The 52,468-nt window shown below is 34.6% G+C and overlaps 9 protein-coding genes, 1 non-coding gene and 1 pseudogene across 14 annotated transcripts; 5 read left to right on the top strand and 6 right to left on the bottom strand.

Annotated features, from left to right (window-relative positions):
* Positions 1 to 2,088: 2,088 nt before the first annotated feature.
* On the bottom strand, positions 2,089 to 9,321 carry LOC107959147 (proline-rich extensin-like protein EPR1). Its single transcript, XM_041113212.1, has 6 exons — positions 5,890 to 9,321; positions 5,271 to 5,615; positions 4,511 to 4,576; positions 4,355 to 4,419; positions 3,681 to 3,784; positions 2,089 to 2,585 (listed from the first exon to the last, which is right to left on the bottom strand). Exon 1 carries the CDS (start codon positions 9,229 to 9,231, stop codon positions 7,117 to 7,119), a length of 2,115 nt encoding a protein of 704 aa, XP_040969146.1. The 5' UTR covers positions 9,232 to 9,321; the 3' UTR covers positions 2,089 to 2,585; positions 3,681 to 3,784; positions 4,355 to 4,419; positions 4,511 to 4,576; positions 5,271 to 5,615; positions 5,890 to 7,116.
* On the bottom strand, positions 4,396 to 6,260 carry LOC121203186 (DNA-directed RNA polymerase II subunit RPB7). The gene is made up of 6 exons (XM_041111852.1): positions 6,218 to 6,260; positions 5,890 to 6,088; positions 5,402 to 5,615; positions 5,271 to 5,321; positions 4,511 to 4,576; positions 4,396 to 4,419 (listed from the first exon to the last, which is right to left on the bottom strand). Exons 1-6 carry the CDS (start codon positions 6,258 to 6,260, stop codon positions 4,396 to 4,398), a joined length of 597 nt encoding a protein of 198 aa, XP_040967786.1.
* Positions 9,322 to 12,695: 3,374 nt separating the features above from the next.
* Positions 12,696 to 16,033, bottom strand: LOC107959148 (serine/threonine-protein phosphatase PP1). Of its 2 annotated transcripts, none has more exons than XM_016895142.2 (4): positions 15,552 to 16,033; positions 13,771 to 14,330; positions 13,473 to 13,687; positions 12,696 to 13,153 (listed from the first exon to the last, which is right to left on the bottom strand). In XM_016895142.2, exons 1-3 carry the CDS (start codon positions 15,742 to 15,744, stop codon positions 13,514 to 13,516), a joined length of 927 nt encoding a protein of 308 aa, XP_016750631.1. In that variant the 5' UTR covers positions 15,745 to 16,033; the 3' UTR covers positions 12,696 to 13,153; positions 13,473 to 13,513. The 2 variants fall into 2 exon arrangements, with proteins under 2 accessions (XP_016750631.1, XP_016750630.1); XM_016895141.2 differs by having other exon boundaries at positions 12,696 to 13,156; positions 15,552 to 16,032.
* A 1,355-nt stretch (positions 16,034 to 17,388) lies between these two features.
* Positions 17,389 to 19,658, bottom strand: LOC107959149 (ras-related protein Rab11C). The gene is made up of 3 exons (XM_016895143.2): positions 19,468 to 19,658; positions 19,174 to 19,383; positions 17,389 to 18,122 (listed from the first exon to the last, which is right to left on the bottom strand). Exons 2-3 carry the CDS (start codon positions 19,336 to 19,338, stop codon positions 17,637 to 17,639), a joined length of 651 nt encoding a protein of 216 aa, XP_016750632.2. The 5' UTR covers positions 19,339 to 19,383; positions 19,468 to 19,658; the 3' UTR covers positions 17,389 to 17,636.
* Positions 19,659 to 25,902: 6,244 nt separating this feature from the next.
* Positions 25,903 to 29,192, top strand: LOC107959150 (subtilisin-like protease SBT4.13; annotated as a pseudogene).
* Positions 29,193 to 29,647: 455 nt separating this feature from the next.
* LOC107959151 (protein THYLAKOID ASSEMBLY 8-like, chloroplastic) lies at positions 29,648 to 31,836 on the top strand. Its single transcript, XM_016895144.2, has 3 exons — positions 29,648 to 30,124; positions 30,519 to 30,909; positions 31,432 to 31,836. The coding sequence occupies exons 1-2, from the start codon at positions 29,747 to 29,749 to the stop codon at positions 30,906 to 30,908; spliced, it is 768 nt and encodes a 255-aa protein (XP_016750633.1). The 5' UTR covers positions 29,648 to 29,746; the 3' UTR covers position 30,909; positions 31,432 to 31,836.
* A 1,597-nt stretch (positions 31,837 to 33,433) lies between these two features.
* Positions 33,434 to 40,564, top strand: LOC107959153 (uncharacterized). 3 transcript variants are annotated; one of them, XM_041113211.1, is made up of 7 exons: positions 33,444 to 33,929; positions 34,337 to 34,427; positions 34,539 to 34,614; positions 39,855 to 39,906; positions 40,006 to 40,081; positions 40,181 to 40,232; positions 40,318 to 40,564. In XM_041113211.1, exons 1-6 carry the CDS (start codon positions 33,807 to 33,809, stop codon positions 40,195 to 40,197), a joined length of 435 nt encoding a protein of 144 aa, XP_040969145.1. In that variant the 5' UTR covers positions 33,444 to 33,806; the 3' UTR covers positions 40,198 to 40,232; positions 40,318 to 40,564. The 3 variants fall into 3 exon arrangements, with proteins under 3 accessions (XP_040969144.1, XP_040969143.1, XP_040969145.1); XM_041113210.1 differs by having other exon boundaries at positions 33,434 to 33,929; positions 34,337 to 34,418; positions 40,006 to 40,232; XM_041113209.1 differs by having other exon boundaries at positions 33,438 to 33,929; positions 40,006 to 40,232.
* Positions 40,565 to 40,795: 231 nt separating this feature from the next.
* TRNAD-GUC (transfer RNA aspartic acid (anticodon GUC)) lies at positions 40,796 to 40,867 on the bottom strand. The gene has a single exon. It is a non-coding gene; the product is annotated as a tRNA-Asp (tRNA).
* Positions 40,868 to 41,936: 1,069 nt separating this feature from the next.
* LOC107959154 (uncharacterized) lies at positions 41,937 to 44,452 on the top strand. 2 transcript variants are annotated; one of them, XM_041113208.1, is made up of 6 exons: positions 41,937 to 42,471; positions 42,580 to 42,855; positions 42,936 to 42,983; positions 43,089 to 43,251; positions 43,780 to 43,890; positions 43,987 to 44,452. In XM_041113208.1, the coding sequence occupies exons 1-6, from the start codon at positions 42,256 to 42,258 to the stop codon at positions 44,100 to 44,102; spliced, it is 930 nt and encodes a 309-aa protein (XP_040969142.1). In that variant the 5' UTR covers positions 41,937 to 42,255; the 3' UTR covers positions 44,103 to 44,452. The 2 variants fall into 2 exon arrangements, with proteins under 2 accessions (XP_040969142.1, XP_016750636.1); XM_016895147.2 differs by having other exon boundaries at positions 41,940 to 42,471; positions 42,936 to 43,251.
* Positions 44,453 to 45,647: 1,195 nt separating this feature from the next.
* Positions 45,648 to 46,474, bottom strand: LOC107959155 (copper transporter 1). Its single transcript, XM_016895148.2, has one exon. The coding sequence runs from the start codon at positions 46,275 to 46,277 to the stop codon at positions 45,798 to 45,800; it is 480 nt and encodes a 159-aa protein (XP_016750637.1). The 5' UTR covers positions 46,278 to 46,474; the 3' UTR covers positions 45,648 to 45,797.
* Positions 46,475 to 46,652: 178 nt separating this feature from the next.
* On the top strand, positions 46,653 to 47,489 carry LOC107959156 (17.3 kDa class I heat shock protein). Its single transcript, XM_016895149.2, has one exon. The coding sequence runs from the start codon at positions 46,811 to 46,813 to the stop codon at positions 47,279 to 47,281; it is 471 nt and encodes a 156-aa protein (XP_016750638.1). The 5' UTR covers positions 46,653 to 46,810; the 3' UTR covers positions 47,282 to 47,489.
* Positions 47,490 to 52,468: the final 4,979 nt, after the last annotated feature.

Below are 52,468 nucleotides of genomic sequence, written 5' to 3'. Positions count from 1 at the left end.
ACTTAAACTATTTAATCACAATTTAATAAATTTCACACTATTTTCAATTTAGTCCTTTTTAATTAATTGACTAACCAAACGTTAAAATTTTCTAATGAAACTTTAATACTAACTTAATAACACTCCATCAATATTTATAAAAATATTTATGGCTCGGTTTATAAATCCGAGGTCTCGATACCTTGTTTTCAACCAAATTTACCTGATTAATTCTTTTAAAATCGCAAAATTCACTAATTAAAAATAATTCTTTTAAGTTCTCGCTTGGCCTATAATTATTATTTGTTAAAATTTCTAAACTTACTCGTCGGATTTAGTGATCTCGAATCACTGTTTCCGACACCACTGAAAAATTTGGCTGTTACAGGCCATTAACAGGGCAGCACCAAATTTTTTTTTAAATACTGATATTTTTGTATACCAGTATGATACGATTTAAAAAAATACTTTGGTGATGACCATTGACAGGCCAAAACCAAAAAAAAAATTTTTTTTAATGTCTGACACAATTATCAGGAAATCATGGGTCTAAAATACGAGTTGGTGGTGGCCATTGACAAGCCAAAACTCCATTCTATTATTCATTTCAGGTCATTTTGATAATTGTTTTTGAATCTAGGTTATTTTTGTATATATTAAAATTTTTTAGGTCAATTTAGTAAAATAGCCAATAAGATTGTTGCTCTATCAATTAAGTGGGGACTTAATAATAAAGATTAAAATATATTTGTTATTATTTTTATTAAGTTTTGAATTATTATTTTATTTTGTTTTTATTTTAAATGTAATAAATTATATTTACCTCTATAAATAGAGATTTTTGTTAATAAATCAAGTGAAACTTTCTATTATTTCATTACTTGTTCTATTTATTTTTGTGCGAGCTTAAAGTCACTATCCTTCAAAGCTTTCACTTGTATAAATTATTGCCTTTTTTAAGTTTTTACCTCGTATGAAGATTAGATATGAACACTTGTAATTTCTTTGTTATGAAATAAAATTAATGTCTCTATGCCTAAATGTGGGCACCAACACTTAAACACCTGAACCACTACACTAGTTCATTGTCGGTATTATCATTCTTCAATTTAGAAAACAAATCGTGTCTTTATGTTCATGTTTTTTTAATATAATTGTATATTAATAATTGGTTTTATATAAATTTTGTAGCTTCATGTAGTATTCACATTATCTCATATTGCATATTGTTATTGTTTTTTATTAACTCCCAAATAAATTATAGTTAAATTTAAATTCATTTATAATTAGTAATATAAATTCCCTTGGGATGTAAAATCTAGTCATTAGTTAATGTTGTAAACAAAAAACCATTAAAGGAAACACAAAAACAAAGATGCAGGGACAAATATGTGGAGAGAATTTGCAAAAGCTGTATTAAGAATTTAGAGGAGTGTTCGTGACACTCGAAACACTTCAATTGGTTATAAGTTGGAAGTTTATAACTTTAGAGTCAGTCATATGAAACATTTGGTGGTTTGGTCAATTACTCGAGATTTACTGTTATTTCATTTTTTGATATTAGTAATATACAGTGATCAAATAGGATCATTTTCTTCATGAGACTTTTTACTTTTTTCATCAGGTGGGAGTTCGAATTAATTCTCGTTTATCACATGGAAAAGAAATGTATGTATGTACTGGCTATAAAATTTATTTTGTACACTGCAGAAGGTTCCATTTTTCTATTAATAGGGGTTTTGGGTTTCATTTTATATAGTTCTAATAAACCAACATTAAATTTTGAAACATTTGTCTCAAAAAATAAAAAGAATTAAAACATTAGCTAATCAATCATATCCTGTGGCACTAAAATAAATTTCTATATTGAATTTCTTATTACTTTTGCTGTCAAATCACCGATACGTGATTAGATATCCACAGAGAAGTCCACTAGAGTACTTGTATGCTTCTGGCTAGAATTTTATTAAAAATGGGAGTATATGGATTAGTTCGGATCAATAGGAAATTATTACCCCAACCAAAATCTTACTCAACATGTGATGTCAGTCCAAATGGTGAAAAAAACAAAGCATATTTGTGTTTGGTTTTGTCTGGGGAGGAACAATATCAAAACTTCAAATGATCTTCAATCTTATTCGGGAAACAAGAACGATTACACGTTCAACTGGAAATAAAAACCAGTAATCCCAATCCACAACTTAGACTCGGGGGAAAAAAAAGAACACCAAAAATATAAAGATGAAAAAAACAAGCAACTTTCATGCAAGATGAAAGAAAGATTCTGAAATCAATATGATGAAGAACGCCAAAGGCCAAAAACTGAACCAGCTTTTTTGAAATAGTGTCCGGCTATCAGCCGCCACCACCACCACCTGCATGACAACCATCGCAACCACTTCATTCCACAGCGGAGGCATGTGCTGTAGTGGCACCCACTGCTACAGCAGCAGCCATTCCAGCATCACTGCTGGCTGCCGTAGTAGTAGTAGTGGCACCCTGATAATCAGCATCATCCACATTCCCTTCCTTTTTCCCACTTTTGTCGGACTTTTTATGGGATTTTGCTTTGTTAGAAGAACTGTCTGAATCTTCTTGCTTTGATCCTGGGATGCAAAAACAAAAGCTTCTGAATTTCATGGCTACAAATGAATAAACCCTCAAAACAGGTAATACTTGAAGCAAAAGAACTATGTACGAAGTGGCAAAACACCATATCATTTATTTATTTAGCTCTAGGTTCCTTGGTTGACAAGCATTTTCAAGATACAAACAGGGATATTTCTTTTTTAAATTCTTAATTATTGGGTCCAATTATTCTTCCTCATCAGTATAAAAAGGTAAAGCCCCACTTGTCTAAAATGAGTGTATAAACCAGGTTAATTGAAAAAACCAATCAGAAAAGCTAAGCTGTAAAGCTCGAGAAATTGGGATGTCATATCATTAAATAATAAAGGTAAGCACTCCTTTTCTAAGCTACAATACAAATAGCAATCTCAAGAAAGAAAAAATAAAAGAATTGTAAAAAATAAAAGAATTGTAGATTCGATAATTCAAACTTGGAACATAAAAAACCTTGGGTTCCAATTAATCTGTTTTAAAGCTGATTAAAGAAGCATTTTAGACTGTACGAAGGGCTTATATCACGGGAAATTTAACTGTTGGTGATTGATAGATTGCACATGTAATGCAGATGCATGAACTGAAAATGAAGCTGCATCAATAATTTTACAGACAGGCTGTTGACATATATAATCATAACCCATTATTCTGTTTCCTACCTAAAATTATTTTGGCTAGCGTGGTTATCCAACAAGAATGTTTATTTTTTCTTTTTGGTAATTCTTTTCCTTCTGTTGTAACAGGTACCCTTGTTGTTAAAGGTACTGAAATCCGTGGGTTTGGTGGAATATATGCTATGGGGAGTTCACCAAATCAAGTACAAGCATCGAGTTTGCTAATATTAAAACCTGAATTCCAGGTTATGACGAGTCATTGTCAAGGCAAGCTTGGGTTTCTACCCTGACTCAGAATGGGGTTTAACAAAACTTATAATCGACATACATCTCTATAGTTCTAGTTTTGAATCAGTACTCTAAGCAATATCCACTTGATGACACTGAGACTTCGACAGAAAAATCAATGTCCATTGATATATGGTACAAGAGAAACTATACAACAGTTACAAGGCAGCAGAAAACCTGAAATTTCCATGACAGGGCAGCGCATATCCAAGGTCTGATTAAGTTGTTGTGGGATCGTTAATCACACCCAAGAAATCATCTTTTATGGTACCAATACAGAACTGCAAGGAAAAGGCCATTAAGATTAGATGAGACATGAATCAAATAGTTTTAAACCTTAAAAAAATTACATAAAATACAAAGTAGCCTAAATGTCGTAATATTGACTCGAAATTAGATCATCTTTGATCTCATAATCGCAACACAACCACATTCACGGATGTGAATTTTCATTATGAACAGCACGGCTCTTAAATCACATGGTTATAAAAAGTGTGATACAATCGCAATAATTGCCTCATTAAGAAACTTGAACTCGAATGCTACCTAGTGAAGGCAATAACCTCTTCCATTAGTACCGGCCATCCTCCATGCAACTTATTATTTGACCACTCACTGGTTTCAGTAATCAGTTACCAGTTGCATTAAGGAATGCTTGAAATTCTCAGTGAAACGAGCTCTTTATCAGGTTAGCATCTAAACATCTAAGTTAATCACACCAACAAGATTGTGAATTGTGATTCATTTTGCTATCAGGAAAATTATATTCAAATATGAAGAAGCAACACAAATGATTATAAAACTATGAGTTGAGATGATAATGGGGAGGAAGAAAAGGTCAAAGTGTGTACTTTTTCCGTAGCATCTACTTGGGTTCCAATTATCTTCAACCTCACTTCACTATCTTTTTCTTAACCTGTAAAAGAAAATAAATATCAAAGTGAAAAACTAAACTTCTGCAACAGAAAAATTAACCATTACTTGTCTTAAATGGAACTGAAGCATACCGATCCACCAGAGGTAGTATAATTTGGCAGATCTCCGGACTGAAACTCCATATCATCGGGAGTCAACTGAGAAAACACGCACAAAAAATTATTTCACATTTGTGGAAGAGATATACAAAAAATTATTTCACATTTGTGGAAGAGATATCATAGAAAAGGGAATTTACGAGCCCATCCAGCAATTCAGAAATGAAAGAATATGGCAAAGCTACTATAATTGACAAAGAAACTTCATTACAATTAACAAGTCAAATATGCAAGTACATAATCATGTATAAACATCACCATGAAATGAAAGTTTGCTATCTATGAATGAAACCTATCTTGAAACATATCGAAACAAGCATACTTAGAGGAAAGCAACAACTTCTTCCTCTTTGCAATGGTCAGATAGCGAATCTCTAAAAACAAACTCATGTTTTCTCCTATGTGACCTCAGAAATAGAAAATCTCCCCCTAACAAAGAAACTAGACCGATAAAACAATCAAATATAGAAAATCCTAGATTCTATCATTTATATAGTCTTCGGCTATGCTTCTCATAATCCCTACTTTATCTTAATTATAAGTTATCAAATAATTACGATAACTCCATAACTTTGAAAAGGAAAGCAAAATTTGAACCTTGGAAGACATCATATATAAGAAAATATAAGGAACATAGATCTAAAAGGGATTATGATAAATAAGTTGATGACAAAGACATGCAATTTCCTAACTACGCTATTAGGTAAAGGAAAAAAAAAAAACGAAAGCTTACATGGTTAGAAACGAAAATTTGAACAGGTCCAGCTTCTGCAAAGAATCCCATCTGTATGCAAACCATAAACTACAAATCTAGTTATAATCACACACACACACAAAAAAAAATGGTGGCAGAAATCTAATTACCCGATTAACAAAAGAATCAAACAAAGTGAAAAAGAATGGAACGCATGCCTTGTTCACCATGGTAACAACAGCTTCCAAGATCTCCCCTTTAAATGGTCTAAATACAATACATTGATACTTCACAGGGAATGTCACAAACCCTGCCCCGTCTCGAATCAAGCCTTTCCCTACGTTCTTTATGCCTGTTATTGCCACCACAAAACCATGTCTACCACTGCACATTTACCAATTACACTATTCAGCTATGTTTACCCCTAGATTGCTTTTAGAACCAAGCAAATAACTAGAACCCATTGGAAGCTTAAAAGGGAGCCGCCATGTTAGAACCCCCCATCAACTAGGTACAAAACTACAGCTATAGCATCACCTCAAAAAATATCAAACAAACTGAATTCAAAGGGGGAAAAAACACAGAACCCAAAACAAGCAAAGGTTGTAACTTATCGGAACCCTGTTGGAAATTGGAATTGTAAAGGAAAGAACGGAACCTGCAAGTGCCCTCAACATCTTTCATGAGCTTGGATACAATGTTTTCCCGTAGATTACGACCAAAGTGGCGAGGATGCAATTGCATGTTCCTCTCCAATACTATGTGGAAAAACACGCTCCTTTTTGGTCTCTTCGAATGAGATTGAGAACAAAGATTTTCCCTGTCTGAACTTGTCTTAACATGACAGTCAGTAAGGACTGTAAGGTCAAAAAGTTGAAGGTGCTTAATAGGATACGGTTCGCCTCTTTTTCTTTACTTGGGCTCCATTATGTGGCATTGATCTTGGGCCCCTTGGGTTTGATTTCTGTTTAGCTTTTTCGTTTCACAGCCTTGTGCTTGTAGATCCTTTTCTCGGTTATCAATTGCCATCGTGTTTTGGGCTTTTGTCCAGAAACTATAATTCAACGTCTTATTTTATAGTTCCACAAAAAGCTTCATCATCGGTAGGAAGAAAGACCTGTACCAATGGGCAATCTTGATCCCTCCCTTTACATCAAAATTGGGACAATTGAATGCTTGAAGAGGATCGGGAACTAACACAACAAGTTTTTGCATCTTTTATTTCTCTGATGATCTCAAGTCTCGAACTTTAGCTTGCTTAGCCGATTGAAATATTCAAGCAAAGTAACCCTTGTGAGATTGGAATGTGCTAAGAGAGACAGAGAGAAGAAAGCACAAGGAAAACTTTCTTGTGTTATAATTTTATGGCCTTAATTTTATATATAGAGCAGAAGAAATGACCAAACTTGAAAGAACTCTTTTTCCTTGACTAAAAGATACCCGTTTGCTTTATGTTTACGAGTCGTTTTCTTCTTACAAAAAACGTGTAAGAAAACTTCTATCGTTTATAGGATAAAAGTAGTATATGTTTCACTTGATTGGCTTAACTTATTATCATAAGATCATTAAGAGATATAAATTGCCATTAACAGAGTACTTTTGTTGACGTGCCTTAATTTTTTGTCTTGTTTCTTTCTATTTCGCATTTCAAAAACATAACATGCATGAAGTTATAGTAGGACACGTACATATTATTAATAATATTAATATTAAATGATACAAAACATTTATTATTAATATTAAATATATACGATTATACCATGGTTAAAACTTACAAAAACAAGCAGCAAGGTGATTACTTTTATTCATTATAATTTCCAAACTTTAGGGCTTGTTTGAAGCATCCCGAGGTTCAGCATTGGGACGTTTCGTTAGAGATGATACTTTACGGTACGGAGATGGCTAAGTATGGAGGAGAATAGCCACCTGAAGGTGGAGGGTATTGATATGGTGGTCCATAGCTAGGGGGAGATTGAGGAGGCTGCGGAATAATTTGAGTAGGTGGTGAGTACTGCATTGGTGGTGGATGACTTTGAGTGGGCGGCAAGTATTGACTTGGTGATGGATGAACTTGAGTAGGTGGCGTATGACCTTGAGTGGGCGGTGAATGTTGCGTTGGTGGTGGATGAGCTTGAGTAGGTGGTGTACGACCTTGAGTGGGTGGCGAGTATTGGGATGGTGGTGGATGAGTTTGAGTGGGAGGTGAGTATTGCCTCGGTGGAGGATGAGCTTCAGTAGGTGGTTCACAACCTTTAGTGGGTGGCGTGGATTGCATTGGTGGTGGATGTGTTTGAATGGGTGGCGAGTATTGCCTTGGTGGTGGATGGGCTTGAGTGGGTGGTGAGTATTGTGTTGGTGGTGGATGTGTTTGAGTGGGTGGTGGATGAGCTTGAGTAGGTGGTGGGTATAGCTTTGGCGGTGGATGTGTTTGAGTGGGTGGCGGGTATTGCCTTGGTGGAGGAGTTTGAGTTGGTGGTGGATGTGTTTGAGTGGGTGGTGGGCATTGCCTTGGTGGAGGGTGAGTTTGTGTAGGTGGTGGATGAGCTTGAATGGGTGGTGGGTATTGCCTTGGTGGAGGATGAACTTGAGTGGGTGGCGGATGGCCTTGAGTGGGTGGCGGGTATTGCCTTTGTGGAGGAGTTTGAGTTGGTGGTGGATGGCCTTGAGTGGGTGGCAAGTATTGCCTTGGTGGAGGATAAACTTGAGTGGGTGGCGGATGGCCTTGAGTGGGTGGTGAATGAGCTTGAGTGGGTGGCGGGTATTGCCTTTGTGGAGGAGTTTGAGTTGGTGGTGGATGTGTTTGAGTGGGTGGTGGGTATTGCATTGGTGGAGGATGTGTTTGAATGGGTGGTGGATGGCCTTGAGTGGGTGGTGAGTATTGCCTTGGTGGAGGATGAGCTTGAGTGGGTGGCGGGTATTGCCTTGGTGGAGTTTGAGTTGGCGGTGAGTATTGCATTGGTGGTGGATGTGTTTGAGTGGGCGGTGGGTACTGCCTTGGTGGAGGATGAGTTTGTGTGGGTGGTGGATGTGTTTGAGTGGGTGGCGAGTATTGCCTTGGTGGTGGATGAGCTTGAGTGGGTGGTGGGTATTGTCTTGGTGGAGGATGAGCTTGAGTGGGTGGTGAGAGAGGATGAGATTGAGTGGGTGGTGAGGATTTTGTTGGTGGTGGATGAGCTTGAGTAGGTGGTGTGCAACCTTGAGTAGGTGGTGGATGAATTTGGGTGGGTGGCGGGTATTGCGTTGGTGGTGAATGAGCTTGTGTAGGTGGTGGATATTGCATTGGTGGAGGATGAGTTTGTGTGGGTGGTGGATGGCCTTGAGTGGGTGGCGAGAATTGCCTTGGTGGAGGATGAGCTTGAGTGGGTGGCGGGTATTGCCTTGGTGGAGTTTGAGTTGGCGGTGAGTATTGCATTGGTGGTTGATGTGTTTGAGTGGGTGGCGAGTATTGCCTTTGTGGTGGATGAGCTTGAGTAGGTGGTGGGTATTGTCTTGGTGGAGGATGAGCTTGAGTGGGTGGAGAGAATTGTGTTGGTGGTGTGCAACCTTGAGTAGGTGGTGGATGAGCTTGAGTGGGGGGCGGGTATTGCCTTGGTGGTGAATGAGCTTGTGTAGGTGGTGTGCGACCTTGAGCGGGTGGCGAGTATTGCATTGGTGGTGGATGACTTTCAATGGGTGGTGGGAGTTGTATAGGAGGAGGAAGTCGATAAATAGGAGGTGGGTAGTCTTGAGATGGTGGTGGATATCGTATCTTTGGTGGAGTTTGAGGAGGTAGAGAGGCAGGAGGATACACGTATAAAGGTGATGATCGACCATACTCTATTCCATCTTTCATGAATACAGACTGAAGAGCAGTGGAATGCTTTGCAAAGCTAGGTTTAGCATCACCATTTTGCCTCCCATATACATTGGTGAAAGAAGCAAACGAAAGGGCAATGCTTTGATCTGCGATCACTAGCAGCACCACCAATGTAATTTGTGGAAGCAAAGCAAACAACTTCATTTTAAAGCATATATGAATGACTGTTTTTGGTACAGTGAAAGAGCGGCGAACTCACTGTATAAATAGCCTCTCAAAGTGACAATAGCTGACAAATGTTCTAACATAAACAACTTGTTCTCTTTATCATATCTAAAGTTTCAGGTTTATTCACACACAGTCTCTTATAATTTCTGGTTTATGCACAATCCGACGTTAAAGTTTATGTTCTTTTGTTCCGTTATACACCGACATGCATCTCGCCCATACCCTGTTTCATATCAGATTTTGAATTTTTATTTTATAATTTCAGTTCAAAAAATAAGAGCACTTTGATATAGCCATTGTCCACGCCTAACGTGTGCCTTACACTGCTTCAAATTTCGCCAATCTATTTACCTGTATCACTAAAAAATTCTCAAAATATTAAACTAATCTTCTTTTTCTAATGAAACAATCAAACAGTTCTTTTTTAAAAGAAAATTTACCCACTCTCTTCTTATTGGAAAAACTCAAAGAAAATTGCAGAAAAGGAAGAAGCAATCTAAAACTTGGATTTGATATATATGAAAATAAGCTGCCACCTAAGCAAGTTACAATTTTTTATTGAATTTCCTACTATGATTTGATATATATGGTATGCTACTATATATATATATATAATGTATATGAATAAGTTACCAATATATATTTTACCATTTATATTGACAAGTAGGACATACCACTTGTCAAAAAAAATATTGAGGCAACTAAGCAAATTACCATTTTTATTTGAATATCCTAATATATGGAAACTCATTGTAATTAGTTTATGATAATCTTTTACTGTTTAAATTTTATCCACATTTATTAAAATGTGGTTTTTAAGGATTTTATCCACATGATATCTTATTTTGAGGCTCCTTGATACCTTAAACCTTTGATTATCAGGTAACAGTGTATGAAGGTGTAAGTGATGTTTACATTTAAACTATTTTTTTACGATGTTATAATTTAAGTTGTTAACTTACGACCCATTTATGAATCGAATATTTGAAGTCTAAAATATTAAACATACAACCCCACCGACATGCAAATTAATGAGATGTTTTCTTTATCGTGTCAATTAGCATACACGTTTCCTATCAGCTTTAGTCACATGCAAAGTTTGAACACTAAAATATGTTGATTATGAAATCCAATCCAATTGTTCGACATGGGATATGATTGCTGAAGCTTAAAGAAATATTTCAGTCAGTCTAAAATTCACTCATTGGCATGGTAAAAACACCGCATACATATCATGTTTTCCTGAAATTATTTTATATTTAAACTATCGGGGTTTTTCTTCTTTTCTTTCACTTTAAAAAAAGGGACGTCATTTGATTGACTATTCGGAAGGGGAAAATACACGAGGAATCTGCTGACACTATAAAGGGAGACTGTTGCCACCATTTTCCGGTCCAAGAGTAACCGAAATGTATGATTCAATGCATGAATGCTTTTGTGATGCATGCAACTCATCTCTCCACGCCAACTTTTCATCTAAACCCAAATACCTTTCAGATTACAGCACCCACAGCCTTTGAGTTTTCTTTCTTTCTTTCATTCTTACTACCTTCTAACCAGGGAAGGTTAAAATAATATTTTAACGGTGGAATAAAATTTTAATTTTTGATAGTCAATAACTTTATAATTTTTAAATAATTAAATTAATTTTTTATAATTTTAAGAGGGTTTGAGTGCAATTTTATCTCTATTAATTTAAAATTTTAAATGACCAAAATAGTAATTTTCTATTTTAGGTGGGTCGGGGCCCCTGCCAGTCCCTCTAGATTCGCCTCTACTTCTAAGCTTAATACAAAGTAACATTTTTCAAAAGGGATAAATTCCAAAACTATACGTGAACTTTCAAGTTTATATATTAAATTTTGATTTGATCCAATTCTTGTAAATTATTAATAAAATTATTGATATAGCATCATTTTATGTTTATATATTGCATGCATAAATAATTATATTTATCCAATATAAAAATAAATTAATGTATTTTTTCTTTAAATGTGTATGATTAAATCAAAATTAAATTTTTAAGTATATATTTGAACCACAATTAGAGTTTCATGTGTATAATTGCACCAAATTAAAATTTATTTATATAACTACACATTAAATCAAAGTTCATGTATAATTTTGAGATTTATCCCTATTAAAAATAATAATTGATTGACATGATTAACTATAATATTAATTAAGTGATAATTAAGATGCTTAAAATTCTATTCAAGCAATAATTCTATTTTACATCAATAAAATTAGCACAACTTTTATTTAAGTCACAATTTTTTAAACTAATAATTGTAAATTATAATTATAATTATCACAATATTTTTCTTATATTTTATATTTACAGTACTATTAAAATAATAATAGCTCTATCTTAAAATTAGCTCAACTCTTTTAATTAATAATTTTAAATTAAATTCTAATTATTTTTAAATGTGTAATTATCACAAGTTCTATTAAATTATAATTATTTTTAAATATATAATTATTACAATTTTTTAACTAATAAATTTAAATTAAATATTATAATTATTTTTAAAAGTGAATTCAATTCGTAAGTTTCTCCAAATTAACTAATATTTTATAGATTATAGATAGATAATTATTATAAAATTCAAATTTATTTATGAAAGAATATTTGATGCATAGGTCTCATGCATCATTAGTAAATAAAAATTATTGAAGAACTTGAAAATAAATACAATTAATTTTATTTAAACATAATTAAATATTAAATTTTAATTATTTTATTCCTCTTTCGAGTTTTAGGCTTTGAGTTTTACATTTCAAATTTTTTAACTTTGAGTTTCAAGTTTCAGATTTAATTATAATTAACATTTTTTAAAGTAAAATTATTTACATTAATGTCTGAATCCTACAATATTTTTATTTTACATCAATCATAACAGTTATTATTAACTAACAAGGTATCAAATATTCTCTTCTTAGTTATTATAATTTAAATCCAAATTAAGTAATATTATACGTTGAATTTCGAAGTCCATTAGCAAATTCATTAAGATACTTTTTTAATTTTTAATTTTAAAAATAAATTAATAATGGTATATTTAAATTAGTATATCTAAATTTATTATTTGTAAAAAAAGGAATATCAAATTATCAAATAATTAATATTTGCATTTATTTTAAATCTATAACAATAATAATTAAGATATTCAAATACGCACACACAAATCTTGGTTTTTTTCCCCCTTTTTCAATCTTTTCGGATATTTTTTTAATACAAGGAATAAGGAAAAATAGAAGAAAAAGAGAATAATTTCTTTCTCATAATTTGGTATTTTATCTATTGACTAAAATAATTATTAAAAAATTCTAACATTTAAAAAAAAAAATCCTATTTTCACTACTCCCAAACAAATCATTTGCCCTTAATTTACAGCCAAATAACCCAACAAACTTTTAATCGAAATAAACGAACATTTCATTCAAAACAAAGACTTATTTGTATACAAATGAAAGTGTAAATTTTTATTTAGGTACAATCAAAACATAGGAAATTCATAAACATGAAATAGTTCAAAAGCTCTTTCAATATTTTAGCTTTTTTTTCCCCTTCCTCCTAATTCCTAAACCCTCGTTATTTCCTCCAACTCTTCTCCCTTTCCTATGATAAAACAAAAGAAAATATTGAAAATGCCATGGGTTCTAAAAAAATGGGTGAATAAGGAAAAAAAAAAAAGAATCAAAGGATTTCAGTGGCTGAGTCCTTGTCAACATGCCTTATCTTTCGATTCATATGGTTATAAAATAGTGGTAAACAGATAACCTGTACCCTTTGATATAGGGAAGGATATGGTCATATTTCATTATCACATGGAGCTGCAAAATCAGCATCAGCATCAGCATCCTTAATCTTTGGACATTTCTTCTCGAATCACTACTGAAATTGCAACAAATATGTTATAATCAACAGAGACAACACAGAAATTAGGTTCACATATGAGAAAAGACAAATAAAAGTTTATGATGAAGGTTAAAGACATTGTATGATCTGACAAACATCATAAAATATGTGCAAGTAAATTTTCATGGGAAGTCTATAAATAGAATATATGAACACAAGAAATGGTGGCTGAAGATAACAAATCAAAATACACAGTTTACAATGAATTTGTAACCTAGGCGATCGATCTGACAAGTATTGTGGGTAGAATTATATGATACAGTTACGTGATAAAAGTTTGATTAAAACTTACTTCAGCAGTTCAATGTAGGAACAGAGACAGAGTAGTATCTCTCAAATGAACCTGGACCTTTTATCTGCAGGCTTAAGAATTTGGAAAGAGCACATCAGGCTTTCATCAACACTCATCATGGCCCCGGCATTATCAAATTCGCCACAATAATTGGGAGCTGAAAATATTGTCACGAGTTGTCTGTCCGAAAAGAACTCGTATCCATCTTCAACAACCTGACAGAAGCATTAGGGTTAGCTGCTTTGCTTACACCACCCACACACATAAAGAAGGAAGATAAAGAGCAAATAACCCTAACCTGATGGGCACGGCAAACAAGGTCCATATCATTTTTCATTAAGAACTCCGAGACTCTATCTGAGCCAAATGTGAATGAGACTCCTCGATCATTCATACCCCAGCCTTTTATATCCCTACTAGGATCAGACCAAAGTAAATCACAAAGGAGACCAGAATCCGGAACATCGGTTGGACGAATTATGCTCCTAATTTGATCTAAATTTGTTAGATCAGGGGAAAGGCCACCATGCATGCACAATATTTTGTCATCTATTACAGCAGCCACGGGAAGACAGTTAAAACACTCAGTAAAGATTTTCCAAAGCCTCACATTGAACCTTCGTTTGCACTCATCATAAAATCCATAAATCCGATTAATAGAAGCACATTCATGATTCCCTCTCAAGAGAAAGAAGTTCTCGGGATATTTGATCTTATAGGCAAGCAAAAGGCATATTGTTTCTAGACTCTGCTTGCCACGATCAACATAGTCACCCAGGAATAAATAATTAGCGTCAGGGGGGAAGCCCCCATATTCAAAAAGCCTCAGAAGATCAGTGTACTGCCCATGAATGTCACCTGGAAGAAGAAAACAACAAAAGAAAACAGATTATTAACATTTCTTTCAAAATGTTAAGACCAATTGTCAAAATTAGGAAGATAAATTTCCAGAACTGATGTTCAAAGTAGCACCCCAATCTTCAATTTGCTATTTTGATATAGCTGTTACTTCCACACAAATCGAAACTGAATGTAGTTCAATAATAACCCTAACACTAGATAGCTACCATAATCAGCAGAACATTTCCAACATTTCATTAGGATTTAGGTGAGTTGCTTTATCTTTTCATAAATGGAACCACCAAGTAGTACGAAACAAGTATTATTTCATCAGTTTTCTGGTACTATGGTGGAAGAAACCTTTAAAGAAAGATTCAAATAAAATCAAAGGTAAGAGCAATCATTTAGTCCTCTGTACTTATAATGGATATTTTTAGAGAATGGAGGCTTCAATAATGATAGGGCTCCTTGTTTTCTTATGTGGTTTTATCATTTTCATGATCTTCTCGATGTTCGTCATGTAAAAATATACTAATAAATGGCTTCTGCTTTAAACAATCGATAATCTTTGTAGTAATCATTGATGATTAACATAAACATTCTGGTTTCCCCTTCCATCCTCTGCCATCTCGGAGTTTTCTCCACCTATGAGTCTTTCCAGCCAACCCACTACCCTCGAGTAACCAAGATAAAAGGAATGCAGCGCCAGTTTAAAACATTCTTGCATCTCAACAGCATTAAAATCCTAAGAAAATCTAAACATTTGATGCATCAAAACGTTACAATTCACAGCATCACTATCCCATCAAATTCAGATTATATGCAATTATGTATCACAGAGTCGATCAATAGCTTAGAAACTACATACTCAACCTCATTTTCAATCTTATTCTAAATTAAGAATCTGGGTAATAACCAACCATACCAAGAACATCCAACAAAAAATTCAATTTTGGATTAATGCAATTTAAGCAAAGAAATCAAGTACTCCAATGCAGCCGCTACGAACAAACATAACCATAATCATTCAAAAAGCTAAAACATACATTTCCTTGAAAATTTTTCAAATTTTCCTTAATATAATCAAATTCCCAAATAAAAATAGAACATTTCTTCAATGTTTTCAACTTTTGCCTCATCCATTCGAAATTCAAAACACCCAAATCCTAAAATTAAAACGTGAATTTCCATCATTTTCAAGTGGGAACAAAGAAAACAATTACTAAATAAAAGGCGTACCACAGATCTTGATGGGAGCTTCAAGCTCAAGAAGATTAGGCTGTTGAAGAAATATTTCTCTTGCGACAGTGCAAAGCTGACGGATCTCGCCTTCCGACAGCTGCACTTGCTTCCCTGGCCTCGCTTGTTTTAAATCCAATAAACGATATATTATATCATCCAAAACGGCAGGTTCCATTGAAACGGATCCCATAATTTGGGAAAGTGACTTTTTAAAAAAAAAACAATAACAGCAACAAAAAATTCTTTGTTCTTCTCTCTGAGTTTTGGTTTGGTTTGGAGGTTCTTTGAAAAAAGAAAGGCGGAAAGCGAACGCCTAGTCTTTTTTAATTAATACTTTTTTACTGCTATATTTAAAGAAAATGAATAAAAAAACATTTATAATTTTGTAATATAAGGGCGGCGGTGATTGGCTGACTGAAACTCCGATGTGGCGGAGAAGCGTATGATTTTTTTTCTATATGTTTGTGAATAATTCTCATCGGGGTCCATAAATCCGCTCCTTTTTATATTAATAATAGCCTTTGGTAAAACTAAAAGCCGTTGCCTTTGTGATAAAATTTCGAGATATATTTTTGGATTTCTTTTACTTTGTATTATGTCCGATATATATTTTTATTTATATATATATGCTAATTAAGATCCATCAAAATTATGTAAATGGATTTTCCATAAAAAAATTAAAATTACTTTATAATTATAGATTAAATTCGAAATACTAGTAGCAATTTTGTTTTGAAATGTTGGGTGATGTTTGTGCCCATTAAACTGAAAAGGAAATAAACTACAACATGAATCTAATCTAATCCAATTAAAAACAACGTATGATAACAACCAAACAAATTTTGAGTGGATATCAGCTTGGCTTTGTTTGATTTGATTTAGATCCATTCAATTTTTTTTTTTTTTAGAATTTGCTAAAGAAAAGAAAGAATTAATTATCGTATTCACATTTAATACTCAGTCAAATTCGGCTATCGTAAAAAAGGTTGATCTCCAGAGTACCACTCTGTTCAAATGGGATATTATATCTGATATTCTAGATTAAAACATAGACGATTATCGACCAGTTGTTTTGTCTACCTTGATGTGTATTCTACATAAATTATATATAATTGAGTCAAAATGCCAGGCGTTGGGTGTGGCCCTGTAATGTGCATGCTTATCGGGCGGTCGCTTTGTTTTATTCCCCATTACCCTAACTGTCAAAGACGATGGACAGCACGTTGGAGTCGGTTATGCTCACGTTACGTCCCTCCTTGTTCATGCCACCATTCAGATCTTCCCAATATTTCATGCCTACTCTTATTTTGGTCAGACAGCCAAACTCGGTCTATTTAAATATCATTTCTTTAACATGAATTACATGGACCGGCTTAATAAAGCCCTTTTTCAGATTAAAAGGTTTTTTACTTGAATCTATAACTATAAATATAACATAATTTAATATGATTATAGTACAATCGTAAATATATATCTGAATAACTGTAAAATAAAATCAAATTAAAAACTAAAATCAATCCATCAAAAACCGGTCAAATGTCAATTTTATACCTTTTAGTCCTACATCCGCAAACCCAAAAATTTTAAAAGAAAACCCAAACATGACATTTAACGCATAAACCTTAGCACTCAAGGTCACAAAGCCTCATTCATTGTCAACACTGCCAATGCCTCATTTACGCGCATCATAAACTTTAATTAAGCCATGCATGTTAAAAGAGGTACAGGGAGACACTTTAAAGACAAGTGTGCCAGATCAGATAAAACCAATTACGCTTCCTGCCGTTCTAATAGCGACATCTCACCAAAACAACTTTTGAAGTAACATGTTGAGTAACAGTGCAAAGTAAAACCAGGCGTTCCATTCTATTTCTACCAACAATTTATGGTTGTTTAAAACATCACAAGCTTCATATCACAATTCAAGTAAAATATATATATGTATTTTACATGTCTCTCTCTCAGCCAAAAATTGACAAAAACATGAAAAGGGCCTACTTCCTAGCAAATATTTTTTACCTTCTCAAATGTAACCTATCACCTTTTTAAGTAGAACAGCATCAAATGTAACCTATTACCTTTCTAAGTAGAACAGCATCCTCTCTTAGTGTTTCCTGATGTATCAGTGACATTAATGGTAGTTCCTTGGCCGGGAATTGCGGTACTAGCAGCTGCTTCCTGGGCTGCCAATGCCTTTTTGCTTATGATATGGTAGATCTCAGTCAATATAGTTTGGAATGCCTTCTCAATGTTGGTTGCTTCCAGCGCTGATGTCTCAAGAAATGAAAGACCTTCCCTCTCAGCCAGAGCTTGACCATCCTCCTCGGTAACAGCTCTGAGATGATTCAAGTCGGATTTATTTCCAGCCATCATGATGACAATGTTAGAATCTGCATGGTCCCTCAATTCACGAAGCCACCTTTGAACATTATCAAAGGTTTGCCTCTTCGTTATGTCATAGACCATAAGTGCACCAACAGCCCCTCTGTAGTAAGCACTGGTGATGGCTCGATATCTTTCCTGACCTGCCGTATCCCAAATCTGTGCCTTGACAGTCTTTCCCTCTACCTATATCAGCAAAAACAATATAAATTCATTGCAAAATACAAACAACAATTTACCAATCTGCACCAACATGATTGCTAATTAACAAAGAAACCAAAGAAGGTTCTAATAAATCTGACATGACAGGCTGGAAAACACAGGAAAATGATGTTTTTTTCTCTGAGTCAAATGCTCAATCATGTAATGAGCCAATAAAAGCAACCATATACTCCCTGCCAGTGTAAATGAGAATAAAGCGATATAAAAACAGCCTGGAGTAGTACAATAATGGAGAGTGGAAAAATTGCAAACGACAGACAAGTCGTTTGCTTGTTTTTTCACTAACAAAAGCCTTCTCATCCTTCCAACTTTGTTGCTCCAGTAAATAAAAGATTTTGCTTGCGAGGGCACTCTTTAAGATTACTATAAATAGTAATATCTCAACCTATGTATTGAAAATGATGAATGAAGACAAGCACTTCATTTAATACAATATTCATTACTATATAATATATTAACAATCCTTAAAGAGTGGCCCAATGACCCTTGTTACTTTGTTAGCAAAACCCATAACTAAAATAGTTGAAACATGTAAAAAGACTCTTTGTATTGATCAACTTTTCAACACATCTTACATCTACAATTTGTTCCTAAAAACAGAAATGGAATCCCTCAACTCAACCGTATGATTTAAGACTTTCACAGTAAAAGAACGACATAAAGCACCTTTGATGAGCATCATTATCCAGATATCTTTTCTCTTAACATTCAAAATGAACTTCCAAGTTAAAATCACAGTGTAGGATAAGGCAATCGGAATCATCACGCGATATTTATTGAGATGATTTTTTATTTACTGAATATTCAATTAAGTGAACATAAGATTTCACAATCAACTTAATCATGCAAAAATTTACGAAACTAAATCAGATCAGAAGTATTCAAGCACACTTCAAAATATCAAAGCTGAAGATACTTTTCAAGAGCTATTCATTTTTAGCAAAAGAAAAGAACAGAAACTAAAAAACATACATGAAGATGAATAAACATGGAGTCGATTAAATAGATGAAAAACCTGGAGGGTTCTAGTAGCGAACTCGACGCCGATAGTGGATTTAGATTCCAAACAAAACTCGTTTCTGGTGAACCTAGAGAGAATATTCGTTTTTCCAACTCCAGAATCGCCTATCAACACGATCTTGAAAAGGTAATCGTACTCGTGATCTACTCTATGCGCCATTTTACCCTCTTTTTCTCTATGTTCTTTATCTCTTCTCTCTCAAACCTGGAAGATCCATAAAATTCAATCAATCCCACACAAAAAGTAAACGAATAATAGAGAGATAGATCTTGAAACGATTAAACTTACCCGAAGCGGATAGATCGAGAAGAGAAGATTATCAATGTGAAAAACAGATAATTTTAGAGGATTTATTATAATAAAATTTTAGGTGGAAAAAAAGAGAGAGAGAGAGACTGAAAAAAATGGAAAAAGTGTAATCAAATGAGAGGAGACGGAAAAACCAATGACGATTGGAGAGAGGTGGAAAGGGGTGCCAGGGGCTTTGATTTTGATGATTTTTCTATAAAATAATAGGTCAATTTCTGTTATTAGACCCTTTACTTTGTGTAAATTGTGAATTTAGTACCTGTATTTTAATTTGATCAATTTTAATCCTTATATTTTTCAAAATTTGAAACTTTAAATCTATTTGATTAAATTTATGTCATTAGTCCTATATTATCTGTAAAGTTATAGATTTAACCCACATTCATCAATTGAATCATTCTTAGTGGTTATATTTTTTTAATTTCAAAATTTTAGTCTTAATACAAACGGCAACCATTAAATTTATTAACTAGTTCTTTTGTGAACAACATGTAAAATTAATAGTAAGACATAAATAACAAGGGCCAAGGTAGAAAATATTTTTAGGGAGTCGAAAATAAATATAAAATTATATGATAGTAAAAATATAATTTTACTATTTGAATAGCTTATATTTTTATAATTTTTAAAGAACTAAATTAATTTTTTATCATTTTTAAGGGTAAAATATAATTTTACCTCTACTAAATTAAAATTTTTAAAAATTAAAAAATTTAAATGAAAATTTTTCTTATAAATTTTAGGGGGTTAGAACACCTATCAATCCCTGACTACTTCCCTGTATAATAATATATTTTTTAAATTTAATATTTATTATTTGATTATAATTAAAATTTTCAAATTCTAAAAATATATTGAAAATGAACAAATTGAAGGTAATAATTCACAATTTACGCAAAGTGCGCAGAATTTGACAAAATATAATATGTTATTGAGGTTTTCGCGTCCTCTTTTTCCTTTTAAATTTTGGGGTGAAAACGGTGCCGCTTGAGTGGTAATTTTGTAAATTAAAAAGAAAAAAGAAAAGATAAACTTGGAAGGACAAAAATGAATATTACGAGGCTGGTTGGCTGATTGATTTGCTGTGATGGTGGATGTAGCACTTGGCAATATCAGCTAAGCACGTCTCTCTTCCTTCAATGTTCAATCCGGTCATTGAAAAAAAGCGAAAAGCAACTCAGCATGTTACCGTAATACATTAGATATAGTAGTCGGCACAAATTTTAGACCCTTTATGTTTTTTTAATAAATTTTATATACTTAAATAATGTTTAAATTATAAATATTTCAGTAAATTATACATTTAAATGATTATTATAAATTCTAAAATATAAATATGTATAGAGTTTAAATTTCTTAACATTCTTTTATTGCAGATAAAAAATATAATTTTATCAATATTATTAGATCTGAGAGTGCTAAATTATAACGAGAGCTATTTTTATTTGTAATCAATCAATTTCATTGTACTTCATTTTCTGTTTTTTGAGTTAAAATATATATTTGAAAGTATTTACTCAAACACTTTGTATGCATTGCTTTCTTGTAGTTTTTTTGTTCAATTCAAGTTTCATTCTCTTTTGAGTTGTTTTCGTTTTATTTTCAATGCCTTAGAGAATTTTTGTAATAGTTATTATATTTTCAAGAGTTAAGCGGATTTAAAACATTTTTAACATTATTTTTATTTTTAAACTATGTTTTAATTTTTTAAATTTTTATCATGATTTGAAAATTAATTTTATAATTAACATGTTTCAATATATTAGTTGTATTTTATATTTTTAAAATTTGCGTTTAACTTTTTTATATTTATTAATTATATTTTTAAAGAAATTTTTGAATGGTTATTATTAAGAAACCTAGTGAATTGTATATAAATTTTTTTAATTGCTAAAGTTATTTTATTGTTATTTTAAAATTATTACGTTAAAAAATAATAGTAATATTAAATATTTTTACAATACTTTAAAATTTGCAAGTCTCAATTATTTTAAGTTAATAAATATATAATTTTTTTATGGCATAAATATATAACTATTAAATATGTTGTTATAAAAAAATCATAGTATTAAGCAAATAGATCATGACAAAAAAAAATTGAAAATTTAATAATAATTTAAAATTTCCATATATTATTTCCAAATTTAAAATAAATATAATGTGTATGTATGTAAATGGTAACACAAATTTGTAATATTATTGGTTAAGAGATAAATAAGGAAACGACTTTTGTTATGGGTTATGATGCAAATCTCGTGACTATCGTATACAATGCATTCCATGGAAGTTTATAATTGAAATTGGGATCATTTAGTTGACAAGAACTAACATGATTTCAATAACTGATAAAGAAGCCTGGGTGGCCCAAACCAACTGACCCGTTGCTTTGAGAGATTAAAGACTCATTCACAAAGTATGACCAAGTCAAAGATATACAATTTTGGAGATAACTTATAATTTTAGAAGATACAATAAATGTAATCTTAGAAATATGGTTTGTAGATAACTTTTAATCTTAGAAGTTGATGTAACTTAATCTTAGTTTTGGGAGAGTTCAACTATAAATAGAGAGCATTCCCCTCACTTGTAAATTATCCATTGTATCTTAAATTTTTAAGAGAAATAGAATTCCGAAAAACATTCTCTCAAACTCTCTCCTGTGTTCTTAGCTTTTTCTGTGACTTTGTTCTTATATTTCATATTCATTTATATTTATTATTCGTTTGTGTCTTAAAGGAATTATGTTGAATCATCAATTGTTGAGAGTGAAATTGACTTATACAATTTTTGAGTGGAGAAACTGCACAAGGCCACATGAATTGCATGAGAAAAATCTAAGTCAGTGGCACTATCACCTTCATAAATTTTGAACCTCATTTTAATTAATTTAATATATTAATATTAAATTAAAATTTAAAAATGTAACTTATTATTTTTGAAAATTGCTAGGATTTCTTAATTATTTTACGTGTGTAAAATTTTAAATGAAATGTAATTTTTTTAAAAATTAAATGTTTTGAGAAACTTAAATTTTAACAACAAACTGATTAAATCCTTAAAAGACTTTTTACATGTTGAAAAGTCATCGCCTAAATCAATTTTTTGTATAATACATACGTGGAAGGTTTATAATAAAACAAACTTGAATATGGAAATTAAAATTTAGACATTGCTGTAAATTAAGCTATTTTAATTAACTAAATATTTTTGAAATATATAGGTTTTTATATATCTAACATATAGTACAAATAAAAGGTAATATGATCATCTATAATTTGTTACTTGTTTTAAAGCAATATGACCATACATTTTTTTATCATTAAAAGCAAGCTTTTGGGTATAGGTAGAACTCGGCTGAGTTGGGTAGTGGAAAGGTTTAGGGAAAAATGTAGGAGTAAAAAATAGGTTTGGATAAAATAAACGAGGTCCATTTTTTAAGTGAATTTGGTTTCAAGTAAGTAATTTTTTTTTGCTCGGGCTCTGCCAGTATTTGTAAAAGAAAACATGCTATTTTTTACTCCTGTTTTTACTATTTTGTTACTGTGTTGGTTTCGTTTTGTTATTATATTACTACTATTTTATTGTTATTGTTTGGATATTATATAACTATTATTTTATTATTAAGTTTGTTACTATTTTATATGTATTTACTTGTTAAGTTGTATCTATGTTAGTGTTATTCAAGTATAAATAATTTTTTTAATTTATTTCTAATTTGTTGAGAAACATTTATTTCAATGTTTTTAGTGTATTTGATGTGTTATATATATATATATATTTTTAAAAATTTGTTTTTATATAAAAAATAATAATATAACAAATTTTTAATACGGGTGGGCTGAATCAAGCTCAGGTTTTAGCATTTTTATCTGGGTCAAGTTTAAGTAAAATGTAAGCCCACTTTTCGTCTCGAGTCAGGCTTGAACCTAAAAAACGAGCCTAAAATTCTATTGAGATTTGTTCTGATCCATGATCACCTCTAGATATAAGGATAAATAAAAATAAAGATATTGATCTAAAATACAATATTATGCTTATTTTAAAAAATTGATTTAATAGTGCTTTGTAACTTAATGTATAATAGAATAAAAATATTGCATATGAGTGAATTATTGTAGGAATAATTATAACGTACTATTGTTTTTGTAAAAATGTACCTAAAAGATATTAATATAATACAAATATTTAAAATGCGAAGCAAAATATGGTTTGAGTATAATAAACATATGTTTAATTAAATTAGAATATGTATAAAACTTATAAATTTTAAGCTAATTATAAATAAATTATTTTTAAGTAAATAAAACTGAAATATAATTTAATTTTAAAATCATTATATAAAACGAATGAAAATAATAATTAAATTACATTGGTTATTATGTAAATTAATAATAACCAAGATGTTGCTAGAAATGTCTCATGTAGTGGGTTTTTTATTCCCTTGGGCCGTGCAACTATCGGCCCTTCCTCTTCAACTGAAGTAGGTTTCAGGGTCAGTACAAGCCACATGTTTAGGGGCAGGTTTAACCAAGTGAAAGCCCATTTTTTTATTCATTTCTTTCTTAGTTAGTTGAGTTGTTCATGGGTTGGGCCGGGCAGTTAATTCAAAAAATGAGATGATTTAAGTAAAAATATAAGTCCAAAATTGGGTTTGAGAAAAAAATAAGACCTATTTAGAAAATGGGTTAGGCCTCGATAAAGTTTTCGGCTCAGGCCTGGTCCAACTCAACCCAAATTTGCAATAAAAAAATCATGTTGTTTTGCCACTTTTTATCACTGTTTTGTTATTATTTTATTATTATGTTGATACTATTTTATTGTAATATTTGGTATTGTATAACACTTGTTTTATTATTAATTTTGCTACTATTTTAGAGGTGTTTGCTTGTTAAATTACACTTATCTTAATGTTATTTAAATAAGTATAAAAACTTTTTTAATTTACTTTCATTTTGTTAGAGAAACATTTATTTTAATATTTTTAGTATATTTGGTGTATTATATTTTTAAAAAAATTACATAAAAATATAAAATTAAATAAAAATTAATAAAAGTAGGTCGAGCCAGGTTTTGGAAAAACTTAGGTCTAAAATTTTGTCAAGGACTGGCCCGACCTGAACCATGGACAACTCTATGATAGTGTAGTTGGGATAAATACCAAAACTGTACATGGACTAAGGTTTAATGTGTAATTGTATACATGAACTTTGATTTTGTCTAATTTTATATATGAAATTTTGATTTGATTCAATTCTTGTAAACACAATTATTGATATAACATCATTTTATGTTCATATATTGCATATATAAATAATTATATTTATCCAATATAAAAATAAATTGATGTTTATTTCTTTAAATGTATATGATTAAATCAAAATTAATGTTTCAAGTATACATTTGAACCAGAATTAAAGTTTCATGTGTATAATTGAACCAAAATAAATTTCGTGTATACAATTACACATTAAATCAAAGTTCATTTATAATTTTGAGATTCATCCCTACCGTAGTTCCAAAAATATCAATTTATTTCTTTCTATTTTTTCTTCACTTAAAACCCCTAAATTAACCCTAGCCGTCTTCTCCGTTGTGCTCAAATGGTCCTTTTCGGCAAATACAACTGTCAAAGATTCTGCTCCGTCTCCCTTTTCTCCATTGTTTACATGCGACACCACATATTGGTTAATAGTATCATATCAGTACAAACTACATATTGGTTAATAGTATCATATCAGTACAAACTAACGATATTAATGTGGAAGTGTCAACTTAATTGACAGAATATGAATTCAGTGACTAACTAAATTCAAAAAATTTTTAGAGAACAACTAGGTACAAATGGACAATTCTAGGTACTAGATTATATAATTGATTTAATATAAAATTTGATTTCATATGTATTAGAACTGAATTCCGAAGTTGAATGGATTCATGTAATTGAAACAAGATAAAACCATTCCAGCTAAGTCTTGAATCAATTATCTTTTTTATTAGTACAACTTAAACCCGATTATGGTATAGCAGATTATAAATCATGTTTGGACATTTCAAAACCAATGTGTTCAAATCTGTTGAAGTTCAGCAAACAAGTAGAATTAGGCTAAAATTTGGCAATTTTGTCAAATTCACATGAATGGCAAAAATGAGTACAGATACCAGAAAGGAGTATACCAAATCTCAATGATTTGTGTGCTTTTAATGGATTTTATTTCATAAATCTCAATTAACGTAGTAATTGATATTCTTTAATTATATTATAGGAAGTAGACATTTTACAGATGACAAAAAGTCGAAGAAATGATTTGTTTTTAAGGAAACTAATCAAATTATGCTTTATTTGTAGATTCACAAGGGATTGCTAGATGTTGTAATTCATGAAATTTATTTACTTATATGAAAGAACATTGAATTACTTAATTAGCCCTAAATTTCTCTCCAAAATAAATTGATAGAGAAAATCCGGGATATTTGATACTGGATCATGTGTTGAACCCCATATAAGAAGCACCAACTTGTCTGAATACACTGCAAATATACCAATGGCCAGTTACAGGTTTCAGCTGTTTCTAAACATTTCCTTCTTCCTTATACTTGCGATTGGCCAATCGTCCATAGCAGCAGCTAATGATGATAGAAAGGCAAGTGTTGTGTTTGTGACTTAACAACGGGTAATAAATATGATGATACTGTCTGTGATTTTATTTGATTAAGATAATGATCGGTGCAGGCTTACATTGTTTATATGGGATCGGCTCCTGAGGGGGAATATCTTGCAACTTCCAGGCAACGAACTATGCTTCAAAAAGTTATCAGGGGAAGGTAACCTTTTATTATCATTATTTATTTATGGATTTAGATATGAATCTTAACTCTTACTTGATCATATTCTTTCGAAATATATGTAGTTCTGTGGAAGAATCCATGATCAGAAGTTACAGAAGGAGTTTGAATGGGTTTTCTGCCAAGCTCACTGATGAGGAAGTAGAAGAACTGGCCAGTACGTGTTGCAATGTGTTTTTCAAACTGCTGTTATAAATGATGATTATTGTTGTAATTGAGTGTAATGAGACCTGTTTAATTTAAAATTATAATATTATATGTGCAGACATGAAGGGAGTAGTCTCTATTATTCCTAATCGAATTTATCACCCTCGGACAACGAGGTCATGGGATTTTATGGGTTTTAGTAATACTGTTAGACGCAATCCCACCGTTGAGAGCAATGTTATTATTGGTGTCATTGACAGTGGGATCTGGCCTGAGCTACCAAGCTTCAGTGATGAAGGTTTTGGTCCCCCCCGAAGAAATGGAAGGGTGTTTGCAGAGGCGGCAAAAACTTCACTTGTAACAAGTACATTACCTTCAGATTTTTCTTACTTTATTTATTGATAGTTTCATATGTTGATGAATAATTTGATATATAAATTGTCTTACTCGACATGGTTTCTGCTACAGCAAGGTCATCGGTGCTCGGTTTTACAAGTCAGTGGCATCTGCTGATGAGTCTGCAAGAGATAATTCGGGTCATGGTACCCATACAGCGTCAACAGCAGCCGGGAATGTGGTAAAGGATGTTAGCTTTTTCGGACTTGCGCAAGGTACAGCAAGAGGAGGGGTTCCTTCTGCAAGGATTGCTGCATACAAAGTTTGCCATAAAAAAGGGTGTGAATCAGTGGATATCCTTGCAGCTTTCGATGATGCTATCGCTGATGGTGTTGATATTTTATCAGTGTCACTAGGATCAGCTGAATCAACAGAATTCTTTGATGATGTCATCGCCATTGGTTCTTTTCATGCAATGGAGAAAGGAATACTTACTCTGAATTCTGCAGGCAATAATGGTGTAGCAGGACCACTTGGGGTTGAAAGTGTTGCTCCTTGGATGGTTGCTGTTGCAGCAAGTACCACGGACCGTAGATTATCCACCAAAGTTGTTCTCGGGAATGGCAAGACCTTAAATGTAAGCAGCATCTTAAACTCAGCCTCTTGCTCATCAATAATTTCATGCTCTTTCATAAGCTTTATAACATAATCTTTGATCCAACAGGGGTTTTCAGTTAATCCCGATACTTTCAATGGAAAAAAGTTGCCTTTACTTTATGGACGTGAAGTTTCAAGTATCTGCTCTGAAGATGATGCTAGGTTTGCGCAATTTAACAAAATATGTTTAATTTCGTTTGTTCCAATAAACAATAATCAGTGACTTAACCAAAAATATTTAACTTTCCTTACAGGTTGTGCAGCGAATCATGTGTGGACAGTAAACTAGTTAAAGGAAAGATTGTTTTGTGTGATAATACCGGAAGTGATTCTGTAGTTTATAGTGCTGGTGCTGCAGGGTCAATTGTTCTAGATGACCTACCTGTGTCTTTTATTACACCATTGCCTTCTCCTTCTTTAAACGCTAGAGACTATGATTTGCTCTTGTCCTACAAGAATTCAACCAAGTATGTTGTATGCTAAAGTTTAATTTTTCAGTGTGGCTAGCAACCTTCCAGGATTGTTTGAATGACTTTGTTTCTATATCCTATGTTTTAGGAACCCTGTTGCAGAAATATTGAGAAGTGAATCCATTACAGAATCGTATTCTCCGGTGGTTGCTCAATTCTCCTCACTTGGGCCTAATTTTATTGCACCTGATATTCTCAAGGTATACAATTTTTAATTCGCATTTCTAATAAAGTTGAAGAATTGAAACTTTTTAATATTACGAATCTTATACCGATCTTTATTTTCTACAGCCGGATATAACAGCTCCAGGAGCCGAAATTTTAGCAGCCTATTCGCCAGTCTCATCACCTAGTGGTTCACCTGTAGATAAAAGGCGAGTAAAATATAGTATATTGTCAGGAACCTCAATGGCTTGCCCTCATGTTGCTGGTATAGCCGCATATGTTAAAACATTTCACCCAGATTGGTCTCCCTCAGCCATCAAATCTGCTCTCATGACTACTGGTATATAAATTTTGTATATCCATGGTTTAAACAAATCAATATTCATGTCTGACCATTTTTTTCTTTGTTGTTAGCGTGGGCAATGGATAGAACCAAAAACCCAGATGGTGAAATATCTTATGGATCGGGGCATGTCAACCCTGTAAGAGCCATCGTTCCAGGACTTGTATACGAAACTTCCAAGGAAGATTACATAAAACTGATGTGCAGTTTGGGATACACTCGAGATAATATAAAGCAAATTTCAGGAGAGATTAGTGCTTGCCCTGTGAAATCTAAAAATGTTCCAGCAAGGGATATGAATTATCCTTCATTGGCAGCTCCAGTCCCTGCCGTCAAGTCTTTTACCGTTAGTTTTCGTAGAACTGTCAAGAATGTTGGCCTTCCAAACTCTATTTACAGGGTTCAAATCTCTCCAAACCCAAAACTTAAAGTTGAAGTGGTGCCTAAGGTTTTGACTTTCAAGGCACTGAAAGAGACCAAAACCTTTACTGTTACTGTTAGTGGTGGAGGTTTATCAGCAAAGTCTATGGAGTCTACTACATTGGTCTGGTCGGATGGGACACATATTGTTAGAAGTCCAATTGTTGTACATACATATCCTAGTATTAAGTCTAGTTAATTCTTTGTTTAGATTGTCATCTTTTTTGTTCTCTAATGGCATTGTAATAAGGATTCCTTCACGGATTGCGTAATGTATTTGCATTTTATTATGTCATAAGTCTATAAAATATTTTTTCCGTCTATATAATATTCTGTTATTTTATTATGTATATATTACCTAATTACTTATATCACAACTATGTATAATCCCTAAGCTTTCATTTTTTTAATAAAAAGTATAAATATGAGTAGAATACTGGATTTGTATCTGCCGTCCAAAAAATTGAGTAGCGTAACATAATTATTATTAAATTATAGGATAAATTAAAATATTTGCAAAAGGTATAAACTATGATAACACCATTAACTTAGTAGGCCTTACTAAAATTTTTTTGAGTGATGATGTCAGTGTGATATATTCATCTAACACATAGGGAATAAGTGACTAAATTTTAAAAAAATTTAAAGTTAAAGGACTAAATTGGTGAACAGTCCTTAACCTTGGGTCCCGACCTGGGTAGAAAAAACATTTAAGGATCAAAATGAGAAAAACGGAATTTAATTTAAGGACTAAAAGATGTATTAAGCTAAAGGAAGTGAAGTTATTTCTTGTTCCGTACATAAAACCCACGTGCTTGGACTTGGGAGTATTGTTCTTCTCCTAAACCCTTCACATTCCCGTATTCTACCGGCTCTAATGGCAACTCGCGCCTTTTCAAAATCGAAGTTCCCAATTTTAACGTCAATCCTCCTTCAAAACCTCACGAAAAACAGTATTACGAGGTCCCCGTTTCTTGTAAAACCTCAAATTCCACCTGTACAACCCGATATCCATAAACCCATTTCAGGGTTTAAGCTATATCATGATGGGAGACCGAGAGGTCCCCTTTGGAAAGGCAAAAAGCTGATAGGGAAAGAAGCCCTTTTTGTAATATTGGGTTTAAAGAGATTTAAGGATGATGAAGATAAAGTTCTGAAATTTATCAAAACCCATGTTTTAAGGCTATTGAAGATGGATTTGATTGCTGTTCTTTCAGAGCTTGAACGTCAGGAGGAGACTTCTCTGGCTGTAAAGGTACTCCTTACATTTTCACTTCCATTAATTCTTTTAATTTTCTCTTATTTGGGTTTTTCTGGACTCTTGCATTCTTCGTTTTTCTCTGAGTTAGAGTGAAATGAGATTGCTTTTATTTTGTTTGATCAAATGCTCGAGAGAGATTTTTAATTTTTCTTGGTGAACATTGAATTTCCGGCCCATTATCGAGAAAACCCTAATGCCTTTTTGCACTGAAATTATATAATTCCTTTTTCAGACACTAATATATATAGTTTTTGAGCATGAGAATGGGTGTTTTTATTGTTACATACACAGAGTACTTAATCGGGTTTTCTCCTTAGTGAATTAGATAAAATTGCTTCTGAATTATAATATCATCTGCTTGATATTTTGTATCTTGCTGCATTTTCAGGTTTTTGAGGTGATTCAAAAGCAAGACTGGTATAAACCTGACGTCTATTTGTATAAGGACTTGATTATTGCATTAGCGAAATGCAGGAAAATGGATGAAGCAATGAAGTTATGGGAATCTATGAGAAAGGAAAATCTGTTCCCTGATTCTCAGACATACACCGAGATCATTAGGGGCTTCCTGAGGGATGGTTCTCCTGCCGATGCAATGAACATATATGAGGATATGATAAAATCTCCGGATCCACCAGAGGAGTTGCCATTCAGGATTTTACTAAAGGGGCTTCTGCCACATCCTCTTTTGAGGAACAAAGTTAAGAAAGATTTTGAGGAGCTCTTTCCAGAAAAGCATGCTTATGATCCTCCAGAAGAAATTTTTGGCAGATGTTGAGGTTTGCATAGGGACCCTTGCTCTTTCTAGTTTTTGTGTATTCTTTCTTTCATTTCAATTTTTAAAGAAATAACAGTAATAATTGGTGACGACGAATTGACATTTTTTAGGGTAGTTTGGTTAATAATTCATTAAGAAAGCTTTGTATGCAAGCAGCTAACTTAACCATTTCAACTCTGAAACTATCAACTTTTTCTTACCAGGATGTTGACAGCAGCTATTACCTCTGTTGAACCAGTGCTTCTTGTGCACTCAAATGTGTTACTTATTAGGTGATCATTGCATATGATGTGTCCTAGTGCTTGACTGAATGGATCTTCTAGGATCATTGCAATCTTTATCTGTTTTTGTGAGAACCAATAGTTTTTGTTAGTTCAGTGTTATTAATTAATCACTTGATGCAACTAAACTAATCATTTGGAAAAGAACTGGTAATGCAGTTCTCCATTTGACAAATGCACTGGGTTACACTAATCTATTATATGACTGTGTTTTTTTATTATTCAATGTTCATTGGTTTCAGGGCTTCAAATGAGTGATCTTGATCGCATAGGGTTGATAGAACTCGTACGGTGAAGACAGCAATGCTTTACAAGGAGGAAGCAAAGAATGAGTTACTCCATTGAAGAAGAAGATTTTTTATTGGAGATAATTTCCTGTTCGGAGATAGCATGGTCGACATGTCTGTGTCATTAAGGAGTTCTCCCATCTTAAGACTGCGGCGTACCTTAGAACATGTCTTGGACTCATTCACGTTAAAGTTTGCCCTTGATTTATTGCTAGGTGCACATGGAAGATGGATAACATTTGCTGGGCTTATTCTTGAGACCTAACAGTTGCTGTATAATGTCCTCTTCATGTTATAATGGTGACAATGTTTATATTTACATTATAACTCGTATTATAAATTTGTTTGATGGTCATGCTATTTTAGGTGTTTTCACTATTTTTTGTGTTATGTTTGCATTATGTTATCATGTCGTTATCCTCTAGCAGGTTGCCTAAACAATGATAGCCAATTGGCCATATTGCTGTAAGATCGATAAATAAATAAGTAAAGAGTTTGATTTTTAAGGAAGGAGATGAAAGGAAAAAGAGGATGAGATACTCGAACTATTGTTGAAAGTTTGAAACCTTCATCAAGGAAAAAAGTTGTTTGTTTCAAGCTAATACATTTGGGTGCAAGAAGAATTTTGATTATTCTTGGTGAACCTGATTCTGCTTATTATTTCTCACAACTCGTTATTGGATTCACAAATTTGATATGGATTCCCCCCCCTCCCCCTCAAAAACAATGAAAGTGTAGTTCATAAGATAAATATCAGTAGATGGTAAAGTTTTTTGATATGATTGAAACTAAGATGTTTTTTTAAGAAACATGATATGTTAATAAAATTTCAGTTTACGGATGGAAACATGTTGCATGAGATTACAAAATGAAGCTGCATCAAACAAAATCGCAGCATGCTCTCTCAACCATTACTGCCCAAGACGAAATCGTCATGATTGAAAATGACCACAAAGCTGGATATTTTTTGCCAGGAAAATTCAGTCAAACTATCACTCTCCAAATTGGTTGAGCTGACGCATCACCTTTATCTCTATGAATATTCAATCTTATTTTAGTCCCAAAACATCACTAACTTTGCTCTTAATAACATGCAATTTGCATATAATAAATGAGACTGGATAATCAAAACCCCCCAATCGGAAGTCGATTTCGATTTGGATAAGTTTAAAATGCGGATAAGTGATGGTTTATTCCTAATGGAAAATCTGACTCCTCTTAATTGAACCCATTTTCTTTAAAGTAATGATTATAATAATAAATAATTGAACCCATTTAATGACAGACAGCCAAAAAGGAAAGCAGAGAAGGCAAAGGGTATTTGGTGGTAAGCATTTTAGTATCTTCGTCATGCCAAGTACATCAATATGATTAGTTAGGTAGCTTCGATTTCAAGTATAGATAATAATCTCATTTTAATGCTATTTCAGTATCGAACTTTGGTATTTAAAAGAGAATAATTAAAGGTCAACAACTATTAAGGGCACATAAAAAGGAAAAGGATGAGTGCGTGGGGAAATTAAACCTTATCATCTTGTTGCATGTGACTCAAAAGAATGGAGATCTCTTCAAATCTTTCATTCAACCCTTTTTGAAGCTATATCCAAAGAATTCATTCCCTGAAATCGGGTTTAACACTTTTGGTTCATACAAATCATATTATTAAAAAGTTGTATATATTCACTAAAAATGAAATTCGATGTAAAGAAGAAAAGAAAATCATTCCCTGGACATGAAGGGTCAAGTACTTGTTAGGGAAGGACGGTTTAGTTGGGTTTGTTTTTGACCCTATAGAGCCAAGAGAGGCTGCATTTATCCACTAGAGTACAGATGGCAGTAAATGGTAAGCCAGTTAGGATGCCAAGTGGACCACCCGTGGCACTTATCCCTTACTATAGTTGAAAAAAAAAAGTAAGATTGAGAGAATAAACTGTGACTGAGAGGAAACTTAATAGCAAAATTCCTTCATTTCTTTTGATTTTAAAAGAGAAAAAGAAAAAAAGAAAAAGAAGGGAATTCTTTACCATAGTCATACAACACCTTTTTTGGTTTGATGATGATAGGCACATGGGCTGCACTGCAATGTCAACTAATTTTGTGTGTATATATTTGATGGTCTACTGAGACAGTTGTACATCCCTCCCATATACTGTGATCTTCACGTGCACTGCCGATTTCCCTTTGTATTTTCTCTGCAAATCTTATCTGTTTTTCTTTCTTTCTTTCAACTGGTGTAGTCTTTTCTTGGAAGGCGTTGGTACATTGTATTTGATTTAGTTTTTGGACCTTTGTTTTACTTCGGGGCTGGTTTTGACAAAGAAGAAAAAGCAATGGAGACTAAGAGACAAGTTGGTTCTTCTTCCTCGTTCACAGCTGATCTTTTTGGCTCCAAAGATTCATCATCTTCATCATCAAAAGGGATTTTCAGTTCCATTTTTCCACCTCCATCTTCGGTATATACATATACTTTCTTTTTACGTTGGTGATTGTATTTGTTATGGTTTTATTTCTTTTGAATCTTTTCAGTTCCTTTCTTGCTTCTCTTCGTATATTCAATCCTGCTGATTAGACAATAGACATGTTTTAGTACATTATTCATGCTACCAAGTTTTATTGTATTATGGTATATATAAGGTTAACAGTTTTAAGAAAGATTGAAAAGGTTAACTTTTGTCTAATAAGGGTATGAGCTTTTCAGAATGTTTTCCCTTTTTTTTTCTGACATATACACAAGTCTTTAAAACTGAAGCTGAAAGGTCTCATATTTCGAAGTTACTCAGACTTTTCAAATAGTATTGGACAATCATGGCCGACACATATTTTTAGTCTAAATTAGAGGTTTCTTTGTATGAAATTTCAGATTGGAGGGAAGAACTCCTCAGGCTCCAAGGTGCTGGAATCATGGCCAAAGCAGCCTTTAGAAGGTTCAGCTTGGAGACAAGGTATGCAAGGTTAGTGATCTGTGTGTGTGTAAGTACTCTGTATATATATGTTTGTTTCACTAATCTCCTATGACTGACTTTGTCTGATTAATCTTTTCTTTTTTGGTTCATGTAATGTAGCTCCACTGCAAAACAAGGAAGAAAGGGTTGAACCATGCCATTTAAGTTCATCTCTTTACTATGGTGGGCAAGACTTGTATTTGTTGAATATTGGCAATATCCCACATTAGGAAAAGATAGAAAGGGAGGGGGTTTGGTTTGTTATATATAGAACCCCTCCCCCTTTGGTTGTATCATCCCAAAATCTTCTCTTTTGTAATATTTCTAGAGGAAATATTAATTTGGTAGTGTCCGAGGACGTAAGCTAAATTGGCCGAACCTCGTTAAAACTCTGGTATTTTATTTCTTATTTGTTTGCTTTTATTTAATAGCTTTATGTTGGTTATATTTATTTAATTATTATGCCAACAATTATACTAAGAAAATTCCCAGTTAAATTGGAGGGGTCACAATGGTCCCGCTTAAAACCCAACAACTAGACAGAACTCACTTAGATATTTATAGCAATAATAACTAAATAAATATAACCAACATAAAGCTATTAAATAAAAGCAAACAAATAAGAAATAAAATACCAGAGTTTTAACGAGGTTCGGCCAATTTAGCTTACGTCCTCGGACACTACCAAATTAATATTTCCTCTAGAAATATTACAAAAGAGAAGATTTTGGGATGATACAACCAAAGGGGGAGGGGTTCTATATATAACAAACCAAACCCCCTCCCTTTCTATCTTTTCCTAATGTGGGATATTGCCAATATTCAACAAATCTCCACCTTGGCGATATTCCACATCTTCGAACATCTTCTCATAACACAAACTTCAATAGTGTCTTCAAATTTGCGCCAACGACGCCATATCAAATGTGTCGGACATTGATCAAGTCTAAACAATGTTCAAACTTGGCCCTTGTAACCACCTTAGTCAGCATATCTGCAGGATTCTCCGTAGTGTGAATCTTTTGGAGAAGTATCTCCTCTTCTTCGAGAATTTCCCGCACAAAGTGATAGCGAACGTCTATGTGCTTCGTTCGTGCATGAAAAACTTGATTCTTTGCTAAATGAATAGCACTCTGACTGTCAGAATACACCTTAAGTTGTTTCTGACCAACTTCCAAGTCTTTAAGCAATCCATGAAGCCAAATTGCTTCCTTCACAGCCTCTGTAATTGCCATATACTCTGCCTCTGTTGTAGACAAAGCCACCGTGGACTGTAAGGTAGATTTCCAACTAACTGGCGCTTTCGCTAAAGTAAACAAATAGCCAGTTGTAGACCGTCGCTTATCCAAATCACCTGCATAATTAGAATCACAATATCCAACTATGCATTGACCAAATGATTCATCCTGCTCGAATGCCAATCCGACATCTATGGTATTTTGGAGATACCGCAGAATCCATTTCACAGCTTGCCAATGACCCCTGCCCGGATCATGCATGTACCTGCTAACAACACTAACAGCCTGTGAAATATCTGGTCTCGTACATACCATTGCATACATCAAGCTTCCAACTGCATTTGCATATGGGACTTTTGCCATGTACTCTTGTTCTTCCTTAGTCGTTGGAGATAACTGGTTACTTAGTTTAAAATGAGGAGCAAGTGGGGTACTTACAGGTTTTGTACCTTCAGACATACCGAAACGTTGTAGTACCTTCTCCAAATACTGTTTTTGTGACAGCCAAAGTTTGCCCCTCTTTCTATCCCGAGTTATTTCCATGCCGAGAATCTTCTTAGCTTCCCCTAAATCCTTCATCTCAAACTCTTTACTCAACTGAGCCTTCAGTCTATCAATCTCCATTTGGCTCTTTGCTGCAATCAGCATATCATCAACATACAAGAGTAAGTAGATGTAGGAATTATCTTGAAGCTTGCGCAAATACACACAATGATCGTATTTGCTTCTTTTGTACTTCTGGTCCTTCATGAACCTGTCAAATTGTTTGTACCATTGTCTCGGAGATTGTTTCAATCCGTACAACGATTTGCTAAGTTTACACACCCAATTTTCTTTACCAGCAACCCTGTATCCATCTGGCTGAGTCATATAGATTTCCTCCTTCAAATCACCGTGTAGAAACGCGGTCTTCACATCAAGTTGAGCTAGCTCCAAATTCAACTGCGCTACCAAGGCCAACAAAATTCTAATGGAGGAATGTTTAACAACTGGAGAAAATACCTCATTATAGTCAATTCCCTCCTTCTGAGCGTAGCCTTTAGCCACTAACCTTGCCTTGTAACGAACATCTTCTTTGTCGGGAAATCCTTCTTTCTTTGCAAATACCCATTTGCAACCAATCGCCTTCTTCCCTTTTGGTAGTTGTGCCAACTTCCACGTCTTGTTTTTCTCTAGAGATTGCATTTCCTCTTCCATTGCACCTAACCATCTATTATTCTCTAAACTCTGAATGGCTTCGGTGTAAGTGGATGGAATATTATCAACAACTGGAAGTGCATAAGCTACCATGTCAGTGAAACGAGCTGGTTTCTGAATTTCTCGTCTCTGCCTTCTGACTGCAATTGGCTCTGATTGCTGTTGAGGTTCTTGGGTAGAAACCTCTTCCTCATCTGACTCTGCATCTGCCAATGAAGAATCACTAGTGGTACCTTCTGCTGGAATTACCACACTCTGCTCAAACTCCACCTGCTGCGGAGTACACTCCACCTGCTGCGAAGTACTACTCACTCCTTCTGGATTTACCTTATTCAACATGGCAGATTCATGAAAGGTAACATCCCTACTGATTATCGTCTTCTTTGCCTCTAGACACCACAAACGATATCCCTTAACACCAGCATTGAAGCCCATGAATAGAGCCTTCTTTGCTCTTGGATCTAACTTTGATTCTTTCACATGATAATATGCAATAGAACCAAAAATGCGCAAGGTGTCATAATCAGTAGCAGGTTTTCCATACCATTTCTCCAAAGGAGTCTTGCCATTTATAGCAGATGATGGCAAATGATTGATGAGATGTTGAGCGTACGTCACAGCCTCAGCCCAAAACTTTCTATCTAATCCAGCATTAGATAACATACATCGAACTTTCTCCACAAGCGTTCGATTCATACGCTCTGCCACCCCATTCTGTTGCGGTGTTCCACCTACGGTGAAGTGCCTTACTATGCCACAATCTTGGCATATCTTCAGGAAAGGATCGCTTTTATATTCTCCACCGTTGTCTGATCGGAGAACCTTAATCTTCCTTCCTGTCTGATTTTCAACTTTAGTTTTCCACTTAAGGAAAACTTCAAGCACCTCATCTTTGTTCTTCATAGGGAACACCCAAACTCGTCTGGAAAAATCATCAATAAAGGTGACAAAATAACGTCTTCCTCCAAGTGATGGAGTCTTGGACGGTCCCCATACATCAGAATGCACATAATCCAGAATACCTTTAGTATTGTGAATCCCAGTGCCAAATTTCACCCTTCGTTGTTTTCCCAGAACACAATGCTCGCAAAATTCAAGTTTGCAAGTCTTTGTACCTTTCAATAATCCTTGCTTGGCTAGAGTTTGCAAGGATTTTTCACCAGCATGGCCCAAACGCATATGCCACAGCTGTGTTGCCTCAGCGTCCTTCTTGGTACTCGTAATTGCTGCTGCTGTTGTCCCGACCACTGTACTACCTTGGTAGTAATACAGATTGTTCTTTCTTATGCCTTTCAACATCACCAATGCTCCTGAAGTTGCTTTAAGAACTCCATCTCGTATTGTCACAACTAGGCCTTTAGATTCTAACGACCCCAAAGAGATGAGATTCTTCTTCAACTTTGGGACATATCGTACATCCCGCAAAATTCTAGTAGATCCATCATGACTCCTCAGTTTAATTGAACCTATCCCGGCTATTTTACATGTGTTATCATTACCCATGTAAACAACCCCTTCATCTAGTTTTTGAAATTCAAAGAACCATTCCCGAATGGGACACATATGATAGGAACAACCAGAATCCATGATCCACTCATCTGCATATAATGTTGAAGATGTCATACTAAGAGAAAAGTCTGACTCTGCTTCACTATTGCATTCTGCAACATTTGCATCTTGCGGAGTCTTCCCTTTTTTCTTCAATTTTGGACAATCTTTCTTCCAATGTCCTTTTTCTTTGCAAAAGGAACATTCATCTTTGGCAACAGCTCGACCTTTGGACTTTCTTCTCTTCCCCTTAGACTGACTTTGCTGACGACCTCTTGTTACCAATGCTTCCACTGCTGCTTCACCTGAACCTTTCAACTTATCCTTTCGGCGTAGTTCATAGCTATACAATGCAGCAGTTACTTCATTGAAAGTTACTTCCGATTTTCCATGAAGTAGAGTAGTTTCAAGGTACTCAAACTCCTCAGGAAGCGATCCCAACAACATTAACGCCAAGTCTTCGTCTTCAAAAGTCACATCCAAATTCAACAAATCAGCCACCAGCTGATTAAAATTGGTAATGTGCTCGTTCATCGTGGTACCAGGAACATAACTGAAACGAAACAGTCTTTTCTTCATATGTAACTTATTTTGACTGTTCTTCTTCAGAAATTTCTCCTCCAATGCTTTCCACAATTTACTTGCAGAAGTCTCTTTACTGAATGTATACTTCTGCTCTCTGGAAAGACATGATCGAATTGTACCACATGCCAATCGGTTGATGGTCTTCCATTCTTTATCATCAACCCCTTCTGGTTTTTCTTCCTCAATGGCAATATCTAGACCCTGTTGAAAGAGGGCATCTAGAAGCTCACTTTGCCACATGCCGAAATGACCTGTTCCATCAAAAATTTCCACTACAAATCTCGTATTTGCAGTTCCAATCCTCGGCAAAATGTACGAAGTGGAAGTTGTTGATATGGATGGTTTTTCTTCTGTCATTTTTGCCATAGCTTCTACTTAATAGCCACCAAATGCAGAATACCCACAAGCTTTAGGAAATGTTTCTGATGTGTAAGATCAGACTAAGCTGCAAACACAGAGCATACTACAAAACCTTGGCTCGGATACCAATTGTTGCGGAAGCGACGATATGTCCCAAAGTTGAAGAAGAATCTCATCTCTTTGGGGTCGTTAGAATCTAAAGGCCTAGTTGTGACAATACGAGATGGAGTTCTTAAAGCAACTTCAGGAGCATTGGTGATGTTGAAAGGCATAAGAAAGAACAATCTGTATTACTACCAAGGTAGTACAGTGGTCGGGACAACAGCAGCAGCAATTACGAGTACCAAGAAGGACGCTGAGGCAACACAGCTGTGGCATATGGTTTTAAGCGGGACCATTGTGACCCCTCCAATTTAACTGGGAATTTTCTTAGTATAATTGTTGGCATAATAATTATCTAAATATTTCTGATAATATTGTTATTAATATTATCGTCGCTTCCGCAACAGTATTCCCATCCCTCGACTTGCCAAAGTACATCTACAACATCGTATCCAGTTGTGAGTCTCGACATATCAAACTCTGATATGAAAACTAGTTTCTGATATATGTGTATATATGAAAGTAATTATTGTATATATTTTGGTGAATGACTATAGTTTAAAAAAGATGGGGGAGAAAATGACACTAATGGAAACAATTCAATGGATGCTTCTAGAGGGAATTGGTGGCAAGGTACTGGTTTTCTATTTGAAAGCTTCAAGTTGGTGATCAGCGAAAATCTGGGTTTAGAGTTATTCCTATATCTCAGACACTTGACTTGGATTTCTACAGGTTCGCTTTATTATTAGGGCCTATATTTCCCATGCACCTGAAATTCTCCAAGGTATTCGGATTCTCAATAAACTTGTCTGAAGATTTCAGTTGAGTTTCTTACACTAACACACTTTGTTAATCCTGAAAATTTGCAGGAATTCATAAAGCAAAGCAAAGCCAATAATCATGGAAGAACATAAAAGCATGAATAAGTTGCCGACTCTTTGGATTTCAAATCGTTTCAGTAATACCTTTTTCATAATTTTTCTCTGGAAAATGAAGCTTGAGAAGTCCTTTATATGTAAAAGATCATGCTTGAGATTCTGTATCAAAAATACCATATTTTTGCTTTGTATCAAAGTTACACAGCAAAAATTGAAAAACAAATATCTTTTTCCACAATTCATGCAAAGGCACTACTCAAGTCAATACTCATCATCCGTCTCCATATCCAAATAATAGAAATAGAAGGAAAAAACTGTAAAGACTCCAACAACTCAAAAAAGTCCTCAAACTGAAATCTGCAACGAAGCCAAAACCGACCTCCAACAACAACGAAAATCTGAAACCAACACAAGACAGGCACGAATTCCATGCCCAGTGATGTCTTTGCAGGGGGAAAAAAAGGCGTTTCGCCGTTGCCGGGGATCGAACCCGGGTCGCCCGCGTGACAGGCGGGAATACTCACCACTATACTACAACGACTTAGTTGATGTCGGGGCTTCAAAGTTAATTTATAAACGAGAATCATTTAAGAGAAGCTTTAATAGAACAACGTCTAGTTTGATACACGTTGTAACAACTGATACTGTTTTTTTTTTTTCAAGATAGGTACTGAGTTTTCTTACAATAACTTGTGCACTAGGTCCTTGTTGTCCAACTGGCTTGGTCGAAGGAGGTAGAGGAAATGGGAAATGGCAAGAATAAATGCAAGTTGGTTGCATCAGTGATGTGACCAAAGGATCCAATAATATTCATCAAGGCACCATTAGTTTCTGCATGATATCCATCTATGATTTAAGAAGCCAATACAATATCAATCAAGTTGAGAATTCTGTCGTACTCTTTTATCTTTCTCTGCCTAATTGGACTGCCTGTGTTTTAGAGAAATTGGGCTTCAGAGCCTTAGATTTTGGCCCCAAAATGAAGTTTCACGCTCTTTAACCAATTTGTGAAAAACAGCCCAATTGAAGGGCCATTGAACTTAAATAAGTGAAAGCCAAAAGCTAAAAAATGATAAACCACTTTTAACTTTTATGTACCAAATCTTTCCAACCAAAATCTCTATTCATTCTCACCTGCTCCCATTAATCAGCTTTAATTTTTTTTGTTGACCAAATTGCTAAACCTTAAAAGGAAATATAATAAAGGCAAACCAAAATCTTCTCTTTTTAACAAAGTCCAGTTACTACAAAACCTTTTGTTTTGGGTACAAATGGAATAAGTTGTTCTATTTACACTCTTGAATGTGAAGACAGAACAAAAGCACTGATCCTCGGTCAACCACATTAACCTTTCTTTTGTTTGTGGAAACAATCAACCTCAAACCCTCAATTTGTACCTTATTCAACAATTTGCTTATATTTTAAATTAGTAATTCTAAATATTATTATTAAAAAATAAAAAAAATTAATTACCCAGAGTGCAGCTCCCTAACAAATGGCAGGTGAGATGAATTTTGCTGAGTTTGGACAAGTCTAAAGTCCTACCTGCTAGAACCAACATACATAACACAAAACAGGCACCACACATAAATGGAAAAACAACATTATATTAGTCTTCCTTTGCTCAACCTGTCTTGTTTTTTTTTAATATTGGCTGTATCTTAAAAAGAACCCAAGAAGTAACCCAAAATTCCCATATTTCTATTCCTTATAACATCGGTTACAAAGTCCCACAGGATTTTCTCCCACACCCTCTCTTTATTACTCTCTCGTTCTCTCTCTTTTTTTTTTCTTTCAGTTTTCATGTGTTGTAGATCAGGTAATAATTGTATCTTGTCGAACCAGCGACATCCATAATAGCAAATCATCAAGCCATTCACCTGATTTTTCCAGTGTCACTTTAAAGTGCAAAACTTGTAGTTCCATTAAATGATGGCTGTTGACCTACACAACTTTGAGTTATTGCTTCCTTCTCAGTTTTTCACTCCTCAAGATAACCTTGGATCAGGGTTGAGTTCACCTATTGGCTCTGATCAGCCGAGTTCAAGCTCAACAGACAGCACTCGAGAAGAAGACGATTACATTGGTGAGTTGACTCGCCTGATGGCTCAGAACATGCTTCCTGATGATGATAAACTTGAAAAGGTATCCCATCCTCTATTCTTCTTGATCATGTTAATAACACCAAATATTCGATATGTTTTACATTAAAAAACTGATCCTTTTTATTTTTCCTTTACTGTTGTTTTCAAGTCATGGGGTTTGGCTGGTTCACCGGAATCAACGCTGTGGTCACAGTTTGGCTCGAACCTGGATGGTCCAATAGGGCCATCTAGGGAGCCATCTCCTCCAATGGCACCTTGGGTTGGGAATTTTGAAAAGATGAAGATAACTGAAGAAACGGCAAGATATAACCAAGGTGAGAGATTTTTAAGTACATCCAATTCAATCCAAGTTTCTGGGGGAAACCTGAATGCTGGAATTCAATCAAAACAAGCTCTTATTGATGATCAAATAAGAGCAATCCAAGTAAGAATGAACATCATTACTTTTGAAGACTTAATTTACAGATGAAACAGCACTAATTTTTCTTCATATAATATTTATAGCTTTACAGGCTTAAACAGGAGCAAGCTATGAAGCAAATGGAACAAAAGGCAAGGGTTAAACATTATCATCAAAACAAAGGAAGAGTGTTCGGTGGGTTTAACAATGGCCAAAAAGCCGTCACTAACTCTAATAATCCCTGGTATAATCTGCAGCAGCAGCAGCAGCAGCAACAACAACAAAGCAACCAACAAGCCGATTCTCATATGAGAGCGGTTTTCCTGAGTGCATCCGGTTCAAGAAATGGTTCTTGTGGAACCGGGGTATTCTTGCCTCGTGGAATAGGAGGAACCCCTACTGAGTCACGCAAGAAACAAGGTTAAAAAGAAAAGTACCTTTCCTTAGCTTTTTATTTTTGACTTTTGGTCCTTAAAACAATTGAAAGGTTACTTTTATGTAATTTCTGGGTGTGCCTTTAGGATTTAGGCAAAAGTTTGGTTGGATTTGTTGGGGGGAGTGGTTAAGTGTTCAGTGGACTATCAACTCCCAATTCCATTCCATCTTCTGATTAGGTTTATATTTTACTATGTTGGGTTTCCTTAGTTTTGACCATGTAATCTGATAATTTTCTTTTATATTCCCACCCATGTTCTCAGATTCCATTTCATCAACAAATCTTTACTCCATTGCTAGTGTCCAAAATTTTGATTAACGTGAACTGGAATCTTCACCTTGTCATGGTCCCCCCTTAGTCCATTTGCATGTTGCTTTAAATAAAAGTCTGGTTTTACAGATGTTAGAATTGGAAATCTAGATTCATGATTTCATGAATTTTGCAAGAAAATTGAGAGCCTTATAACAGATATTCCTTTCTAGATATTTATACCTGGATTTTGTTTTGATCAGGATGCGCCACAGTTCTGATTCCTGCAAGAGTAGTACAGGCACTGAAGCTCCACTTCGAGAAAACAGGTGTTCCAACAAGGTCCAGTAATAGTCCTTTTCCCCTACAACACGGTGAGAAAAAAAATCTCTTTTTTTTTCGCATATGTCTTCATCCTTTAGCGACTTAATTTTGAAAGAATACTTTTTTTTTAAATGATTCCCATACAGATGCTTGTGTAAGTGGGAGGAATAATAGCATGCATTCACTGCAAAAGTATCAGTCCAAGACGGTGCCGGCTTTGAACCATCAAGAAATGAATCTACCTCAAGAATGGACATATTAAAATAACAATCCCCTCTGCCTCTCTCAATCAAAGCTAAATGTATGAAGGGAACAATACAAAACAAGTTCAAGGCAGAATAAAAGAGGAAAAAAAGCCAAAATAAAATACAGACAGTGGTCAAAATATAGGGAATCTAGGGTTAAGAATATGTATTTTTCTTCTTCACTTTCCCCCTTGTTTTAAAGGGTTTTAATTTAGATGGGAAAATGAAATAAATTTGCTTTATGAAAATGATGGGTACAGACAGTCTTTGTACCTTCCTCTGGCTGGCTTAAGTATTTTTAAGCTTATTGGAGATGTCTTTTGTAAAATCCTTGTAATAAAATCAGCCATAAGCAATTTGAAACTTCCTTTGGTTTCTCAAACCCAGCTTTATATCATGGGATATCATTGTGATGATTAAGTACTTTGACAAATAAAGGAAATTGATTGGTTTTTCATTTACACATCATTAAAAAGTAAACAAAATTAAAAGTGAGAATAAAGATGACATGAATCATTAGCAGCAGTGAACTTCATCTCATTGAAACAAAATTTCTGGCCTCTCGTAAACATTCTATACAAGTTTCTTGTTGCTTGCCAATGCTATAGCCCAGACCCAGAAACCAAATTCGTGCCTTTCACTCAAATTCTAGAGAGAAGACCCACTTGGCCCACTTGTAACATAAAATAATAGACAAATATACCCAGAAGAGAAGAACACTAATCCATATGTGGCCATGCAATCTCTATCACTATAAGCTTGAAAATAGCTTTCAAGTGTCACTTGGAAAGTTCCAATTTTTTCAAAGTTTCTTGGACGAAAAGACTGAACTTCAGACTTTAGCCTCTTTTTAGGTGCTTAACCGGCAAGACAGGGTGGTTTTCTGATTTGCCAGCGCCCCTCGAAGTTTTGTCATTTGTGCACCCTTTTGTCCTTTTGCTGTATTTTTTTCGTTTATCAACTGTTGCTGTGTGGGAGAAGTTGGAAAATAAGTGCTTGCTTGTGGTTTGTGGGGTCAGATTCTTTCCATTTCCAAGATCTAACGACTCCTTACAGATTGTGTCTTCTGTGTTTATGTATATGTGCATGTGCGTATGTGTGTACGTATGTCGGTATTGAAATGATCCAAATCTTCTTCATAATTCTGTTGAATGTGATCATTTTTCTGTTTCCATTTTGACTTGTGATCTATGCTTCTGGCAAACATAAGGATAAGATCCAGTGCTACAGCTTGCAATGATGAAAGCGATTGATCAGCATTCATATTGCTTTCTGTTTTTCCATTCAAATTCTTTGAATGCGTAAGGCGTTCAATTTGTAGGGCTAATTGTTGGATCATTATGCCCCATATGTTCATTGCAAGTAGATGATGGCTTGATTTCTTTTATCAAGTTACCAAAATTCTATTTAAGTATTGAATGCGAATATATGTCGGTGCAAGCTTTAGTTCGAGACCATTGCACTTATTCAATAAAACGGGCCACTGACCTTGTTTAGAAGCCTGTAAATTGTTTTGGTTCTTTTATGATCTTATCAAGTGCGAAGTAAAAAGAATGATCAAATTGAAGCTTATTTCATTTACTTTTATCCGATAGTCTCAGATTTAACATTTTCCATATCCTACATTGCTATAAATTTCACAAGTACTACAAGGAGATATAAATTTAATTAAGGAATTGAAACAAAAGGATCCAATACACTTATGTCAACAATCAGCAGCTCATGGGAGGAAGATCAGATGTTTTTTCAGAAGACAATATATCCATATTTCTCTTGAAAACCCTACTACCAAACAACAAAAAGCCTAACATATGACCAGCAATCGCCATCAAAAACACCCCACCATTAAAGGACATGACAGCAAGCATTACCAAATAAGCAAGACCAACCCGGACCGCATGCAACAAACTTTGCACCACGCCAGCCCACACATTGTGCGCTCCACCTGGCTTGATCAACCGAGAATGAGAGATCCATTCAACAAGGAACGCAAGAAAAAAGATGAATGTCAAGGCTAATGCATACATGCCGCCACCCAACCGCCTGCCTGGCCACCCCGAGAAGAGGATCTCGGCGTCATTGCCCCAGAAGAAGGTCATATGCATCATCATCATCATCTTCTTGCCGTAGTGCATCCCCGAGGTGCCATTCATTGACAATGGTGGTGCTGCCATGCCATGATCATGATTCATTGTGGTTGCTATGCCAAGTACTGTAAAATTTTACTTTGATTGCATATAAATTTTATCAATTTTTTGAATTTGTATAAGAAAAAAAAAACCTTTGTTAATAAGAACAAAATTTTAGGGTTTTTAGCTGTACAGTGTATAGTACATTATCCCAATTTGTACTATTTCATTTTAATTTTCTTGGCACCTATACATATATGGCAAGCTCCACTTTGGATTTCTTTTCCTTTTAAAAATATTATGCTGTAATTTCAATATAAGAAATCATAAATAAGTAGACTTGGGCCCATTTCGGACAGCAGTAGAATCCAGATCGTTCGAGCTAATTCTCTAATGTTCATGAAATATAATTTAAAATTTTAAAGCCCAAAGTTGGGGAAAATACTAGATTCCTCTTCAGCTTGTTATAAATACCCAACATGACATAGTTCATTAGCATCAGCAAGATTATCTGAAACATTCAGCAATCAAAAACTTTCAGTTTCCATTTTCTTTTTCTGTTTTTCGTTGATCATTGTTTCGGTTGGGTAAGCGAGATGGCTATGGTCCCGAATTTATTTGGTAACCGAAGGAGCAGCGTCATCGATCCTTTCGCTCTTGATGTATGGGATCCTTTCAAGGACTTCCCTTTTCCTTCTTCACTGATGACAGGTTCCTCAGAAACCTCGGCTTTTGTCAATGCCCGTATGGACTGGAAGGAAACCCCTGAAGCTCACGTCTTTAAGGCTGATCTTCCAGGGCTAAAGAAAGAAGAGGTTAAAGTGGAGGTTGAAGATGACAGGGTGCTTCAAATCAGTGGGGAGAGGAAAATAGAAAAGGAAGACAAGAACGACACCTGGCACCGTGTGGAGCGGAGTAGTGGGAAGTTTTCGAGGAGGTTTAGGTTGCCGGAGAATGTGAAGATGGATCAAGTCAAGGCTTCAATGGAAAATGGAGTTCTTACAGTTACTGTTCCTAAGGTGGAAGTGAAGAAACCTGACGTCAAAGCAATTGAGATTTCTGGTTAAAGAGCTTCAATGGTTTTGTTGTTGACATACTAAAGCTATTATAAGGTACTCTGTGTCTTCATGTTTGGCGTGTGTTTTATGTTTTCCATGTCTTGTTTAGATGAGTAGACAAGATCCCTTGTGTGTGGATGACAGGTTGAAGTATTTATCAAATTACAGTTTGTAATGTTATCAAGTTTCTATCAATCAAATGTAAATTGTTCTTTCATTTTTCCACTCCTCTGTTTATTGATTCAACCTTGCTGTCAAAATGATGGGAGAACTGCATTCGTCTTCCTTGAAATAGCCTCTTTTTGGTTTTCAATCTTTAAAACTATTTATGAAGGTGCTTGAGAACATCTCCTCTTGTAAAGAGTTCATGTACTATGCTGAAGCTGTGGTAAATCAGCTGCATTTCTCGTAGTCGAAGACTATAAACATTATGCCCATGTATTGTTGACTGCTCAAAAGTAGGGTTTAAGACAGGGACGTCGATCAAACGGAGGGAGAAACATTCAACTTTTTATCATTCATGTTGATTTCACGTTTACGGTTCATGTTTAAAGAGTACTCTCTTCAAGTTCAAACGAGGATAAGTGGCATTACCAATTAATACGAAAATAAAGTTTACAAAATAGATTTTAATATACTTAAATTTTTAGTTCTCTTATATTTTTTAAGCAATTTAGGATGTGAAATGTGCATATATGAAGTTATGAATAGGTTTGTAATTTATTTTTAGTGAAATTTTTCCTCTAACTAAAAACATAATATAACTACATTATATTTTATAATGTTTATTTTTATGAATTTTCAAAAAATTCATCTATTTTTATAATATTTAAAAGAAAAGACTTTTTTTTAAAATTTAGTCCAAGGACGGGTAAAAGTGTGCCCATGTCAGCGTGTTTTTTTTGTTGACATGGGGTAAAGCGCGTTCCCGGTGTATTTTTGTTGACACAGAGTAAAGAGCATTCTCGTCAACACGTTTTTTATGAAATTTCTTCTTAAAACGATTTCACGTAAGCACGTTTTAAATTTTTTGACCCATTTTGATAAATAAAGTTAAGCGGCCCATTCTGTAAATAAAATTAGAAATGAACTTGAGCACGTTTTTATGAAATTTCTCCTTAAAACGATTCTACGTAGGCACGTTTTGGATTTTTTGACCCATTCTGATAAATAAAGTTAAGTGGCCCATTTTTGTAAATAAGATTAGAAATGAGTATTTTTTTAGTAAAAGAGTTTCCTTAATCACTTATTTGACTTTAAAATTTTAATATATAATTAAAACAGTTGAATTTTAAAATATATAAAATTCAATTTAACAAATTTATACTATTTAGATTATAATGTTATCTAAATTAACCATAAAAATTTGAAATATATCCGGCAGAGGACAATATCATTGTAGACAATTTAAAGAGCTTTTTTTTATCAGAATAAAACTAATATCATAAGTTAAAATACAGTTTAGTACAGATCACGATCATAGATATTAGATTTCAACAATATCTCAATACAAGTAAAGGTTTTCTACATATACACAAAAGATTCTTAATAAAAAAAATCTAGAAAGCTACTCCCTAATTGAGTTAACTTGTTCGCATATCGATTCCCCTCCCTGAATATGTGCTTGAGCGAAACAGTAGTCAACTTAAGCAGTAACGACCTGCAATTACCAACAGGACCCCATCTAAGGGTGTCAATAGCTTCATCATTCATTGAAAGCTGGAGACAAACAATTTTATCAACTCTCTCTAGGGGGCATGTTAGAAACTAGAGTGTTGCCTTTTTCTTCAATACTCGTTTCGGTGTCTTTTGTGAAATTATAAGAAGAAAACTCTGAAGAGAAACATCTTATTCAAAGACTTGCTTAATACATGCAGGTTGTATGTATTTATACATGCATGAGAGCTGAAGCTGACAGACGTTACAGCAACCTTTCTAACTGCTATCATCTTTAACTGCTAACAGACTAACTGCTAACAGACTTACAACGGTACAACGGTTTTGACTATGTTACAACTGCTTTGACTATATTAACTCTAACATTCCCTTAACATTTCTTTGGACTTTTGATCACTAATTTCACTTACTGACAGCACTTGAAGAAGTAGACACCTCGCTCAGATAAGCTTTTGGTTTGAAAATGCCAACTTTACTCCTTGTGATCATGGAATGAGTATTTGTTGGGACAGAATGAGTGGTTTGTATTGGAATAGGTGGTGAGGCTGAAGGTGATATGGATGGAGTGGACGGTAATTGGACTAACGTGGAAGAAGAAGGTTGTGTTGGTATATGTGATAAAGCCGTAGGTAATATGGGTGAGGTGGATGGTGAGTGAGCTAATGTTGAATAAGTGGGCTGTGAAATAGGCATTGTAGTTGTTGGAGTAGATGAGACAGGTGTTGAAGAAATATTAGTAGAAATGATATTAGGTGAGGTGTTATGATGAGCTACAGGACTAGGCTTTATGACAAACAATTTTGAATTTATTTGTGAAGTGTTAGATATGGATGGCTTGACTATTGAGGTATGAGTTTTATAGGGAAAAATAGCTTCATTAAATGTGACATGACGGCTAATGTAAATTTTGCCTGTAGGGTCTCTACATTTGTAACCTTTGTGCAAGGGAGAATAGCCAAGAAAAACACAGGGAGTGGATCGAAATTGTAATTTTGTTTTGTTGAAAGGTCTCAGATTAGGAAAGCATAGACAACCAAACGTTCGAAGGAAAGAATAATTTGGCTTTGTTTTAAAAAGTTTTTCATATGGGGATATATCACCTAAGGGTTGAGAGGGTAATCTATTAATCAAGAATATTGCATTGCAAAATGCTTCATTCCAGAATAACAAGGGCATAGTGGCATGAGCTAGCATAGACAGACCGATTTCAACTACTTGGCGATGTTTCCGTTCGACAAGCCCATTTTGAGCTGATGTGTATGGACATGGGAGCCTCTGTAGAATCCCATGTTGACTCAAATAGTTCTTCAAAGCCTGAAACTCCCCTCCCCCATCAGTTTGTAGAACTTTGAGCTTAGTACCAAGCATCCTCTCAGCTTGAAGGTGAAACTGTGGAAATACAGTAGCAATATCAGACTTATTCTTCAAAAAATAGAGCCATGTGTAGCGTGAATAAGCATCAGTGAATGCAACATAGTAGCGAAAACCGTTGGATACAACAGGAGCGGGTCCCCAGACATCAGCCACTACTAATTGCAAAGGTGAGGAATACTCAGTGCATGACTTTGAAAACGGAAGCTTGCGTTCTTTACCCAAGTGACAGGCAACATAGTCAACAAATTTATTACTGTCTATAAACTGTATATTACACTGAAGAAAAGCTTTTGTAAGTGTTGCTTTACATGGATGGCCTAATCTAGCATGCCAAACACTAATAGGAAGCTTTGTGCTTGTTGTAAGACATTGAGCAGCATGAGACAGAGTTGTAGGTGCAGGAGACTTGTTGAGTTGAAGCTTATATAACCCATGATGCACCAACCCTCGAAGAAGCACTTCTATGGTCCTTAAATCACGCACCCGGCACTGAGTAGGCAAGAACTCAAACATTACCTGATTATCTTTAGCAAACTTTGACACAGATAATAGATTTTTAGTAATTCCAGGAACAAGCAGTAAAGATGGCATGTACAATGGTCGAGATCTCGTGATTAATGAGGACTGCCCAGTAGATAAAACAGGTAATGCAGAACCATTACCAACAAAAACCTTACCTGGTCCGTTACATGACCCACCGTCACCAACCAAAGTAGCTGAATTGGTGAGGTGGTGTGTTGCACCAGAGTCTGGATACCATGCATTGTCAGCTACTGTTTCAGGAGTTGCAACATAAGCTTGAGGTGGTGTGACACCAGCAGATGGCATACTGACTTGTTGGGGCATACTAACCTGTTGTGGAGAGCTACCAACAAACGGGTTAGGCCAGACAGATGAAGGAGGAGGAAAACACCAACCTGGAGAACCCCACGGAGGACTTTGCTGAGGATAAGAAAACCAAGGTGTAGACGGACTCCAAGGTGCGGATGAACTAGAACCAGTCATGCACATATTTGCTTGTGGAGGGGGTCTATAGTTGCTACTCTTGTATGATGAGTCAAAACGATGGTAGCAGCGGTCAACAAGATGACCAGCCTTCCCACAAAGCTGACATTGAATTCTTGAGCTAGACGAACGCCCTCGCCCACGTCCTCGAACTGAAGATGATGGCTGATAAGCAGGTAGTGAACCAGGATCATCAGAAGACTCATTCAACACCAAGTTTGCCGAGCTGGATACTTCAGTACTTACGACCTGCTGACGAGCCTCAGTATCAAGAAGCATAGAGGTTACTCCTTGTACCGTGTAGGGAATCTGACTCGCCGTAATAATTGTGATAATCGATTCATAATCTGGAGGTAGGCCATTAAGGATTGCAGTAATGTGTTCATGCTCTCCAATGATTTCTCCACAACTAGCAAGATTGTCACAACAACCCTTAACCTTCATCAAGAACTCCTTCATGCCAAGGTCACCTTTGCGTTGAGAGTGTAACGCTCGACGATATGCCATCAGTTTAGAGGTTGTTTTACTACCAAACAAAGCAACAACCGCATTCCAAATCTTGGCGCTAGTATCCATGCCAATGAGATGAGGAAGCACCGTCTGACTAATAGAAGAGAGTAACCACGAAGCAAGGGCACTATCCTGCTGTTCAAACAATGCAAAATCTGGATTTTCATACGAACCACCATTATCATCGACAAGTAACGAGGGTGGCGGAGTTTCTTGAGAATCCAAGAAGCGCTGTAATTTATGCGCTGTAATTTATGCGCTTTCACAGCCAAGAGAACTTGCTGGCGCCAGAGTAGATACGTATTATCATCAAGAAGAACACTAATACGCTTTGTTGAAAAGAAACGACTGTCAAGAACTCCATCAGAAGCACTGGATGTCATCTTGCCCAATACAAAACTGCACACCGAAAGAGAAAAAAAAAGAAAAAAAACCAGGAAATACTTACATCTGATACCATGTGAAATTATAAGAAGAAAACTCTGAAGAGAAACATCTTATTCAAAGACTTGCTTAATACATGCAGGTTGCACGTATTTATACATGCATGAGAGCTGAAGCTAACAGACGTTACAGCAACCTTTCTAACTGCTATCATCTTTAACTGCTAACAGACTAACTGCTAACAGA

This window comes from Gossypium hirsutum, chromosome A05, assembly GCF_007990345.1.
Source record: "Gossypium hirsutum isolate 1008001.06 chromosome A05, Gossypium_hirsutum_v2.1, whole genome shotgun sequence".
Taxonomy (NCBI): domain Eukaryota; kingdom Viridiplantae; phylum Streptophyta; class Magnoliopsida; order Malvales; family Malvaceae; genus Gossypium; species Gossypium hirsutum.
The sequence above is the reverse complement of the archived record's forward strand: the minus strand, read 5'-3'. Positions and strand labels throughout refer to the sequence as shown.

Excerpts from the sequence above, each read along its gene's own strand:
- LOC107959156 (XM_016895149.2), top strand. The coding sequence starts at position 46,811 with ATGGCTATGGTCCCGAATTTATTTGGTAACCGAAGGAGCAGCGTCATC.
- LOC107959154 (XM_016895147.2), top strand. The coding sequence starts at position 42,256 with ATGATGGCTGTTGACCTACACAACTTTGAGTTATTGCTTCCTTCTCAG. Across the intron at positions 42,472-42,579 it reads ATGATGATAAACTTGAAAAG|TCATGGGGTTTGGCTGGTTC; the intron begins GTATCCCATCCT and ends GTTGTTTTCAAG. Across the intron at positions 42,856-42,935 it reads ATCAAATAAGAGCAATCCAA|CTTTACAGGCTTAAACAGGA; the intron begins GTAAGAATGAAC and ends TAATATTTATAG.
- LOC107959147 (XM_041113212.1), bottom strand. The coding sequence starts at position 9,231 with ATGAAGTTGTTTGCTTTGCTTCCACAAATTACATTGGTGGTGCTGCTA.
- LOC107959151 (XM_016895144.2), top strand. The coding sequence starts at position 29,747 with ATGGCAACTCGCGCCTTTTCAAAATCGAAGTTCCCAATTTTAACGTCA. Across the intron at positions 30,125-30,518 it reads AGACTTCTCTGGCTGTAAAG|GTTTTTGAGGTGATTCAAAA; the intron begins GTACTCCTTACA and ends CTGCATTTTCAG.
- LOC107959148 (XM_016895142.2), bottom strand. The coding sequence starts at position 15,744 with ATGGGATCCGTTTCAATGGAACCTGCCGTTTTGGATGATATAATATAT. Across the intron at positions 14,331-15,551 it reads AGCTCCCATCAAGATCTGTG|GTGACATTCATGGGCAGTAC; the intron begins GTACGCCTTTTA and ends TTCTTCTTCCAG. Across the intron at positions 13,688-13,770 it reads TTGTTTGCCGTGCCCATCAG|GTTGTTGAAGATGGATACGA; the intron begins GTTAGGGTTATT and ends TGCTTCTGTCAG.
- LOC107959155 (XM_016895148.2), bottom strand. The coding sequence starts at position 46,277 with ATGAATCATGATCATGGCATGGCAGCACCACCATTGTCAATGAATGGC.
- LOC107959153 (XM_041113209.1), top strand. The coding sequence starts at position 33,807 with ATGGAGACTAAGAGACAAGTTGGTTCTTCTTCCTCGTTCACAGCTGAT. Across the intron at positions 34,615-39,854 it reads TACTATGGTGGGCAAGACTT|GTATTCCCATCCCTCGACTT; the intron begins GTATTTGTTGAA and ends GCTTCCGCAACA. Across the intron at positions 39,907-40,005 it reads CTACAACATCGTATCCAGTT|TTTAAAAAAGATGGGGGAGA; the intron begins GTGAGTCTCGAC and ends GAATGACTATAG.
- LOC107959149 (XM_016895143.2), bottom strand. The coding sequence starts at position 19,338 with ATGGCGCATAGAGTAGATCACGAGTACGATTACCTTTTCAAGATCGTG. Across the intron at positions 18,123-19,173 it reads TCGCTACTAGAACCCTCCAG|GTAGAGGGAAAGACTGTCAA; the intron begins GTTTTTCATCTA and ends TTGCTGATATAG.
- LOC121203186 (XM_041111852.1), bottom strand. The coding sequence starts at position 6,260 with ATGGCAATTGATAACCGAGAAAAGGATCTACAAGCACAAGGCT. Across the intron at positions 5,616-5,889 it reads GATGTTGAGGGCACTTGCAG|TGGTAGACATGGTTTTGTGG; the intron begins GTTCCGTTCTTT and ends GTAAATGTGCAG. Across the intron at positions 4,577-5,270 it reads AAATTTTCGTTTCTAACCAT|TTGACTCCCGATGATATGGA; the intron begins GTAAGCTTTCGT and ends GTGTTTTCTCAG.